Source organism: Hyla sarda, chromosome 11 (genome assembly GCF_029499605.1).
Source record: "Hyla sarda isolate aHylSar1 chromosome 11, aHylSar1.hap1, whole genome shotgun sequence".
Classification (NCBI taxonomy): Eukaryota; Metazoa; Chordata; class Amphibia; order Anura; family Hylidae; genus Hyla; species Hyla sarda.
Genome location: NC_079199.1, coordinates 92,148,484 through 92,220,572, shown reverse-complemented (window position 1 = coordinate 92,220,572; position 72,089 = coordinate 92,148,484). Strand labels below are relative to the sequence as shown.

The 72,089-nt window shown below is 44.2% G+C and overlaps 1 protein-coding gene across 1 annotated transcript; it reads left to right on the top strand.

The window, feature by feature from the left end:
- The first annotated feature begins 26,633 nt into the window (after positions 1-26,633).
- Positions 26,634-66,612, top strand: LOC130294958 (embryonic protein UVS.2-like). Its single transcript, XM_056545114.1, has 10 exons — positions 26,634-26,664; positions 27,839-27,982; positions 30,392-30,509; positions 32,771-32,949; positions 44,071-44,155; positions 46,656-46,783; positions 50,522-50,682; positions 52,944-53,169; positions 61,162-61,281; positions 66,376-66,612. Exons 1-10 carry the CDS (start codon positions 26,634-26,636, stop codon positions 66,597-66,599), a joined length of 1,416 nt encoding a protein of 471 aa, XP_056401089.1. The 3' UTR covers positions 66,600-66,612.
- Positions 66,613-72,089: the final 5,477 nt, after the last annotated feature.

Here is a 72,089-nt window from a genome sequence, read left to right as displayed (position 1 = left end):
CCATACCTCCCTATCACTCTTGGGAAGGGTGGCGGTAGGACAAGCATTGCATAGGAGCCCTCACCCTGGCGTCACGAATAGAAAGGGTTAATCAGACATGCTTTAATTACCGCACAGCTACACCCCATATAACCTACACCCCCAGGATATCACAATGGTGTCTGGTGTCTTCCTGGTGTGTCCACACCAAGTGACACGAGCGGCCATCTTTCCTCTATCCCAGAGTGTAAGTTGTGAGGTAAAAATACATCATGTGATTTATGTGAGAGATTTGGGGGCAATAAGCCACCATTTGAGATGTGTCTAAACTCTATCCAACATGAGACACATGAATAAATGTAACGTATTTTATACAATGAGGAACAAAACAACATGAAGAATACAAACCCCTACTATTGATAAATCCCTTTGCATTGCCAGTATTGTTAATATAAAAATACCAGCAGGGTGTCCATAATCCCGGATGTGACGGTAAAATATCGGCCAGGAAGCAACCCTATCTGGGATAGAGAAAATATGTTGGCTCGTGTCACTCAGTGTGGAGACTCACGGAAGACAGCGGAGGCCATGTTAAAGGAGAACTCCAGAACATAAAAATTGTCCCCCATAGTGCCGGCAGTAAAAAAAATAAAGATGTACATACCTTCCTCCGCTCCCCAGGGCCTTCGGTAACCGGCTCCGGTCTTCGCCGCAATCCACTTCCTGGTTGCTGGTGGTCAGATGAATCATACTGCGCTCAGCCAATCACCAGCCGCAGCGCAGTCGGACTCGGCCGGCGATAGGCTGAGCGGCAGTGTGACGTTTTCGGCCGCAGGTGCTGGTGTAGTGAAGAATTTTGTGTCCTGAAGCGTTTTCACACTGCCGCTCAGCCTATCGCCGGCCGAGTCTGACTGCGCTTTGGCTGGTGATTGGTTAAGCGCAGTATGATTCATCCGACCACCGGCAACCAGGAAGTGGATCGCGGCAGAGACCGGAGTTGGTTACCGGAGGCCCCGGGGGAGCGGAAGAAGGTATGTACAACTTTATTTTTTTTACTGCCGGCAGTATGGGCGACAATTTTTATATTCCGGAGTTCTCCTTTAACCCTTAAAGGATTCATAGAGACACATTTCCCTCAGGAGGATGAACCTCAGTGATAGTGTCTCTAGCAACAAAGATGTCAGCCCATCTCCATCTACAAGCACAGCCACAGCCATAACAACTAGTGTTGCTCGCGAATATTCGCAATTCGAATATTATTCGCGAATATCGCATATTCGCGAATTCGCGAATTTCGCGAATATAGCGCTATATATTCGTAATTACGAATATTCGGTTTTTTTTCTTCACAGTACACATCACAGTGATCATCCCTCTCTGCTTCCAGCTTGTGTGGTGTAAAGAAGGCTGTAATACTACTGTGTGAGACTGGCGTGCGAAAATCCTAATTTTAGCATATGCGAATTTTCACATATGTTAATTTTCGCATACGCGAACTTTCGCATATACGAAAATGAAACGAGGAGATAACGAATATGCGAATATTCGCGAATATATGACGAATATTCGTCCATATATTCGCGAATATTTGCGAATTCGAATATGGCCTATGCCGCTCAACACTAATAACAACAGGGGCCACCATGGGGGATGAGGAGAATCTTTGTGGTGATAAGGAAGATGGCGGACGTGCCTTACCAGCTCAGTGAGACTTGGATAAGAAGATTTTTTTTTTTTCATATAGAGAACAATAAGTTATTATTAATAAGGAGGTATGACTGTAATGTCTGATTTATATGTGTGATTGTGTGTTACTTCTGTGATACAGGCTTCATTCATGGCTACCACTTAAAGCGTACCTGTCATAGTGCAAAAAAAAAAAAAAAAAAACTGATATGTTACTCAGGACCCCATCCTGATCATGTGCATATAATTTTTATGTGTCTCGGACCTATATATCCAGAGATATAAGCATTTATCTGCTGGTGAGTTACTTTTTCATTGTGCAGGCTGGAGGGGGCGTGTCAGTCTGTCTCCCTCACAGGAGCAAGCCTGTGCAGTCAGCCAATCAGTACTCTCTACTCTGTAACCCTTTCCTCTCTGGTTTCATGCTGTGTCATGTCAGAGGAAGATACTTGGAGCTTGCCTGCAGTAATCAGAAGACATTATGGTGAATCCATAACAGGATAAAATGTATGAATATAAGAATAGATCTTTATAAAATGAGTGCAAGGATTTTTTAGATAAAAATACAGCATTTTTATGAATACATGTTTTATCTTCTCCTAGTAAAGCTGGATGCTAATCAGCATAGCTGTCACTATGTGTGTCATTCATCTTTCACAGACTCCTGAATGTCTGATCAACTTCTTTGTCATTCAGGAGTCCGAGAAAGCTTTGACTATTTCAGCATGCTGGGAGTTGTAGCTAAGTAACAACTGAAGCTGCAATGTTTGTAAATAACTGTATAAGGCTGGGTTCACACTACGTTTTCTCCCATACGGGAGCGCATACGGCAGGGGGGAGCTAAAAGCTTGCGCTCCCGTATGTCACCGTATGCGCTCCTGTATGTCATTCATTTCAATGAGCCGACCGGAGTGAAACGTTCGGTCCGGTCGGCTCATTTTTGCGCCGTATGCGCTTTTACAACCGGACCTAAAACCGTGGTTGACTGTAAATGGGCTGGGCTGATACGCCCCCTCCCATAGACATGAATGGAGGAAGCGTGGCTTGACATCATGAGGGGCGTGGCCAAGATATCACGATCACGGCCTCCGGCTCGGAGCATTATGAACTAAATATTCAGAATGCTGGAGCACCGGAGTACCCCATTAAGTGGTAATAACTCTGACACTTTGGCATACCCGCGGCAATGAATATTCATACTGAGCTGGCGGGCCCGCCTCCAGCGCACAATTCACTGAAAACAAGCAGCAGACTAGATTTGACTTCTTGACTTGGCGGGGGCTGTTTATGGAAAGACCTTGCCGATACGTCAGCTCGTGCAGACAGTCAAGGATGATAGGTCGGGAGTGCGGCTCCTAATGTACCTACAGTTTGGGCACTTTAATCCAAAATACTTTTGCTTTAGATGGCCATGTATAAATGCCTTCCATATTTGTCTTTTCATAGTATAATCTGCCAGTATTTTGCATGCTACCATTTGTGTAAGCACAGCTTGTTACCGACAGGATTGCCCAAATGTTAAAATATAATGTCTGATTAAATGGACGAGTAACATGATGCAATCGGCTGTAATACTCTTCAGGTCATTCATCAACTTGTAAGAAAACCCAAAGGAGCAAACAGTCCTGGGGCAATGTAGACTTTAGAATCAATTGTTCTGATTGATGCTAATTGTATAAGAACATGGTCCGGTCTACATATAAGGGGGGGTGGGGGGGGGGGCATGAGTGAGGGACAACGTAGAGAAGACTCCGGAACCAAACCAAGATGAGTGTGAGCCGTACCATCATTCTTCTGTCCTGCCTGGTTATTTCTACCACAAGTTTCCCTGTACAGGTCAGACAATAACTCATTTGTAATGTAACATTTAAGTTGTAATTGATTTGCTTATAGCTAAGCTATTGAATTCTATCTATCTATCTATTTCATATCTATCTATCTCATATCTATCTATCTATCTCATTATTTATCTATCTATCTATCTCATATCTATCTATCTCATATCTATCTCCTATCGATCTATCTCATATTTATCTATCTATCTATCTCATATCTATCTATTTCATATCTATCTATCTACACTTCACAGGAGAGCAGCAAAATCACCATAATTGCCTGGGTGCAGGCTGTTGGAGTCTGGGTTAGAGGTCCTCTAGTATACAAAGAACCAAAAAATCAGCAGCACTCCATTTCTTCAGATGGGTGGCTTTATTCATCTTGTGTTACAAGTAGCTACGTTTTGGCTGTCTCACACAGCTTGATAATGGCAGTGTCGTAGTCATATCTATCTATCTCATATCTATCTACTGTATCTATCTATCTCATATCTATCTATCTCATATCTATCTATCTATCTCATATCTATCTATCTCATATCTATCTATCTCATATCTATCTACTGTATCTATCTATCTATCTCATATCTATCTACTGTATCTATCTATCTATCCATCTCATATCTATCTATCTCATATCTATCTATCTATCTATCCATCCATCTATCTCATATCTATGTATCTTTCTATCTCATATCTATCTATATCAAATCTATCTATCTATCTCATATCTATCTATCTATCTATCTCATATCTATCTATCTATCTATCTCATATCTATCTATCTCATATTTATCTATCTATCTATCTATCTATCTCATATTTATCTATCTATCTATCTCATATCTATCTATCTATCTATCTATCTATCTATCTATCTCATATCTATCTATCTATCTATCTGTATATCTCACATCTATCTATCTATCTAATATCTATCTATCTATCTCATATCTATCTCATATCTATCTATCTTTCTATCTCATATCTATCTCATATCTATCTATCTTTCTATCTCATATCTATCTCATATCTACCTATCTATCTATCTATCTATCTATCTATCTATCTCATATCTATCTATCTTTCTATCTCATATCTATCTCATATCTATCTATCTCATATCTATCTATCTTTCTATCTCATATCTATCTATCTATCTCATATCTATCTATCTATCTATCTCATATCTATCTTTCTATCTCATATCTATCTCATATCTATCTATCTATCTATCTATCTATCTCATATCTATCTATCTCATATCTATCTATCTAGCTATCTATCTATCTAATATCTATCTCATATCTATCTATCTATCTATCTCATATCTATCTATATATCTATCTATCTATCTATCTATCTATCTATCTATCTAATATCTATCTCATATCTATCTATCTATCTATCTATCTCATATCTATCCATCTAGCCAAACGAATTCCAGCAGGACACCCGCAAGATGTGTGGTAAAACTCAGTGGTGCTTTATTGACCCATTGTCAGATGCAACGTTTCGACAGTATCACACCATCTTTAGCAAGCATGGTGCAAAGGTTACAACAGCAGCATTTTATAAGGAAATCATTAATCAATCTGTACAATACTTATCAAAATATATAAAATGATATCCATAATACAGTACATTGTGCAAATTACAACAATAGTTCAAAACAAAGTGGTACACAAACTCATCATTGTCTCAGAGTATAAAAGCAAGAACATATTTCCAAAATACCAGCTGTAAGGTGATATGTGCTGATTAAAAACTAAATTATCCGGGGGGGGGGGGGGGGGGGCGGACGGATCCATACTCTCCTGTAAGCCCATAGACGCCATTGCGGCGTTCACTAACTCCATGTCGGCATCCCCGTATCACATGACACTCACGTGATCTGTCTATCATCACGTGATCGGCACCGACCTTCAGGCCTGCACATGTGACACATTGGTGCTGAACGCGGCATCACAATGTAATGAAATATCAATACTCCTCCTTAAGTTTTCTATGACTTAATTAAATGTATGTCACTGTGCATAATTAGTAAAAAGGCAATATGTCATAAGACCCAATGGAGTGAGAAAGATGCAAGAAGGCACCAGTCTCCCATGTCAATGTAAAATAAATTTAAAAAGGTGTCAAAAAAACGCACCTATACCGCATCAGTGTGACTGTCCAATAATAACAAGTGAAATGTGAGTGACAGTGATCGTATTAATGTGATGAAACTAAAATAATGTGTATTTATCAGGGAAAATAGCATATAGAAGAATTTAAAATTAAAAAATTAAAAATGTATTGTCACGCCGAGCGCTCCGGGTCCCGCTGCCTCCCCGGAGCGCTCACGACGTGCTTCTGTTTGCAGCGCTCTGGTCAGCATCGCTGACCGTGAGTGCTGCTCCCTGGTCTCCGGAGGGGACGCAATCCGAGGCACGGGTCGTGCCCGCCCTTGGATTGCGCCCCATCTCACTCACCTCACGCCGCCGTCTGCTTCCTCCAGGCGTGCGCAGCCCTGCTCCCTAGGGCGTGCGTGCCAGCTTGCTAAAATTTAAAGGGCCAGTGCACCACTAATTGGTGTCTGGCCCAATCGCTCCCAATCACTCCCATTCCTATAAAAAACCACTTCCCCTTCCTCTCCTTGCCGGATCTTGTTGCCTTGTGCCCTGAGAAAGCGTTATAGTGTGTTCCAAGCCTGTGTACCCAGACCTTCTGCTGTTGCCCCTGACTACGAACCTCGCTGCCTGCCCTGACCCTGCAACGTCTGACCTCGCCTCTGTCTAGTCCTTGTGTACCGCGCCAGTCTCAGCTGCCAGAGAGGTCGAGTCACTACTGGGGAACACGACCTGGTAGTTACCACCGCAGCCAGTCCATCCCGCCTTGCGGCGGGCTCTGGTGAAGACCAGTAACTGCTTAGAACCGATTCCCCAGTACGACCCGCATCCATAGGCGTGCGCAGCCTATTGCATTAGGGTGTGCACCCTAAAGCACAAACTCACGCTGCGCGCGTGCATATATATATATATATATATATATATATATATGTATATATATATATATATATATGTATATATATACGCACACAGTTAGTATAGTTCCCCCACATTAGGTGCAGTATAGTTCCCCCACATTAGGTGCATTATAAGTCCCGCCACATTAGGTGCAGTATAGTTCCCCCACATTAGGTGCATTATAAGTCCCGCCACCTTAGGTGCAGTATAGTTCCCCCACATTAGGTGCAGTATAAGTCCCACCACATTAGGTTGGCAGTGTAAGTCCTCGCACATTAGGTTGGCAGTACAGTTCCCCCACATTAGGTTTGCAATACAGTTCCCCCACATTAGGTTTGCAATACAGTTCCCACACATTAGGTTGGCAATACAGTTGCAACCTACTGCACCTAATGTGGGGGAACTGTACTGCACCTAATGTGGGGGAACTGTACTGTGCAATATAGTTCCCCACATTAGGTGCAGTATAGTTCCCCACATTAGGTGCAGTATAGTTCCCCCACATTGGGTTGGCAGTATAGTTCCCCACATTAGGTTGGCAGTATAGTTCCCCCCATTAGGTGCAGTATAGTTCCCCCACATTAGGTGCAGTATAAGTCCCCGCACATTAGGTTGGCAGTACAGTTCCCCCACATTAGGTTGGCAGTATAGTTCCCCACATTAGGTTGGCAGTATAGTTCCCCACATTAGGTTGGCAGTATAGTTCCCCACATTAGGTTGGCAGTATAGTTCCCCCCACATTAGGTGAAGTATAGTTCCCCCCACATTAGGTGCAGTATAGTTCCCCCCACATTAGGTGCAGTATAGTTCCCCCCACATTAGGTGCAGTACAGTTCCCCCCACATTAGGTGCAGTACAGTTCCCCCACATTAGGTGCAGTACAGTTCCCCCACATTATGTGCAGAACAGTTCCCCTACATTATGTGCAGTATAGTTCCCCACATTAGGTGCAGTATAGTTCCCCCACATTAGGTTGGCAGTATAGTTCCCCACATTAGGTGCAGTATAGTTCCCCAACATTAGGTACAGTATAAGTCCCCGCACATTAGGTTGGCAGTACAGTTCCCCCACATTAGGTGCAGTACAGTTTCCCCACATTAGGTTGGCAGTATAGTTCCCCACATTAGGTTGGCAGTATAGTTCTCCACATTAGGTGCAGTATAGTTCCCCCCACATTAGGTGCAGTATAGTTCCCCCCACATTAGGTGCAGTAGTTCCCCCACATTAGGTGCAGTACAGTTCCCCCACATTAGGTGCAGTACAGTTCCCCCACATTAGGCTGGCAGTATAGTTCCCCCACATTAGGTGCAGTATAGTTCCCCCCACATTAGGGGTGCAGTATAGTTCCCAACATTAGGTGCAGTATAGTTCCCCCACATTAGGTGCAGTATAGTTCCCCACATTAGGTGCAGTATAGTTCCCCCACATTAGGTGCAGTATAGTTCCCCCACATTAGGTGCAGTATAGTTCCCCCACATTAGGTGCAGTATAGTTCCCACATTAGGTGCAGTATGTTCCCCCACATTAGGTGCGGTATAATTCGCCACATTGGGTGCAGTACAGTTCCCTACAAAAGCAAAATAGACATGGAGGCCACCAGCATCTGGGGGTGCTACCTTCCTACTGGCAGGAAGAGGGGGTTAATTTGAGGGTACTACCTTCTTACTGGGGGGGGGGTTAATCTGGGGGTACTACCATCCTACTGGGGGGGAGGGGGTTAATCTGGGGGTACTACCTGCCTACTCGGGGCCCCAGATTAACCCCCTCCCCCCCTGTAGGAATGCAGTACCCCCCAGTTTAACCCCCTCTCCCCCCCTGTAGGAATGCAGTACCCCCCAGATTAACCCTATCCCCCCACCCTGTTAGAAGGTAGTATCCCCCTGATGACCCCCTCACCCCCAGTAGGATGGTAGTACCCCCCAGTTTAACCCCCTCTCCCCCCCTGAAGGAATGCAGTACCCCCCCAGATTAACCCTATCCCCCCACCCTGTTAGAAGGTAGTACCCCCCTGATGACCCCCTCCCCCCCCCCAGTAGGATGGTAGTACCCCCCAGTTTAACCCCCTCTCCACCCCTGTAGGAATGCAGTACCCCCCAGATGAACCCCCTCCCCCCAGACCCAGTAGGCAGGTTGAAATAACATTCACTCACTCAGCGCGGTAATCCTGCGAACCGCGTACCGTCACGTCACGCTCTGGGGCCGGCGTCCTTGAATACAGCGTGACGTCCTGATGGTCATGTGACGGCAGTAACGCGCCGTCACATGACCGGACCAACTGAAGGTGAGCCAGAGCGGAGCTGGGCGGGGCACAAACAGGAGTAGGAGGCAGCGCTGTGCGGTGCGCCTGACGGACAGGCGCACCGCACAGCGGGGGAGCGGGGGTCTGGGCTGGTGAAGGACGGTCGGGCACAGATGGGGGGTGCTGCGGAGCGTCTTGGTGTCACCCGGTGCGGGCCGCACCAGGGTCGCAACGCCACTGGATTAGGGTGTGCCTGGGCACACCCGGCACACCCCGTGCGCACGCCTATGCCCGCATCATCGCCTCTCTGGCACAGAGGATCCACCTCCAGTGTCCTCACCAGCCTCAAGTCCGGACCGTGACATGTATATAGTCACAAAATATGTAGAATAATGTGTGACTATATAGAATTGTGTACAGTGTGTAAAAAAGTTAGTGAATGATGTGTGAAAAAAAAATATTGTGTGAATCAAATCTGGTAAAAGGTGTTCAAAAATAAAACATCAGCACATACATAGAATTTTTCACTTTAATTACGAACCAGAGTATAATAGATCAGGAAAAAAGTACAATATAGCAAAAAAATGGAAAAATTTGAGAAAATTGAAAAAAAAAATTAATCATGATTTGGGCTAGGTGAGTATTTATGATCAGTCCTCTTAGTATCGAATGCTTCACAATCTGAAAAACAAAGAGAACAGACTTAGTTTGTCGATCATAAAATGTTCAATAATATAAATATAAATATATATATATATATATATATATGCGAGCAAGATAGAGCCGCTCACCACTCCCCCATCCACTGCGCCTCCTTTTGCCACGGACACCGGTACCGCCCCCGGTTCAACCAAGATTAGAAGAAAGAAGTGTCCGGCACTCAGGTGTTTGCAGGTAAAAACTTGATATGGCTTTATTTGCAATGACCAACACAGGACAGGATCTGACGCGTTTCGCACTGAAGAGTGCTTAATCTATGATTAAGCACTCTTCAGTGCGAACCGCATCAGATCCTGTCCTGTGTTGGTCGTTGCAAATAAAGCCATACCAAGTTTTTACCTGTAAACACCTGAGTGCCGGACATTTCTTTCTTCTAATATATATATATATATATATATATATATATATATATATATATATAACACCAATGCGATAATCTCAAATGAAGACATCAACTAGGCATTATAGATTGAAGAAGTTATGGCAAAATCAACGTTTAAACCACAAGGGTGTAAGGTACCTAACTCATAAATCCAAAAAAGTTCCCTATCCCTATGACCACCCCGCTTGGATGTCAGAATGTGGTCCAAAATGCTTCGACACTGGAAAATCCATCCAGGCCTTCCTGATGGAATACCGGTGTTGGTTGAGACGGGTACGGAAATCCAGAGCTGTTTCTCCAACGTATAGGTATTGATAAGGGCAAGTCAACACATAAACAACAAAATCTGAGATGCAGGTTAAAAAATATAAAATTTTATATTCCTTCTTTGTTCTGGGATGTACAAATGTGGAGCCCTTATTCATTTATGAACAATTACTACAAGATCTACATGAAAAATAACCCGTACGTTTAACCGTCAGGTATTTTTAGTGACCACCCAAGTTTGAGGACACATCCGTCTTAACCAATTTGTCTCTCACAGACAAAGGATACGGGATAAGATGTCCGGCAGGACCCCCGCAATCACCCTTCTGCACCTGCACGTTTGGAGCATCGGGTGCAGCACCGGAGGCTCGTGGCATCACGGTTGCACCCCGCTCGTGATGTCATGGCCACGCCCCCTCAATGTAAGTCTATGGGAGGCTCGTGATGTCCGTCACGCCCCTCCCATAGACTTGCATTAAGGGGGGCATGGCCTTGACGTTATGAGCAGGGCATGAACGTGACATCACAATCCCCCCTCCCCCCCCCACATCGCTAGTCATCTGGCACCGAACAAAGTTCACACCATGCGCCAGATGTCTGGGGTGCCGCAGCCAGGGGACCCCCATGATCAGACATCTTATCCCCTATTTTTTGGATAGGGGAGAAGATGTCTAGGGGCGGAGTGCCCCTTTAAGGCTATAGAGACATTTTATATACTTGTGTTTAAATGTATCTAAATGTAAGGTTTTTCTTCTTCCCTAGGACTGTCCAGATTGCCCAAAATCAGATCAAAATACTGGTAAGTTTTGTGATACTTTACATGACTGTCTTGTAGTTATGGTTAGAGACACACAAGAAATTACTCAGTCTTATTCAAGACTACAGGCCATTGACCATCTAATGTGTATGACCGCCTTTTAACCCCTTAAGGACCCGGGCTTTTTCCGTTTTTTCATTTTAAATTTTTCCTCCTTAACTTTAAAAAATCATAACTCTTTAAAATTTTCACCTAAAATTCTATATGATGGCTTATTTTTTGCGTCACTAATTCTACTTTGTAATGACATTAGTAATTTTACCTAAAAAACTACGGTGAAACAGGAAAAAAATGAATGTGCGACAAAATTGATGAAAAAAACTCTATTTTGTAAGTTTTGGGGGCTTCGGTTCTTACGGAGTACATTTTTCGGCAAAAATTACACCTTATCTTTATTCTGTAGGCCCATATGGTTACAATGATACCCTACTTGTATAGGTTTGATTTTGTATCACTATCCCATAGACTTTCGTTGAGGGGGCGGGCGAGACGTCACGCCCGGCGGCCGTGAACACGGAAGCCCGCACACAGAGTTCGGAGCAATGAACTTCCGGATGCTGTGAGTGGAGCTCCGAACTGCAGGGCAACGCACAACCCCTTTAACTGATCTTTTACACTGATTGAACCATCTCCATAGGAATGGATCAATCAGTGTTATCGGCGATTGAATGCTCAAGCCTGGATCTCAGGCTTGAAGCATTCAATCGGCGATCGGACTGCAGGAAGGAAGGTAAGAGACCTTCCTCCTGTGCTACAGCTGTTCGGGATGCCGCAATTATACCGCGGCGATCCCAAACAGCTCCCTGAGCTAACCGGCAACTTTCACTTTCGTTTTTAGCCGCGCGGCTCAGCTTTGAGTGCGCGGCTAAAGGGTTAATAGCGCATGGCACCGTGATCAGTGCCGCGCTATTAGAGGCGGGTCCCGGCTTCACTATGTAGTAGTATTGTTCCCTTCAAGCAGCTCTTGTGACTTAGCAGACTATATTAAAGGGTATTCCGGGCAAAAACATTTTATCCCCTATCCCCATAGACACGTCACGTCACACCCCCTCCCATAGACATGAATGGAGGGGGCGTGGCGTGACATCACGTTCCCAGTCCCAGAAACCCGGAGGTTTCCGAAACTGAAGATTCAGCACCCGCATAGAATACAGGTGCTGCAGGGAGATCGCGGGGGTCTCTGACATCTTATCCTCTATCCATTGGATAGCGGATAAAATGTTTTTGCCCGGAATACCCCTTTAACTTGATTATTACTGAACATTTAGGAACTCACATGGGCTGATGGTAACAGCTTTTTATACATTCTTCTCTATAAGCTCTAGTGAGAGACCTGCTATGTGATCTTTTGCTTCCACCTTCAACTCATTCCCGCTCTGGTAATCATTTCTTGTTATTTAGGGGTATTTTTATATACAAGGAAGGGTCAAGCTCCTACCTTGGTGTCCTCTTTCTCACCCTGCCTCCCGTATATCCAAATACCTGTGCTGGTGTTGGGTTGCGGTTCCTCCACTTTTCAACACATGTGGTACCACCTGCATAATATCCCCATCTCAAAGTTGTTCCTTGACAGAAAGATTCCTGGCAATAACACCCTATGATCTATGACTCCTACTCTCTGATTCTTCTTTTTACATATTGAACATTTTAGGAAATGTTTCTTTAAATTCCTAGAGTTACACTATCCTTCTATTTTACCCTCGGCTTTTAAACAGATACTTATCTCTTAGCTACCTGAACACTACAAATTATCGAGCCTGTTGAATCAATTTGTCTCCCATCTAGAAAACCTCCAATGGGTTCTCAGGATGTCAGACTCTAAGAATCCCACAATAACATAATGTCCAGATGGTACAAGACACATGAGTTTCTGTTTGCTCACAAATTGTCTCATACCAGTCTTTGTTGGAGATCCCTGGAGCACTGTGCATCTAGTGGAGCTGCCCAATCTTAGCCCAATATTGGAATTCAATCAAAGCAGCCTTAGCCAAGATTACCTCTAATGCTCATGCCAGATCTTATGTTGTTGTCCAACACCACCTCAGATTACCACCCAATCTCCTCCCTCCTTATGACTTCTCTCCTGACTGCAGCAAAAGCAGTGGCGTTGCTAGGGTTGGTATCACCAGGTGCAGTAAAAAATGGTGTCACCCCATACATGTCACCGTAATTTTTTAGCCTATTGTGACGGACGCCAGTGGTGTTATCACGTTGCAGAAAATTATTCCCAGTATAATAATCAAATATGCTAATTGCCACGTAATGGGACAGCACTAAAGAAGGTTTTACTATTTAAAACTACAGCTCCCAGTACGACCTATGGTTATGCTGGGAATTGTTTATTCATCCATCATTACTGCAGAACGTAAAGTGACTCCAGTTTTGATGGGACATAGTGAGGCAGAATACACAATGATATCAGTGACTACAGGTGATGTCTAGAGATGAGCAAATCGAAGCTGATGAACCCATTTATTGTACTGTAGCGCATTTTTCTGCCCTTTTAAGTGCATACCACATACCTACATCTGAGTGGTGTACTATTTTGTGCCTGTTAATCTGTCAAGGGGCTACATACTGTGAAAGGAAAGCCAAAAGTACTCACCGGCTGGTGTTTTACTCAAATACTTTTTTAAGTGTACTTTAGCGCATTTTTCTGCCCTCATAGTGCATACCACATACGTACATCTAAGTAGTGTACTATTTTGTACCTGTTAATATGTCAAGGGCCTAGATACTGTTAAAGTCCAGGCAAAAGTAATCAATGGCTGGTGTTTTACTAAAATACTTTTTTTAAGCATACTGTACCGCATTTTTCTGCACTCATAAGTGCATACCACGTACGTACATCTAAGTAGTGTACTATTTTGTACCTGTTAATCTGTCAAGGGCCTAGATACTGTGAAAGTCCAGACAAAAGTACTCACTGGCTGGTATTGTACTCAGATACTTTTTTTTAAAGTTTGCTCATCTCTAGTGACGTCTTCTCTATAGTCTTTCCTTATCTAATTTAGATGGTACATTCCGCTATTATGTGTTCCAGCTAAATCCTCTCTCTACACTGTAACACTCATGTTTCAGAAGACAGGAACCCCGGTGGATGTGGATTCGCTGTACCTGTGTGGCAGATGACTCGGACCGTACCAGGGAGCGGAGTCTAAGGTGCCACTGGTTTTCACCAGAGCCCGCCACAAAGCGGGATGGACTTGCTGCGGCAGGTGGCACCCAGGTCGCTACCCCTGGCACGGCTCGACCACACAGGCGACTGCGAGGCACAGGAGGTATAAGGCAGCTCGTAGTCAGGATAGAAGAAGGTCAGGGCAGGAGAAACACCCGGTGACTGGTTCGGTCCGAATTTATTTTCACCGAATAGCTATTAAAAACAGCTATTTCGGGCCATCAGAGAGGCTCAATAGGGGTCTAGAACACTTTGTCTTGTCCTAACACGCATAGGGAGAGTGCTATGTTAGTGACATAGTACTGTTATTCAGCATGACATGCAGATTAAAGGCATCGCTATTAGAATCACTGCCACAGAGCATCTGGATGTGGCAGATCTTTATTGTAATTTTTATTTAATTTTATGGGAATTTATTTACATTTTTTGATTACCCATTCTGGTGAACATCAAGCTGGCGGTGTACCACGAGGCGAACTAACACCCACCAAGTCAACTGAGGGTTGTGTTTGAGGAACCCGCCGACTTTTGACTAGGGGTATCAGATGTCACTTGTGATGAAGTGGATGACCGTGTTAACTAGGGATGTCCCGATACCATTTTTTTAAGACCGAGTACGAGTACTGATACTTTAATTCTAGTACTCCCGGATACCAAGTATGAGTACTTTTATTTTAAAGGGAATGTGACCCCAAGGTGACCCGGTCTCTGGCGCTGCTTACTGTGCTGAGATGTGGGTTCCTTGTTGTGTGCAATGAAGGCGGCTGCTGTAGTATGAGCCAAGATTTCTCTCTTCTCCATTGGACAGAACAGGGAATTTGCATTGGCAGCGAGACCGATGTCTCCGGAGTGATTGCGCTCTGGAGACATCGGTCTCGCTGCCATGCAAGTCCTTGATACCATGCAAATGCCGAGGTGTTAACCAATCAATGATGGCAGATTGGTTGCTGGTCGAGACGCAACTGCTAGCTGATACCAGGAGATCAGGCCTCTCGCTGCAACTCCTGCTGCCACTTGCCCCTAGTCTGCTGCGACCTCTGCCTGCGCCTGATGAATTTAGGCCTCTGCCACTCCTTTGTGCACGTCCTGGCACTTCACTGCCTGACATACTTAGTGCGTATATGAGGGGAGTACAATATGCTTCACTACGCTTAAAACAGTATTTGTCTAGAACAGCAGCAGGTGTGTACTTTTGGCTGGCCTTTTACAGTAACTAGGCCCTTAAGAATTTTTCAGGAACAAAATGGTACAACACTTAGATGTACGTATGGGGTATGCACTTATGAGGGCAGTAGCATGCGCTCCACTACGCTTAACAGTATTTGTCTAGAAAAGCAGCAGGCATTTACTTTTGGCTGTCCTTTCACAGTATCTAGGCCCTTGAGACTTAAACAGGAACAAAATATTACACCACTTAGATGTACGTATATGCTATGCTCTTATGAGGGGAGTAAAATGCGCTACAGTATGCTTAAAAAAGTATTTGTGTACAATACCAGCCAGTGAGTACTTTTGCCTGGACTTTCACAGTATCTAGGCCCTTGAGATTTTAACAGGAACAAAATAGTACACCACTTAGTTGCACGTATGTGGTATGAAAAATATGCTACAGTATGCTTAAAAAAGTATTTGTGCATAACACCATCCGGTGAGTAACTTTGCCTTGCCTTACACAGTATCTAGACCCTAGAGACTTTAACAGGAACAAAATAGTACACCACTTAGATGTACTTTCTCTCTCAATCTCACTCCCTTCCCTATCAGTGCTTCTAGGCAGGATTTGTGCTTGATCTGAAACCCTGCTGTTCTTCTGTGCAACACACTGCTCTCTGTAATAGAACACTGTAGACAGTAACTGGGAGGTAAATCGCTGCAGTCAGAATGCTTTTCTGTGAAACACACACTGCTCTATGTCCCTCTCTCTGTGCAATAGAACGCTGACTTGACTGGGAGGTGACTCGCTGCTGGAAAAAGCTTTTCTGTGCAACACACAGCGCTTTCTGTCCCTATCTCTCTGCAGTGAAAGGCTGAAATGACTGGCTGAATATGGCTGCCAATTATATAGGGTTGTGACATCACAGGGGTCACTGGCTGCTGATAGGCTGCATCCTGCATGTGATTCAGGGTCATCCCACCTACCCTTGTTCGCACCTTCCCAGGATTCCTTGCCCTATTTTCTCACATGTGGATCTGCCATTTTAGAAAAAACAAACTGTGCATGATGGGAAATAAGTCAGGAACATAACGGGAATACTACAAAGCTACAGATATACCAGGCAGTATATAGCATACTAACAAACAGTTCAAGAACCAGGATCAAGATTAACAGCAGATATGATAATATGAACAAGACTAGATGTGAGGATAAGTTTACAGCAGACAAAAAGAGGAGATGCAGGGGATGAACAGGTTTACTGAATGTCAGAACACTAAACAGGTCAGGAAATTAAAAGCATTGTTCACACTGGACTCTGAACAAGAGACACACTAGACACCCCACTTCAGTCATGAAGCGCCAAATAGGCTCCTAGCTAGCGGCACACTCCACAGTGTGAACAGGATACTAGCCTAGGAGAAATCAAAACTCCTAAATACAAGCAAACACGGGTACAGACAAAAGACTCACTCACTCCTAGATAGACAGATTAGCACAAGGTTCAGAACAGGATTCTATCCTAGGAGATCCAGGATCAAACAAGTTTCAAAACAGGAGTGACAAAACGCACAGTGTAAATACAGACCTAAAAAGCACAAAGCAGAATGAACAATACAAAAATACTAAAACCCGACAAACTACTCAAACAAGGCAAGCTAAAATATATATATATCAAACAGGACAGTAAACCATGGTTAAAACTCAGGATACATGTGCCCAGACAGAAATAGTGAACATAATGCAAACATGGTCAGAGTAATAGGTGAAATTACTAGACCAGAGCAGCACCTGAAGAGGCCTTATATACACTCCCAGTGCTGAAGGGCTCAAAGGTTAACTCTTCCCAAACCGGGGAGAATAAATACAGAAATTGTTCAGACATAAACATAATGGCCCTGAATTACTAAGAGTGGAGTGTAGTTTCCTTTGTCTGTTTTTATTCCCTAAATTTTTTTCCACTGTATTTTCTAAGGTTTCCCTACATATTGCTTTTGTTTACACATGCTCTGATCTCTAGGGTTTTTCTCAGCTGAAATCCACCACATTTTTCTGTGGAAACCTTAGCAAATATAGTTTTTTGTGTGAAAATGTCGTGGACACGCCGTTTTTCTGTGACCACACCCTCACCGGGTGGATGACAGCGGCTGTTTCACGGATAGCAGCACATCATCAGGTCACCAATGGGCCTGATCATGTGCCGCTGTGCGTGAAACAGCCACTGTCGCCCACCTGGTGAGACACTCCTGCCTGCACGCTCTGTCTACACCCAGTGAAGCTGGATATTGCTGTTGAGCGGATGGAATAAAATTCACCTTGTATATCTGGATGGCGAGTGCACCGATCTTCTTCTTTTCATGTTTTACATTTTTGAATTGTGTTCATCGAATAGCACTGCCGAAGGTAATCTGTGGTCACTTCGGCTCCACTCTGGTTTCGCAAGAGTTTGGATTGTGCCCGGTATTTTCTATATTTGAAGTTTCCTGTGAAACTGCTGTATGGCCTTGCCCACAGTGCTGCAGCTTAGTTTCGGGGTCTTGGGAATCTCTAATAGCTTCTAATAGCTTTGGTCATCTTAATGTAGAGCAACAATTCTTTTTTTCTATTCCCAGAGAGTTCTTTGCCATTAGGTGCCATATTATACTCCCAGTGACCAGTATCAGAGAGTGTGAGTGCGACAACAACAAAGAGCTAATTGGGCCCAATTTGGACATCCGCCTTGGGGTGCACTAACTTTTGTTGCCAAGGTTTAGACATGAATGGCTGTGTGTTTTTTTTAAGGGAGAACAACATTAAACACTGTTATATAGGCTGTGCACTCACTACTTTACATTGTAGCAGAGGGTCCTTTCTTCAGTGTCATCACATGAAAAGATATAATAAAATATTTACAAAAATGTGAGGGATGGACTCACTTATGGGAGATACTGTATATAAGATGGTTGACCAGTCCCACAAAAATTGATGGGTTGGGTGACAAAAATCAAATGTGTATCGACACTTTCTTATTGTTCCATGGAAGTATGCTAAGAAAAATGACACAGTTTTTACTATATTTACAGAGAATAAAAATAAAAAGGAGGAACAACCTGAAGTTTTTGCCCAGATTATTAAGGCAAACAAAGGTAAAACTATAATTTGTCTTTATCTTTTATTTAAGGTTTTTACAGTGACCACCTCCTTGGCTCATGGTTTGCAGCTTGCATAGCCATTAGACTGTCCCCAAGCTGCACATTTTTTTCTGCTTTTCTTAGTGATTGTATGTTATGTATTGTTCCCTGTTAGCAGCCATTGAGAAGTAGCAAACTGTAATCACTTGATCACTACTGAATATAAAAACTTACATGTTCTGATGGTTACTACTTTCTTTATAAGCTTTAGGTTGGGTTTACATGTAGTATTGTCTAGAGGGTTGAAAATGTTGTACAAAATTAGATATAAAAAAAACAAGTCTAATTTTCAAAAATATCACAACTGTTATCCTACACAGTGATTTTAGCCGTGACAGATTTCACTCGACTAAACATCGCTATGCCGCACAGCGATAATCATGTTGTTTCAGGGCTAGGGTATCTGAATAGTGTCACGATGCGATCAGCAAGTGGCGTCAACAGCCTCGGTGTCTGTTGATGTCTTTCACTCTCTTGCCTAGGCAGGCTGTAGTCATAGAGCACCAATCTCATAGATCAATGTAATACATAGTCATTACATTGATCTATATAAGCAATCAATTGATTACTTATAATAGGTCCCTAAGGCTATGTTCACATCAGCTTTGGCTAAAACCGTTATACAATGTCAATTATTGTCACATAACAGAGGTCATTCTTAAAGGGGTACTCCCGTGGAAAACTTTTTTTTTTCAATCAACTGGTGCCAGAAAGTTAAACAGATTTGTAAATTATTTCTATTAAAAAATATTAATCCTTCCAATACATGCTTTTCTTTTTGGATTTCTCTGATGTCACGACCACAGTGCTCTCTGCTGACCTCTGCTGTCCATTTTAGGAACTGTCCAGAGAAGCTTATGTTGGCTATGGGGATTTTCTCCTGCTCTGGACAGTTCCAAAAATGGACAGCAGAGGTCAGCAGAGAGCACTGTGGTCATGACATTAGAGAAATCCAAAAAGAAAAGCATTTCTTCTGTAGTATACAGCCCCTAAAAAATACTGGAAGGATTAAGATTTTTTAATAGAAGTTATTTACAAATCTGTTTAACTTTCTGGTACCAGTTGATTTAAAAAAAAAAAAAAAAAAAGATTTCCACGGGAGTACCCCTTTAACGAATCTGAAACTGATCTTAACGGAAGTCAGCAGTCCATTATATTAAAAGATTTTAGTTAAAGTGAAATATTAAATAACTAACCATTAACGTCTGTTATTATTCGTTAAAACATCAGTTTATCACTGTTAATGTCAGTTAACTTTTAACCATTTCCATAGTTTTTTGTGAGCATGCTCAGTAGCAATAATGGATGTAAAAATAACGGAAGCTAACAGAGGTTACTTCCATCACTGTAGACTTTAATGTTAAATTACTAACGCTAGAATGTTTGTTATTTCTGAGAAAGTGCATGTGCTGTGTTTTTTCCATTAAAATAACTGATAACTATAGGATAATAGAGATGAAAAATCGGCCATTGAAATACTTGGGATCTGATAACTTCAGTTTCAGTTCAGTGTTCTAAAATTTTTCAACAGAACTGAGCAACGGAAATGTAAAATGCTGATGTGAACCCACCTAAGTGGGCTAAAAAGCGTTAAATTTTTTTTTTTTAAATGATAACCCCCCCCCAATAAAAATTCAAGTAACGCCTGTATTCAATGAAAAAAAGTAACAAAATATGAAATAAACATGTGTAGTATTGCAGTGTGCAGAATTGCCCAAACTAAATTGTCCAAACAAATAAACACAAAAAAAATTCCAAACTTCAAAACTGCAGATTTTATGGCCACATCACGTTAGAAAAATTTAATGAGAAATGCTCAAAAAGTCAGTGCTATACAAAAAACTACCAGTATAAAATAAAGCTCACAATTTAGAAAAAGGGCCCTCATACACCTCCAAAAGTGGAAAAAAAAAAAGCTACATGGGTCTGAACATGGCAATGCACAGATTTTAATTCTTTTTAATTTTCTTTATTGTAAAAATTACAAAAATAATCCAAATTTGGTATCATTGAAATCTAATATACCACAAAATTGCCCACAAAATTGCAAGATTCCATTTTTTTCAGTTTTGCCCTACTAAAAATGTTGTTATGTTTTTCTCGCTTCGTAATACAGTGGGGCAAAAAAGTATCAAGTCAGCCACCAATTGTACAAGTTCTCCCACTTAAAAAGATGAGAGAGGCCTGTAATTTTCATCATAGGTATACCTCAACTATGAGACTGAAACAAAGGACAGACAGCGCTCCGTAGTGTGATACCGTTATTGCGCACAGTTAGCTTGAGCAGAGATAGCGCTTACCGCAACCAGATATACTCAACCAAGTGCAACAATGGGAAAAGGCAATGATAGCAAGGCGTCTGCAGCTGCTCCACATCCAAATCAATGTAACAAAAGAATAGGACCTCCAACGTGTCAATGGGATTCAAAGCTCCGGACACACAAGTAAAGGGATCTGAGGTTTATTCACCCATGATGCAACGCGTTTCACAGATAGACTGCTGCATCAGGCAACCTGCCTGATGAAGCAGTCTGTGAAACGCGTTGCATCATGGGTGAATAAGCCTCAGATCCCTTTACTTGTGTGTCCTGCGCTTTGAATCCCGTCGACACGTCAGTGGTCCCATTCTTTTGTTACACTCAATTACGAGAGACATAATGAGAGAAAAAAAATCCATGAAGTCAGATTGACAGATTTTGAAAGAATTTATTTGCAAATAATGGTGGAAAATAAGTATTTGGTCAAAAAAAAAAAGTTAATCTCAATACTTTGTTATATACCCTTTGTTGGCAATGACAGAGGTAAAACGTTTTCTGAAGTCTTCACAAGGTTTTCACACACTATTGCTGGTATTTTGGCCCATTCCTCCATGCAGATCTCCTCTAGAGCAGTGATGTTTTCAGGCTGTTGCTGGGCAACACAGGCTTTCAACTCCCTCCAAAGGTTTTCTATGGGGTTGAGATCTGGAGACTGGCTAGGTCACTCCAGGACCTGGAAATGCTTCTTACAAAGTCACTCCTTCGTTGCCCGAGCGGTGTGTTTGGGATCATTGTCATGTTGAAACACCCAGCCATGTTTATCTTAAATGCCCTTGCTGATGGGAGGAGGTTCTCACTCAAAATCTCGCGATACATTCATCCCTTACACGGATTAGTCGTCCTGGTCCATTAGCAGAAAAACAGCCCCAAAGCATGATGTTCCCCCCCCCCCATGCTTCACAGTAGGTATGGTGTTCTATGGATGCAACTCAGCATTCTTTCTCCTCCAAACACGACGAGTTGAGATTTTACCAAGAAGATCAACTTTGGTTTCATCTGACCATATGACATTCTCCCAATGTGTGTGTTACTGATGGTAGCCTTTGTTACTTTGGTCCCAGTTCTCTGCAGGTCATTCACTAGGCTCCCCCCCCCGTGTGGTTCTGGGATTTTTGCTCACTGTTCTTGTGATCATTTTGACACCACGGGGTGAGATCTTGCGTGGAGCCCCAGATCGAGAGAGATTATCAGTGGTCTACAGAAGCGTAGTCAGGACATAGCAAGGTCAGTAGGATGGCTGTACAGGAGCGTAGTCAGGTCACATGTGGTGTAGTCAGGAACACAGAAAGGCAAACAAAATGAATGCTTTCTCTGAGGCACAAGGCACAATGGTCAGGCAAGGGGGTGTGGGAGGTGATCACACTTATAGACAAGGCACAGGTGAAAGCAACAATCAAGGGCGCTCTGGCCCTTTAAATCTTAAAGTACCGGCGCTTGCACCCTAGGAGGTGGGTAGACAGCAGATAGCAGATAGGTGAGGTGAGTGACAGCCCGAGATTTGCATGCGGGCGTGTCCCGCGATGCGAATCCCGGGCCCGCCAGCAAAAGCATACGGAGCAGGGGAGCGCTCACAACGAGCGTGTCCGGCCGGAGCGCTGGGTGTAACAGTAGCACCCCCCTCCCCTTGGGTCTTCCCCTCTTTTTGGGTCTGAATTTTTTTTTGACCAAATCGTGGTCTAGGATATACTTCTCTGGCTCCCAGGACCTTTCCTCAGGTCTGAAACCTTTCTAATCGACCAAAAAAATTATGTCTTCCTCTCACGGTCTTAGTCGCCAGGATCTCTTTGACCACAAAGATGGCAAATGGAGCTTGTAGGAGACCGGATTAATTTTCTGCAAGGCCTCGAACAGTCCAAGGTAGCGAGGACCCAACTTGTAACTGTGAATCCTGAAATGGATATACTTAGAAGAAAGCCAGACCCTGTCACCAGGGAAGAAAGTCTTCTTATCCACCTGAGACTTCATACGGAGTGCTGCAAAGAGTGCCCGGTTTCTTGCCAAATGGTCATGAAATCCCGTAATTGTTCATCCACTGCTGGCACACCAGAAGAGACTAAAAGAGGAATGGGAGGACAAAGATGATTACCATAGACAACAAAGAATTGTGATGTCATCGTAGAATAAAAATTCTTGTGATTGTAGAATTCAGCCCAAGGTAAAAGATCGATCCAATCATCCTGTCGAGATGAAAAAAAATGACAGCGATAGTCTCCCAGCATTTGATCAACTCTCTCTACCTGGCAGTTGGTTTGTGGGAGGTAGGCAGAAGAAAAGTCCAGTTTGATTTTAAGGTGAGAGCAGAGAGCCTGCCAGAACTTGGAAAAAAAATTGAACTCCTCGATCAGAGACGATGTGAGATGGAAGGCCATGAAGGCGGAAGATGCTGAAGAAAATTTTTCACCAGTTGCAGAGCAGATGGAAGACCAGGCAAAGGAATGAAATGAGCCATTTTGGAAAAACTAGAAACTAAAACCCAAATTACCGTATTGTTGCTGGAAGCTGGCAAATCAGTAATAAAGTTCATAGCTATGTGAGACCATGGAGTTTCCGGAATAGGCAAAGATTGTAGAAGGCCCGCTGGTCTCTGCCTGGGAGTCATGTCGCGAGCACAGATAGCACAGGAAAGGACAAAATCTGTGACATCGCGTTCAAGGTTCGGCCACCAATAATGCCGAGAAATAAGTTGTACGGACTTCCGCACTCCAAAATGACCCGCCAGCAAGGAAGAATGTCCCCAATTCAAGACTCTTCATCTTAGTTGAGAAGACACAAAAGATTTCCCAGGAGGAACTTGCAGAAGATTGAAGGGCGTAGCAGAAAGCAATCGCTCAGGTGGAACAATGTGTCTAGGAGTGGAGTCCAGACCAACCACATCGGAAGACCTAGAAAAAGCAGCAGACATTCTTGTCCACAGGACTGAAATGAATAAAGAAATTAAGCCTGGAAAAGAAAATGGACCATCTGGCCGGCTGGGGGTTCAAGCGCTGAGCAGGCTGGAGGTATAATAGATTTTTATGATATGTGAAGATGCTAACAGAATGAGATGAACCCTCCAGTAGATGTCACCACTCTTCCAAGGCAAGTTTAATAGCCAGGAGTTCCCAATTTCCAATAGAGTAATTCCTCTCTGCTGGCAAAAAGGTTTTGGAAAAAAGCCACTGGTTACAGTTTTGCCCTTGGGAGTTTTTTGAGCAAGGATGGCCCCATCTCCTACGGATGAAGCATCTACCTCCAAAAAGAAGGGTTTCTCAGGATCAGGTCTAGAGAGGACAGAAGCAGAGACAAATGTAAATTTTAATAGAGATTCGGCCTCAGGAGTCCAAGACTTGGGGCTACAGTTCTTTTTTGTGAGAGACACAATCGGGGCAACCAAGGCAGAGAAATGTGGAATGAACTGTAGATAATAGTTGACAAACCTAAGAAAATGTTGAATAGCTCGTAAGCCAGTAGGACGTGGCCAGTACAAAACTGCAGACAACTTGTTAGGATCCATCTGTAGACCTTGGTTGGAAACAATGTAAGCCAGAAATGGAAGACTGGATCTCTCGAATATGCATTTTTCGAGTTTGACGTAAAGATGGTTTTCTCTGAGGCGCCGTAGAACTTGGCGGACATGAGAGCGATGAATCCCCAAATTGGGCGAGATCCGAATATCTTCTAGGTACACCACTACACATGTACAGAGCAGATCTTGGAAGATGTCATTGACAAATTCTTGGAAGACAGCCGGGGCATTACAGAGGCCGAAAGGCATCACAAGGTACTCAAAGAGTCCATCCCAGGTATTAAAGGTCATCTTCCATTCGTCTCCCTCACGGATTCGAATGAGGTTATATGCTCCCGGCAAATCCAGCTTGGAGAAGACCTTGGCACCATGTAGACGATCAAAAAGTTCAGAAATTAAAGGAAAAGGATAGCGATTCTTGATCGTGATCTTGTTTAATCCCCGGTAGTCAATACAAGAATGAAGAGAGCCATCCTTCTTCCCGACAAAGAAGAAGCCAGCTCCAGCAGGAGAGGTGGACTTACGAACAAAGCCCTTTTGGAGATTCTGTTGAATGTATTTTGCCATAGCTTGTGTCTCTGGAACAGACAAAAGATAAATTCTTCTCCGAGGAGGAGCCGTCCGTCCGAGGCTGTAGGTCAATTGGACAGTCATAGGGACAATGTTGTGGAGTCTCAGCCTGCTTTTTGCTGAATACATCAGAATAGTCTTGATAAGGAAGAGGCAGACCTAGCATAGAAGAAAGCGAAGAGAAAGACTTAGGCTGGGTAGACACAAGACAGTGATTTTGGCAAAAAGGTCCCCAGCGGGTGACCTCACCAGATTTCCAGTCGAGAAGGGGAGTGTGACGTTGAAGCCAAGGAAGACCGAGAAGAAGCTCTGAAGTACAATGAGGAAGCACATAGAACTCAATCTTTTCCTTATGTAACACACCCACTTGCATAATGAGAGCTTCAGTGCGGAATAGCCCTGTACAGTTCAGGTTTTCTCCATTGACAGAAGAAATGTACAAAGGCTTAGGAAGCTGAGTCACTGGGAGACGATGTTTATGGACCAGGGAAGCATCAATAAAATCTCCAGCGGAACCAGAGTCCAAAAAAGCAGAAGCAGAGAAAGATGTCGTAGTAAGAGTATAAACTAGTACCGGCATGGTCAAACGAGGAGAGGTAGTAGTCACACCCAGGGACGCCTCTCCCAAGTGTCCTAGGTGCGATCGTTTCCCGGACGCTGAGGACATATAAAACAGTCTTTGAGAAAGTGTTCCGAACTAGCACAACATAGGCACAAATTCTCATTGCGTCAATGGGATCTTAACTGTTGCATTAAATGAGACTGATCCACCTGCATTGCCTCTTCGGCAGGAGAAAAAGGAGATGGTAGAGGTGGACGTTGGAACACGGGTGCCAGACAAGGAAATCGGCATGTTTGCATAGGTTCTCTTTCCAGACGAAGTTCCTCCTGCCTCTCGGCAAAATGCACATCAATTCGAGTGGCCAAATGGATAAGCTCACTCAGGGTAGACGGGGGATCACGAGCAGTGAGAGCATCCTTGATTCTATTAGAAAGTCCTTTTTAAATGTAGCACACAAGGCCTCGTCGTTCAAAACCAGTTCAGAGGCAAGAATGCGGAATTGAACCACATAGTCACTAACAGAGGAATTCCCTTGGCTGAGGTTCACAAGTGCCGTCTCAGCCGAGGAGGCACGTGCGGGTTCTTCAAAGACATTGGGGAATTCTGAGAGAAAGACCTGCAGGTTTGAAGACACCGGATCATTACAATCCCAGAGGGGAGTAGCACAGGCCAGGGCTTTACCACAAAGGCCACTTTAGCTCGCTCTGTTGGAAACTGATCCGCCATGAGCTTCAAATGCATAGAGCACTGAGTCCCGAAGCCTCTACACAACTTATGATCCCCTTCATACTTCGTGGACAAAGATAAACGAAGCTTGGATCTGGAAGGAGCTGCAGGTACAAGAGGAGACACAGGAGCAGGTTGCAACTGCTGTTGCTGTTGTTTCTGCTGAGCGGCAAGAAGCTGTTGCATCATGGCAGACAATTGAATCAGTCGTTGCGCCTGACGAGCTAACTGCTGAGACTGTTGAGCAATGACCGTGGAAAGATCCGTAACATCTGGCAGAGGCACCTCAGTGGGATCCACTGCCGGATCTTACAGTTACGGCAGGTGGTAGTGGATCCTCTGGACCTGTGTGGAAGATGACGTGAGCCGTACCAGGGAGCGGAGTCTAAGGTGCCACTGGTTTTCACCAGAGCCCGTCACAAAGCGGGATGGTCCTGCTGCAGCAGGCAGCACCCAGGTCGCTACCCCTTGCACAACTCGACCACACAGGCTGCTAGGTGTATCTTGACTCAGGAGAGATGACACGTAGAGAGGCTGGCATGAAGACAGGTAAGGTGGTACAGAAGCGTAGCCAGGACATAGCAAGGTCAGTAGGCTGGCGACACAGAAGCATAGTCAGGTCACAAGCAGAAATGAAGAGAAAAAAACTGAACCTTGTCTAGGCGCTGTTCACAGATCCATGTTAATGAAACACCAATATGTATGGAAAATAAAGTGCCCGGAGGCACTATGTTTATTAATAGAGTTTCCAATGATGAGTTTCGGAGGGTATTTCCTCCTTCCTCAGATTGGTATCTGGGTAATACACGAGGCGCAGCCCTCTCCCCTTTTTTCTTTTTCCACCGGTCACAAACAGGGTAGTCAGGAACACAGAAAGGCAAGCACAATGACTGCTTTCTCTGAGGCACTAGGTGTAAAGATCCAGAAAGGAGGTGTGGGAGGTGATTACAATTATAGACAAGGCACAGGTGAAAGCAACAATCAAGGGCGCACTGGCCCTTTAAATCTTAAAGCCCCAGCGCGCGCACCCTAGGAGGCGGGGACTCGCGCGCCGGCAATGCGAGACTACAGGAGCAACAGCAGATAGGGAAGGTGAGTGAAGGCCTGAAATGCGCATGCGGGCGTGTCCCACAATGCAAATCCCGGGCCCGCCAGCAGAAGCGGACAGAGCAGGGGAGCACTCATAGCCAGCGTGTCCAGCCGGTCTGTCAGAGCCAGAAATCTTGCTTATTGTAGGTGACCAAATACTTATTTTCCACCATAGTTTGCAAATAAATGCTTAAAAAATCAGACAAAGTGATTTTATGGATTTGTTTTTCTCATTATGTCTCTCATAGTTGAGGTATAGCTATGATGAAAATTACAGGACTCTCATCTTTTTAAGTGGGAGAACTTGTACAATTGGTGGCTGACTAAATACTTTTTGCCCCACTGTACATTATATGGTACCAGTAAAAAGTAAAATGGTTTCACAATAAATAATCCCTTATAAAACAACATAAAAAGGAAGAAAGCGTAATCCCAAAATCAAAATTCAGGAAAATTCTGAGAGTCAGGAAGGGGTTAACAACAGACCCCAATAATCGTCTACAATGTTTACAAGCAACAGTGTAATATTGTATCTACTGAAATAATACAAAAAACATTCAATTGTCTAACCGAATGAACGTCCATTCCAATCCCAGCATAAACCGTGCTCATACTGTTTCTTTATCTTCCAAAGGGCTCAATGTCAGCGAACGTCAAGGGATCAATGGTGACATATTGAACTTGAAGGTTATTTATACCTTAGGCTGTCAGGGCTGCCTATGGCCAAAATCTGAAAACGGAAATGTCCTAGTGCCATATATCTTTGTTTCAAATTACAGTAAGCTGCAGAATTTGATACATCATATAAATATATTGTATGTACTTAAAGAGGTACTCCGCTGGAAAACATTTACTTAAATCAACTGGTGCCAGAAAGTTAAACAGATTTGTAAATTACTTCTATTTAATAATCTTAGACTGGGTCTTTTAGTCACAAAAAGCACACTAGGGCTTACTTTCAGGGTAGGGCTTATTTCCGGTATGTACTAGAGCTGGGCGGTATGACCAAATATGTCTATCACGGTATTTTTGTAACTTATGGTGGTTCCACAGTATATAACGGTATTTCTTCCAAATCATGTGAGCCGCGAGCTCTGTTCTGCCCCCCCCACCAAATCATGTTATCCGCCAGTGCTGTTCGGCTCCCCCCCACCAAATCATGTGACCCGCCAGCGCTGTTCTGCTCCCCCCCACCAAATCATGTGACCAGCCAGCGCTGTTCTGCTCCCCCCCAAATCATGTGACCCACGAGCGCTGTTCTGCTCCCCCCACCAAATCATGTGACCCTCCAGCGCTGTTCTGCTCCCCCCACCAAATCATGTGACCCACCAGCGCTGTTCTGCTCCCCCCACCAAATCATGTTACCTGCTAGTGCTGTTCTGCTCCCCCCACCAAATCATGTGACCCGCCGCGCTGTCCTGCTCCTCCCCAAATCATGTGACCCGCCAGCGCTGTTCTGCTCCCTCTCCACCAAATCATGTGACCTGCCAGCGCTGTTCTGCTCCCCCCCTCACCAAATCATGTGACCCGCCAGTGCTGTTCTGCTCCCCCCCAACAAATCATGTGACCCGCCAGCTCTGTTCTGCCCCCCCCAAATCATGTGACCCGCCAGCGCTGTTCTGCTCCCCCCCCCCCAAATCATGTGACCCACCAGCGCTGTTCTGTTCCCCCCCCAATTAATTATCAGCCCAGCGGGGTACTACTCACATATGTCACCCCAAGCACTGCCCTCCTCCTCTTTGTTAGGGGCCACCGGCAATGGAACTCTATACTGTACGCCAGTGGTCTCCAACCTGCGGACCTCCAAATGTTGCAAAACTACAACTCCCAGGATGCCCGGACAGCCAACGGCTGTCCGGGCATGCTGGGAGTTGTAGTTTTGCAACAGCTGGAGGTCCGCAGGTTGGAGACCACTGCTGTACGCTGTATCCCTATGCCCGGGCTGCAAAAGATAAGGAAAATGAACTTTAACTCACCTACGTCGGCCTCACGCTGGGGACAGGAACGTCGGACAGCCGTCAGCCTAACACCGGACGGAGCGATGTCCCGCCCCGGCTAATGATAGGTTAAACGCACTGTCATGTAAGAAGCCGGCCAGAGCTCCTTACATGACAGTGGGCTCAGCCTATCACTGGCCGGGGCGGGACATCGCTGCGGCCGGTAATTGGCTGAAGGCTCTGTGACGTTCCCATCCCCAGGTAGCAGCAAGAACAGCAGAGGGACCATGAGGCTGGTTCCTTAGCAATGGGGGAACGGAGGACGAAGGTAAGTTAAAGTTTGTTTTTTAATATTTGCAGCACGGGCATTGTCTAGGTCAGTGGTCTTCAACCTGCGGACCTCCAGATGTTGCAAACATTTGCAACATCTGGAGGTCCGCAGGTTGGAGACCACTGGTTTAGGTCTTATTTTCGGGGTAGGGCTTATATTGCAGCCCACCCAGCTAGGGCTTATTTTTGGGGTAGGGTGTATTTTTGGGGAAACACGGTAATACTTCCAATACTTATCAGCTGCTGTATGTTCCACAGAAAGTGCTTTTCTTTTTGAATTTCCTTTCTGTCTGACCATAGTGCTCTCTGCTGACACCTCTGTCCATGTCAGGAACTGTCCAGATCAGGAGAGGTTTGCTATGGGGATTTGCTCCTACTCTGGACTGTTCCTAAAAAGGACAGAGGTCCTTCCTGTAGAGCATGCAGCAGCTGATAAGTACGGGAAGGATTAAGATTTTTAAATAGAAGTAATTTACAAATCTGTTTAACTTTCTGGCACTAGTTGTTTAAAAAATTTTTTTTCCAGCAGAGTATCCCTCTAAAGGGGTACTCCGGCGCTAAGACATCTTATCCCCTATCCAAAGGATAGGGGATAAGATGCCTGATCGCGGGGATCCCGCCGATGGGGATCCCCGTGATCTTTCACGCATCTGTCACGCCCCACCCCCTAGGCTTGCATTGACGGGGCGGAGCATGACGTCACATGGGGGCAGAGCCGTGAGGTCACAACACTCCAGCCCGTGATCGACAGTCATCAGACCCAGAGCGAACATGCTCCGGGGGCTAGATGGTAACGGTATGTTGCGTGAAAGATCACGGTGGTCCCCCTTTGGATAGGGGATAAGATTTCTTAGCGCCGGAGTACCCCTTTAAGGGATCTCCCTGTTTATACATCAATAACATCATCTTCACTTCACAAGGTTATGATCATCTGAATGTGATTCGGAATGCAATGCAAGAATTCGAATCCTTGACCTGTGTGCGCTTTGTGCCGAGATCAGAAGAACTAGCTTATCTAAGCATTATCTCTTCTGATGGGTAAGTTTTGATGCTATCAGCCAGCACCCTATCAGTCTGTGACTAGGACAAAGCCTGGGCAGAACAGCATTTGCATTGTACTGTAAGAGGATGAGGAAGTTATTGCAATGTACTTGCTAAGGGGTCACTTTAACCAAAAATTTTTATCATTGCAATTATTATGTGTATATCATATAACTCATATTGATTGGGTTTTCCAATAGGTCAATACCAAACTGTTGGTTACTGCTAAAACTCACTAGTCATGCTTCTTGGGTTTACCAGGGTTGGGATTGGGTCCTGTGACTGATGGGTACACGTAAATGTGAGGGGAAGGTTTGTACCTCTTTTAGTGGGTGGCACCCAATCTGATAAAGAGGTGGAACTAGTGAAGGAGTATGTGGAGCTGCAGGCACTGTAGGGGTAGAATTAGTGGTGTTACGGTGGAGCCATAAGTCGTTCTGAAGGCTGCTGGCACCGGCAGCCTACTTATGTATTCATTTATTTATTTACTTAGCTTACCAGTTGTAGAATGCTGGAAATAAACAATTTCTAATATGGTTTAATAAAAATATTCTATCCATTTTGCTATACACCAGCATGTGGCTCTAAAACCACACAATACGTCTGTGATTGATATTACAGCAGTTATTTCTGTCTCCTCCAATGAGCGCTCATATGGACTTCTATCTGCCATGTGCCTGTAGGTGGTTAGCACAAAAAAATGGTGACAGCAAAAAGAGGTAGGCATTTTTTTTTTGTTCAATAGACACAGTCGTTTCATCAAACTTTGTAAAATATCTTATTAGAAATAAAAGCTTATTTCTCCTGTCTTGGAGCTTCTTTTCTCTTCCCCTCCCTCTTGGAAAATTAGCTTTTTTTTGTCCAGTTTTTTTTTTTGTTCAGTTTACTCAGGGATCAAATTACAAGCAAAATAATTCTATGGATGGGGGAGGGGAGGAGGGAGAGTGCATGGGAATGTACACAGGCTGCAGGGAGACAGAGAGAGAGAGACACTAAGGGGACAACTCTGTAAGTAAGTGTTCTTAACCCAGGGCTTAACACACAATTTAGTCTGCTCATTGCTGCTCTATCATACCATCCATGCTGCTGACGCACCTTAGACTGTGCACAGAGAGACAGAAGTTCAGGATCATCTCCTATGTGCCCAAGTTTCTTTATGCTACATCTGGATTACCTCTAATATATCCGGATCATGGTTTGACTGCTTTCCCCTTTTCTGTCTACTATACAGTGACAAGTCAGCCTAAAGCTAAAGACTCCAGTAGCCAGAGACAGAGTATTCATAAATGACTGTTTGCCTGACAACCCTAGTTAGTAGTGTTGAGCGGCATAGGCCATATTCGAATTCGCGAATATTCGCGAATATATTGACGAATATTCGTAATATATTCGCGGATATTCGCATATTCGTAATATTCTCGTTTTATTTTCGCATATGCGCATATTCGCGTATGCGAAAATTAGCATATTCAAAATAAGCATAAACAAAGATTTGCATATGCGAAAAGTAGCATATGCAAATTTTCGCATATGCGAAAATTCGCAAGCCAGTCTCACACAGTAGTATTAGAGCCTTCTTTACACCACACAGGCTGGAAGCAGAGAGGGGTGATCACTGTTATGTGTACTGTGAAAAAAAAACAAAAAAAAAACGAATATTCGTAATTACGAATATATAGTGCTATATTCGCGAATATTCGCGAATTCGCGAATATGCGATATTCGCGAATAAAATTCGCATTGCGAATATTTGCGAGCAACACTACTAGTTAGTAATGATTAGAGAGTATATCCTTATTAGTGTTGAGCGGCATAGGCCATATTCGAATTCGCGAATATATGGACGAATATTCGCGAATATTCGCATATTCGTAATATTCTCGCTGTATTTTCGCATATGTAAACATTCGTGTGTTTAGCATATGCAAATTTTCGCATATGCGAAAATTCGCACGCCGGTCTCACACAGTAGTATTAGAGCCTTCTTTACACCACACAAGCTGGAAGCAGAGAGGGATGATCACTGTGATGTGTACTGTGAAAAAAAATTAAATAAAAAAAATAAAAAAAATGAATATTCGTAATTACGAATATATAGCGCTATATTCGCGAATATTCGCAAATTCGCGAATATGCGATATTCGCCAATAAAATTCGAATTGCGAATATTCGCCAGCAACACTAATCCTTATGACCTAGTCTAAATAAAATATTGTAGATCAAACTACATTTGTTTCCTTCTGTTTCTGTTATCCCAGTTGTCTTTCTGTTGTTGGAAGACTTGGAGGAGCTCAAGCTGTACAATTAGAAGCCCCCGGCTGCATGTTCAGAGGGGTCATACAACATGAGCTAAATCACGCTCTAGGATTCTATCATGAGATTAGTCGGCCTGATCGCGATAAATACATCATCATAAATTATGAAAACATAGCACCAGGTACTGTACAATGCTTTAACATATACATGATGACCTTTTTTTTTATAATATCATATCTGATCAAATGTTTAAATCAAGTGTTATTTCAAGAAACTTCCCTCCATGTCATAGGTTATATGATTCCTGTCATATTTGTAAATCACCTCCTTTACCAAAAATAACTTCTTACCCCAGAAAAATAGACCTAAAGTTGTGTCCAATAGGTGTCCCCTTCTTTGCAATCTGCCATTTCATGTTGAAATCTGTCTCTAGTAACTTGCAGGAAGCTAATTGCAGGAAATAGGGGCAGGGCTTAGCATGCACTCTGTGCAGGAGAGGGAGAGAAAGCCTGAGAAAGCTGGGCTGTGTACTTGCAAGCTGAGGCATTCTACCTGCTGAAGATGACCCATAAAGGTACAGTAAATAGTCTTCCCTTTCAACTGCTGCATGTCCATAGTGCTGAATTCTTATCCCCCCCCCCCTCCTTTTAACTTCTCAAAAGCTAGTGTAACCCACTCATTGTTGCATCTGTTTCTTGTATTTTTGATCACACAGCACCTTGCATACACAGTATATCAGTAACCCCTTCTTACCGTCCAATACCATCTATAGTGCAGTACTAAATAAATAATTCCCCAGCACAGAATCAACTGGTTCAGTGCACTTTTACCAGCACTGAGTGTTGTGCTATGTTGTGATTGGCAAGACAACTAAGAGAGGAAGTCCTGTGTGTGTACTTCTGGTAAACAGCCCATCACCTGATTGGAGAGAATGAGAAATAGCCCCTGAAGCATGGCCAGCATTATTTCATCAGCTCCTGATCCCATCTGAAGATTTTCCCCTGCAGAAAATGCTAACTTAGCCAGTCACTAACTGCAGCAGGGACCCTCCTAAGCCAGTGACTGGCTGTGTAGGCATTTTCTGCAGTGTTAACACATGAGAGATAGAGTAGAGAAGTGGGGAGGGTCGGCAAAAAACATCTTATCCACTATCCAAATTATAGGGGATAAGATGTCTGTTAGCGGGGGTCCCGTCGCTATGGACCCCCGCGATTTTCGAGCCGGCAGTGGGGGCATCCGGAACACAGAAGGTTGGAACTTCCCTGTTTGTGACGTCACACCATGCCCCCTCCATTCATGTCTATGGGAGGGGGCATGTTGGCTAGTACGTAGCCAGCACGCCTCCTCCCATAGACATGAATGGAGGGGGCGTTGCGGCTGTAGTCGCCAGTCATCCGACATGAAGCGGAGTTCGCTCTGTGCACGGATGACCAGGGTGCCACGCCAGAGATCGCAGGGTCCTGCCACTGGGGACCCCCACAATCTCTGGTGCGGCATCCCGGTCATCCGTGCACAGAGCGAACTCTGCTTCGTGCCAAAATGACTGGCAACTACAGCCGCCATGCCCCCTCCATTCATGTCTATGGGAGGAGCCCTTTGGATAGGGGAAAGGATGTTTTTCACCGGAGCACACCTTTAAATAAGATACACAGGTGTAAGAATTAACGTCTGCGGCACACGTCATGGATCCAACACAACTTTATTGTCAGCTTATGCAGAGCACATGCCTGTGCTCTGCATAAGCTTACAATAAAGGTGTGTTGGATCCATGATGTGTGCCGCAGATGTTCGTTCTTACACCTGTGTTAATTATTCCTGCTGCTGCTAGTCTGCTGTGAGCACCGCCCGGACCTTCGGAGCGACCATCCGTGTACCTGCTGACTCCACACTAGATGGGGACTATACGGTAGTGACAACTACACCCTCTCCACACATACCTTTAAATAAGATCATTATATAATTTAAGATTTTCTTACTCTTGGTGATGAAAAACATAGATTTTATGAAAGACAGGAGACGAGCATTATGCAATAAACCTCTCTTTACTTGCTCCAGCAGCAAAATAGTTAGTGTAATAAATGGAGAAAAAACTTTGAACAAGGTATACAGGTAAATAGGTGCACTCAAACATGCTATGTGTCCTTTAACAGCCAATCATATCTTAGGTCAGGTAACATAAGTTGCTGTAACAGGAAATTCCTCCTCTTTCTTGGTGTGAAGGAGTCGATAATGTAGAACAGGAACAAATTCTTAACAAAAAAACAGTAGATCCAAGTATGAAAAAGAATCGGAAACTGGAAACATGAACAAGAATTGAAGGTCATCCAAAGAATATGAAGTTTAGTAAGCGAAAAAAATAAAAGAACAATAATATGAACGGGTTGGGTAAGTATATGGGAGGGATAATGCTTGCCTCCTGACTTTCATAAAATCTATATTTTTTGTTGCCAAGAGTAGGAAAATCTTCGATTTTATACAAGACAGGAGGCAAAACAGAAGGCATTCGCATTATACAATTTTAAAGCTTAAAGAATAATATTAATAATATGTAGCATAAAAAAACATAAAGAGTTAAAAAGAGACATAAAGACATGGGAGTCAAGTCTAAAATAAAATGTTTTAAAGGGGTATTCCAGGAAGAAAACTTTTTTTTGTATATCAACTGGCTCCAGAAAGTTAAACAGATTTGTATAAATTACTTCTATTAAAAAATCTTAATCCTTCCAACAATTATCAACTGCTGAAGTTGAGTTGTTCTTTTCTGTCTGTCAACAGTACTCTCTGCTGACATCTCTGCTTGTCTCGGAAACTGCACAGAATAGAAGAGGTTTGCTATGGGGATTTTCTTCTACTCTGGACAGTTCCCGAGACAGGTGTCATCAGAGAGCACTTAGTCAGAAAAGAACAACTCAACTTCAGCAGCTCATAAGTACTGAAAGGATTAAGATTTTTTTAATAGAAGTAATTTACAAATCTGTTTAACTTTCTGGAGCCAGTTGTTATATAGAAAAAAGGTTTTTCCTGGAAAAACCCTTTAACCCCTTAAGGACTCAGGGTTTTTCCGTTTTTGCACTTTCGTTTTTTCCTTCTTTTCTTTTAAAAATCATAACCCTTTCAATTTTCCACCTAAAAATCCATATTATGGCTTATTTTTTGCGTTGTCAATTCTACTTTGCAGTGACATTAGTCATTTTACCCAAAAATGCACGGCGAAACGGAAAAAAAATCATTGTGCGACAAAATCGAAGAAAAAACGCCAATTTGTAACTTTTGGGGGCTTCCGTTTCTACGCAGTGCATATTTCGGTAAAAATTACACCTTATCATTATTCTGTAGGTCCATACGGTTAAAATGATACCCTACTTATATAGGTTTGATTTTGTCGCACTTCTGGAAAAAATCATAACTACATGCAGGAAAATGTATACGTTTAAAAATGTCATCTTCTGACCCCTATAATTTTTTTTATTTTTCCACGTACAGGGCGGTATGAGGACTCATTTTTTGCACCGTGATCTGAAGTTTTTATCGGTATGATTTTTGTTTTGATCGGACTTTTTGATCACTTTTTATTCATTTTTTAATGGTATAAAAAGTGACCAAAAATGCGCTTTTTTTGACTTTGGAATTTTTTTGCGCGTACGCCATTGACCGTGCGGTTTAATTAATTATATATTTTTATAGTTTGGACATTTACGCACGCGGCGATACCACATATGTTTATTAATTTTTTTTTTTTTACACTGTTTTATTTTTTATATGGGAAAAGGGGGGTGATTCAAACTTTTATTAGGGAAGGGGTTAAATTACCTTTATTAACACTTTTTTTTTTACATTTTTTTTGCAGTGTTATAGGTCCCATAGGGACCTATAACACTGCACACACTGATCTTTTACACAGGCGTGTATTAACACGCCTGTGATCAGTGTTTTCGACGCTTGACTGCTCCTGCCTGGATCTCAGGCACGGAGCAGTCATTCGCCGATCGGACACCGAGGAGGCATGTAGGGGCCCTCCCGGTGTCCTGTCAGCTGTTCGGGACTCCGCGATTTCACTGCGGCGGTCCCGAACAGCCCGACTGAGCAGCCGGGTCACTTTCACTTTAGAAGAGGCGGTCAGCTTTGACCGCCGCTTCTAAAGGGTTAATACCGCACATCGCCGCGATTGGCGATGTGTGGTATTAGCCGCGGGTCCCGGCCGTTGATGAGCACCGGGACCGACGCAATATGATGCAGGATCGCGGTGCGATCCCGCTTCAAATCGCGGGAGTCGGCGCAGGACGAAAATATATGTCCTGCGTCGTTAAAGGGTTAAAGGTAGAGTCAGAGGACCAGTTGTCCGCTTCAAGAATATCAGAAAAGGAGGCTCCTGTTTGAACAAGTTTAGTAGAAATTGCTCCTCCAGTAGAGTGAGCACCAAAAGCAGAAATATCAATGCCAGCAAAAGCCATGGATTGCCTAACCCATCTTGCTAGAGTTGCAGAAGAAAATGGTAAATGAGGCTTGCAATAGAAAATAAGTAGTTGAGAATTGGAAGGATGACGGAGAGAAGCAGTTTTAGCCTCATAGGTTTGAAGACATCTAACTAAGCATAATTTATTTTGAAAAGGAAAGCTGGATAAAATACAGTGTGTAAATTAGTTTTCGTACGTCTAGAAATTGAAAATAAAAGACCTTCGGGTGTAAACTGTCTATGAGAAATGTCTAGAGCTCGGACGTCTGACACTCTCTTGATGGAAACTAAGCATAAGAGGGAGGTTAGTTTAAAAGATAAGAGTTTTAAAGATAAAGATTCATTATCTTCCCTGGAAGAAAATAAGGATAAGAGAAGATTAACATCCCAAGTCGATTGATACTTGGGTAAAGGAGGTTGTTTAAAACGAATACCCTTAAGGAGTTTACAGACTAAAGGAAGTTTACCTTTAGGGAGAAGATCCACAGGGGCTTGATAGAAAGAAATACCCAATCTATACAAGTTTAAAGTATAATAAGATAATGTAAGATATGTGGGATAGGTGCAAGAACGGGATCCAGAATCCATTCAGAGCACCAACAAACCCAAAGTTTCCAGACTGATCTGTAAGCAGACCAGGTACTTGGAGCCCAGGCCTCAAAAATTCAATAGCCTCAAGTTGATTCAATAGGATTAAGGGATGAGGATTCCTGATTGGATCTTGAAGTAAAGTTGGAAAAGACAGGATTAACCTCGGAAAGCCTATTTTCCAAAAGTTGAGGAAACCATGATTGAGCTGGAAACCAGGGGGTGATCAGAATCATGGTCGCTTCTCAAATCAAAATCTGTAGCAGAAGTCTGGGAATCAGAGAAAAAGGGGAAAAAAGCATACAGAATCTCTTGAGGCCAATTCTGGATCAGAGCATCCAAACCCAGGGATTACGGATCCGGGCGCCAGCTGAAGAAGCGTGGAAGCTGATGATTGAGATGGGATGCAAATAGATCTGAATAAAGAGGACCCCAGAGGTGGTTGATGCTGTGAAAAACGGAGGGATCCAAACTCCAATTGCTGTAGTCGGATAGGTAATGAGAGTTCCAATCCGCTACGCAATTGGAAAGGCCTAGAAGATATTCCACCTTCAGAATAAGATGTCTGTCCAGACAAAGATGCCATATTTCTTTGGTGATGTTGGCTTGGATCTTGGATTTCGTGCATCTTGGCGGTTGATGGAACTGGACTGCAATTATATTGTCTATACGGAGGAGTATGCAAGAGTGATGCATATCTTTCACGAAACTCTTCAGGGTCAAAAAGCCTGCCATCAATTCGAGGCAATTGATGTGAAGTAGTGACTCCGAAGGGTACCATTTTCCTCCTGTGGATAGAGATCCACATTGCGTGCCCCAACTGAAAAGACTGGCATTGGATTATAAAATCAGATCTGGTTTCGCATTGAAGATTGTTTTTCCATTCCATTCCTGCATATGATGAAGCCACCAAAGAGGTTTTTTATCTGGCTTCCAAAGAAAGGGGAATCGCGTCTGAGTACCCCAAGCCTTCTCTTAAATAGTGTTGCTCGCAAATATTCGCAATGCGAATTTTATTCACAAATATCACATATTTGCGAATTCGCGAATATTCGCGAATATAGCACTATATATTCGTAATTACGAATATTCTTTTTTTTTTTTTTTACAGTACACATCACAGTGATCATCCCTCTCTGTTTCCAGCTTGTGTGGTGTAAAGAAGGCTCTAATACTACTGTGTGAGACTGGCGTGCGCATTTTCGCATATGCGAATTTTCGCATATGTGAAAATAAAATGCGAATATTACGAATATGCAAATTTAGCGAATATATGACAAATATTCATCCACTTATTCGCATAAGTTGAATTGAAGAAAAGATTGTGAGGTTGGATGGAAGGGGACCGTGAGATATGCATCTTTTTGGTCAATTTTTACCAACAAATCGCCTTGACACAGGAGATCTCTCAAAAGATGGATTCCTTCCATCTTGAAGTGTTGATAAATCACAAAATTGTTGAGTATTCTTAAATTTATAACAGGTTGGTAACCTCCATCCTTCTTTTTTTTTTTTTTTTTTACCAATAAGAGGTTGCTGATAAAACCCAAGGATTTGAGAGGTACCAGGATAATGGCATTTTTGGAGTATAACTTCTGAATTTCTGACTCTATTAGAAGATGGTCTTCTTTTGAAAAATGTATTGGTTGAGTTTGGATTGGAATTGAAAAGAACTCTATTTGGTAACCAATAAAGTAAGAAGGTAAGAAGGAAGATTGAGGAGACTTACCTGGTGCAGGTCTGGAATGGGATGCTCCACGTTGTCCCTTGGTCTGCCAGGGGCATCCTCAATAGAGGAAGAAAGGAGTTGCTTGGGTGGAATAGTGGGATATTTTGGTTTTTCAGGTTGGTATTGAGGTCTTTGTTGGGGTCTGTATTAATATGAGCGGCTGGGAAACCGACCCCGGCCTTTCCCAGCCCTGGTGAAAACCTTACCCTTTAATGAAGCCTAGGCTTTCTCCAGGGATAAAACAAACTTGCTAATTTCTTTAATAAATGGCTCACCAAACAGTAAACCATAATTTGGTGTTGACGGCTCTGAGGTGGCCAGGTGGGTTGATTGGGGATCCATCTTGAGAAGGATGGAACGTCTGCGCTCGGTGCAGAAGGTGGCATTAGTATTGCCATGGAAACAAATGGCTCTTTGAACCCAGCATCTCAAAACTTGCCCATCAATAGGTTCACCAGTAGCGATTGACTGTTCAGATAAGTCAAGGATTTTAGTTAAAGGTCCTAGTATGTCCAAAAATTTGTCATGTAATGCTTTAATGGATCTATCAAGCCCTTTTTTGGGATTTGTTCCCGTTTTAAGAAGATATTTTGTCAGAATAGGGTCAATCTCAGGTGTCTGAGCAAGGTTAGATGGTAATCATGGCCGTGGGCATTCAGCCCGCAACTTATTCCTGGCAGAACGATCTAAGGCCTTTATCTATCCAATGGTCAATATATTGAGCCACCTGCGGGTGGGGTACCTACTCCCCTGAACGAGCATGCCTTATATGAGTAGGGTCAAAATAAGGGGTACCAGTAGAATCTAGAACCACATTGTCATTATGGAAAGTTTCATTCTTGTTATCATCACTTCCCTCAGATATTTCATGAGAAAAAGAGGGGTCGTCAATAGTGTTGCTCGCGAATATTTGCAATGGGAATTTTATTCGCGAATATCGCATATTCGCGAATATAGCACTATATATTCGTAATTACGAATATATATTTTTTTTTTTGTAATTAGTTTTTTTTCCACAGTAAACATCACAGTGATCATCCCTCTCTGGTTCCAGCTTGTGTGGTGTAAAGAAGACTCTAATACTACTGTATGAGACTGGAGTGCGAATTTTCGCATATGCGAAAATTTGCATATGCTAATTTTTGCATTTGCGAATTTTCGCTTCTGCTAATTTTGGTTTATGCTAATTTTCGCATACGCGAATTTTCGCATATGCGAAAATAAACGCGAATATTACGAATATGCGAATTTAGCGAATATATGACGAATATTCGTCCATGTATTCGCGAAATATCGCGAATTTGAATATGGCCTATGCCGCTCAACACTAGTCCTCAATGTCTGAATAATCAGAGTCATTCGCAGAAGAATGTTCAGAAATTTCTTCAAATGAATCGGGTTTAGCCCGAGTGGAGGATTTCTTAAGCCGTTCAGTTATTGCTTCCTCATGGGTGGAGGGTTCGAGTTGCAATTGTTGATCACCGGTATGCTGGCTGCAGGTTGGTTGCAAGCCCACATTGAGGTCTTGACCTGAATCTCTAGAAGCAAATTTCTTTTGTTTGGCAGAGAAGAGGTCATCAACTTTGTCAAAGTGCCTTTTAAAATCAGCTTTTTTGTGTTTATGCAGACCTTTGGAAAGTTGGGTGACAGAGTAAACCGCGGACAAAAATTGTCCAAGGGAGTAAAAGGGTGGACTTTTTAGCATTAGCCTGTGAAATTGCTGTTACAGTTGCCTTCCGACTGGACTCGCCGGCCTTGAGCTCTCTCTGTTCCTGTTGCCGGCGGGGCTGTGATTCACATCGCGGGACGCGCCTTCCAGCGAATCTCAGCCCGTCGCTCACCTTCCTGTGTCCTTGCTCCCTGATGTCCCTGCAGCTCCAGCATGTGTGCTTCTGGCCCCTAGGGCGCGCCCGTGCTGGAGCTCTGTTACTTAAAAGGCCAGTACTCAATTAGTTTAAGCACCTGCACCTGCCCTCTGATCCATAAGTATTTGCTCCTCCCTCGGCCAGATCTTTGTTGTCTGTCCTTGTTCCTGAGTCCTAGTCCTTGTTCCAGAGTCCTAGTCCTTGTTCCAGAGTCCTAGTCCTTGTTCTTGAGTCCTAGTCCTTGTTCCAGAGTCCTAACCCTGTTCCAGAGTTCTTTTTCCTGTCCCTAGTTCCGGTCTCTCTTGTTCCTGTGTTCCTGTCTTGTCCTTCCATCCTGCCTGCCTCGTCCTGTCAGTCTCTGTCTGTACCACGTAACCCCCCAGCTACCTGTGTGGAGAAGTTGTGCCAGGGGTAGCGACCTGGGTGTCACCCGCCGACGCGGCGGGCTCTGGCGGAGACCGGTGGCACCTTAGACCCCGCTCCCTGGCACAGCTCAAGTCGCTATCCACACAGGCCCAGAGAATCCACTACCTGCTGTACTCCTGCCGTGATTCCTAACAGTGAATTGTAACAATTGCCAGAGCCACAGACTTGGTAATATTTTCTTGCATTGAGGCCATTGCAGTATGAACTGCAGTCTGAACAGTGTTAGATATGGACTGATCCACAACGTGTTGTATTTGGTCACCTGTGAGGCATTCAGAGTCTTGTATTTGAGATTGCTTCTCAGACATATTTTAGTCAGGAAGGAATATATAAATATATAATATATATTTGACTATATGAGGCACCGAATATTATAAGACAAGTAGTAATATTAATAAAGAGTAATAATATTGAGGCAGTATAATGAATATTGACAATAGGAACGAGAAGAGCAAATACTGAGGAGAATCTTCGTTGAGTGACTGAGATGAGTGACAAGCGCTGCGTCTGAGGGGAAAAGCAGGAAGCCGATACTGATCACCAGTAGGCAGATCTCTCGAGACAACAGTTAAAAGAACTGTGTCATAGGAGACCATATAGAGGAGAGTGCGCACGCCGCAGAGAGCCGGTAATGGGACCGGAGGACAGGAAGGGTGATGAGCGGCAATAATAGGTGAGTAAAGAACCGGAATGATGAAAAAGAAAGATGAAATAAGAATAGAGCAATAGGATGATATTATAATAACGGCGAATGTGCGTAAGTCATAAAAGGGGGAAAGAAAAATGAAAAATTGGAAATATATAAAGAAATATACGTATAGCATAATAGAATGAACAGCTGAAGAATCATAAGTTAAAGAGGGATAAGAAAGGTGTCAGGGTCTGGGCTGGTAGCTGGTAGCGGAGGCTGGTGGTGGATCTGCTGAGCCAGAGAGGTGATGACGTGGGACGTACCAGGGAAACAGAGTCTAAGAAGTTACTGGTTTTCACCAGAGCCTGCCGCAAAGCGGGATGGACTTGCTGCTGCAGGTAACCCCCAGGTCTTTCCTCCCAGTAGCGACTCAACCTCTCTGACTGCTGAGATAAGGCAAGGTACAAGAGGATCAGGCAAAGGCGTAGTCGGACGAACAAATGGTCAAGGCAGGCAGCAACGGTTCACAGGCGGTAGTCAGTAGCAACGGGTTCGACAACAGGCAGGGAGACACAGGAACAAAGAATGCTTTCTCTCAGGCACAAGGCAACAAAGATGCGGCAGGAGGCTGTGGGAGGAGATGGTACTCATAGGCAGTGCACAGGTGAGGCCTAATTAAGTCTAAACAGCACTGCCTCTCAAAAACCTTAACCCCTAATAAACCACATTAGACCAGGCACCAGTCACTGGTGCACTGGCCCTTTAAATCAAGAGAGCGGGGGAGCACACGCTGAGACGCCAGAGCGCTGCCTGGGGACACACGCCGTAAGCACTCCGGTCCAGGAGCGGGGACCGGAGCGCTCGGCATTACAGTACCCCCCCCCCTTTGGTTTCCCCCTCTTCTTGGTACCTAGGAACCTGAGGATGAGGCTGCGGTCCAAGATGTTCTCCTCCAGCTCCCAAGATCTCTCCTCAGGACCACAGCCCTCCCAGTCGACCAAAAAAAACCTTCTTCCCCTGACCACTTTGGTCGCCAAAATCTCCTTGACGGAGAAAATGTCAGAGGTGCCAGATACTGGGGTAGGGGTGACATCCTTGGGAGAGAAGCGATTAAAGACCGCATTTGGCATTACAAAAGGCACAAAAATGCGGTGAAAATGAATTGGAAGTAATAGAAAATAAACGTATAATATAACAAAGGGGTTGGAATAGGAAAAGAAGTGGAAATATAAGTATATATAATCAAAAAGGAGTAGAAATAACAGAATGCACACTATGTAGACAATAAACGCAAGAAACACTACAAGGACTTATCTCAACTGGGAAGCAGCAAGAAAGAGGAGGAATTTCCTGTTGCAGCACCTCATGTTACCTGAGCTGAGATATGATTGGCTGTTAACGGACACATAGCATGTTTGAGTGCACCTATTTTTCTCCATTTATTACATTAACTATTTTGCTGCTGGTGCAAATAAAGAGAGATTTTGTGCATAATGTGAAGGCCTCCTGTCTTGATATAAAATCACTATTATTATGATGATCCAAGTTCACACATATATATAACATACTTCACACTGTGACTAATAACTTTTATGGTTATTTATTTACAGGATTTGAGTCTGCTTTTGATGTAGTGTATGGTGCCCAAAATTTGAGCCTTGAATACGATTATGACTCAGTGATGCATTTTAACATGTAAGTGCCTTAGCCCCTTAATAACTGGCCTATTTTAGCCTTAATTCGAAGGTACTGTACTTTTTTGTTTGTGTTTTTGCATTCTAGGAGCTGTAAAATTTTTATCTTTCTTTTATTTTATTTCACCGGCGTGTGGTGAGCGGAGAGGACAACATCTGACAGGAGCGGGTGAGATATATTGTACCAGCAGTGTTCTATACGGCTCAGCTAAAAGACTATTACAGTCCAAAGACTGCAACAAGTAACAATATACATGTTACATTATTTATTATAACATCTATTACAAAGATTTTCTTTGCTACAACATCCAATGCAAAAGCTCTTTTTTATTAGCCACATTGAAGAGGACTTTTGAATATATTTTTTCCAGACTGGGATATACAGCAATCTCTAATATATTCTATATGGTTGCCTGAATATGAAGTTTTTGATGATTAATACCACTAGGGCCCAGTGGATTATCACATTTTTTTACATATCTGTGCCAGGATAATATTATTATTGTTATTCTATTGTTTTATAAATGTTTAATAATAAAAATAATTAACCATAATTGAAGTATTTCTACAATATTGATTTAAATAGCATTGTGTACCTTTTTTGGGGTAAAATCCTTGAAGGATTGGTTATACAATTTTTTCCTAGATTTGTAAATTACTTCTATTAAAAATCTGAACCCTTCCAGTAATTATCAGCTGCTGTATGTTCCAGAAGAAGTTCTTTTCTTTTTTTAATTACCACAGTGCTCTCTCCTGACAACTCTGTCCATTTTAGGAACTGTCCAGACCAGGAGCAAATTCCCATAGCAAACCTATCCTGCTCTGGAGAGTTCCTAAAATTGACAGAGGTGTCAGCAGAAAGCACTGTGGTCAGACAGAAAGGAAATTAAAAAAGAAAGGAACTTCCTGTGGAGCATATAATTGCTGATAAGTACTGGAAGGATTAAGATTTTTAAATAAATTTACAAATCTGTTTAACTTTCTGGCACCAGTTGAATAAAAAACAAAAACAAAATTCCCCCCTTTTACTCCTTTACTCCTTAACGACGTAAATGTGCGTCCTGGTGTGGTGGTACTTAATGCACCAGGATGTACATTTACGTCCTGTACATGACCGCGAGCATCGGAGCGATTCTCGGGTCATGTGCGGCAGTACCGAGCTATATATCTAACGGTAATGGCCGACATCCGCGATCGCGCAGATGTCGGCCATTAACCCCTCAGATGCAGTTATTAATCACGGCATCTGCAGGAGTGCGGACTGAATCCGATCATCTGTAATGGCGGACGAAGGTCCCCTCACCTGCCTCCGTCTGTCTCCCAGGGTCTTCTGCTCTGGTCTGAGATCGAGCAGACCAGAGCAGAAGATCACTGATGATACTTGTCAGTGCTATGTCCTATGCATAGCACTGCACAGTATTAGTAATGATTGCTATAAATAGTCCTCGATCGGGACTACTAAAGGACATGTCTGGTGCTCACTTTTCTTATTGTATCCGTTCCAGGCTGCAAAAAAAAAAAAAAAAGAAAAGAAGCTTTCTCTTGCCTGCCTACGCTCCCCCGGTGCTCCGGTACAGGTGTTCGGTCCCTGGGCTGTATTCTTTTTACTTCCTGTTAGCCCAGCACGTCACACGGAGCTTCAGCCTATCACTGGCCGAGGCGGGACATCGCTGCCGAACACCTGCACCGGAGCATCGGGGGAGCGTAGGCAGGTAAGAGAAAGTTTGTTTTCTTTTATTTTGCAGCCCGGAACGGATACAATAAGAAAAGTGAGCACTGGACATGTCCTTTAAAGTGTAAAAATAAAAGTAAAAAAAATTATCAAAAATAAAAGTTAAAAAAATTGAAAAATCCTCTCATTACCAAAAATTTTAATTGTCCCTTTTCCCCCATTTTACTCCCAAAAAGTGTAAAAAAAATGTTTTTTAATAAACATATTTGGTATCACCATGTGTGTAAATATAATATGTATAATGTATAATAAAAAATGTATTAAAAGTTTTATATATGCAAATATGGTATAAAAAAAAAGTACTGATCATGGCGCAAAAAATTAGCCCTCATACCGCCGCTTATACAGAATAATGAAAAAGTTATAGGTCAGCAAAATAGAGGGATTTTAAACACACTAATTTGATTTAAAAGTTTGCGATTTTTATAAGCGGCTCAATAATAGAAAAGTATGTAATCATGGGTATCATTTTAATCATATTGACCCACAGAATAAAGAAAACATGTCTATTTTACCGTAAAGTGTACAGTATGAAAACGAAACCTTCCATAATTAGCAAAATCGTGGTTTTCTTATAAATTTCCCCACACAAATAGTATTATTTTTGGTAAAATTGAGGATAATTAACAAGGTATCGCTCCTTTGAATGACCTAATAGAGGCATGGCCTATACTGCCTGGGACCACAGGTTCTGAACCTAGAGTCCAGACCACAAGTAAATATTGCTCTAATATATAAAATGACAAAGGATATTATCTATTTGCATTAGGTATGCTTACGCTGAGAAGTCGTCCTTACCCACCATCATACCTACCCCTAATCCAAACGTGGCCATAGGGCAAAGAGACGGACTCAGTGTCCTGGACGTGGAAGCAATAAAAAGACTCTATAACTGCAGTAAGTATGCTTCCCTAAAAAATTTGCCAATTACAGGAAGCCCCATTGTTTTGCACCATCATTGAAATTTTGAAAAATCTCCATCATCCCAATAAAGCAAATGAAGCAGAACAATACCCTTTGCACATTACCCCTTGATATAAAAGTAAATAACGGTACCTAAAGTAGTGCTCCGCCCCTAGACATCTTATCCCCTATGCAAAGGACATGGGATCAGATGTCTGATCGCAGGGGGACCCCGGCGATCTCGGCTACGGCACGCCAGACATTGGTGGCACGGAGTGAACTTCGCTATGTGCTGGATTACTGGCGATGTGGGGCGGAGGCTCGTGACATTCGTTTAGAACGTTGGGTGCAGTGCCGGAGACTCGTGACATCACGGCCATACCCCGCACGTGACATCACGGCCACGCCCCTCAATGCAAGTTTATGGGAGGGACATCACACCCCCTCCCATAGACTTGCATTGAGAGGGGGTGGCCATGACATCACGAGCGGGTTATGGGCGTGATGTCACGAGTCTCCGGCGCTGCACCCGACGCTCTAAACGAATGCCGGGTGCAGCAGGGAGATCTGGGGACCCCCCGCGATCAAACATCCTTTGGATACACGATAAATGTCTAGGGGTGGAATACCCCTTTAAAGTAGCACTCCAGGTTTTTTCCCAGCAAAAGTGAGAGCCTGTTCATTCCAGTGCACGTTTACCAGCACTATGTAATCATGACATAACAGTAAGGACTATGGGGGAGCTTTATCAAAACTTGTGCAGCGTAAAAGTTGACCAATTGTGAATATCAACCAATCAGATTGCTTCTTTCATTCTTAACAAGGCCAATATGATTAGTTGCTATGGGCAACTGGCCAAGTTTTCCTCTGCACAATTTTTGATAAATTTCCCCCTGTGTTGTCCTGTTATTGGCCAGACAAATGAAAGGAAGAAGCTGTGTTTGTCCTACTGGTAAACAACCTAATTCCTGCTTCCCTTAATGAGGAGTATAAGAAATAACTGTGCACTATGGAGGGGACTCTCATGGGCTCAGTAACAGTAGTGAGAGCCCAAAAATCACCTTGTCCCCAGCTTGAATGATTAATAAAAAATAAAAAAGCAGGGTTTTCAAAATTATTTGAATTGACAGATACAGAGGGAGCAATCGGATAATTACCACTTTACAAAAAGGAGATAAAGATGAAGTAATAAATTAACCGCTAGATGACATCGACATACATGTACGTCCTGGAGTGTTACGTGACTTTGAAGTGAGCACAGGAGCTGCGCTCACTTCATAAGTAGTGAGCCGGGTAGTCAACGCTAATGACAGGCTTGGAGATTCTGCTGTTGCCTGTCATTAACCCTTTAGATGCTGTGATCAATGCCAATCATGGTGTCTAAAATAACATATAGGTTACGGTTCCTTAGTTGTGCTTATAAGACCCCCGAACACCATTGAAGCGAAGAAGGTCACCTTATCCTCCTTATGCATGCCAGAAAGTTAAACAGATTTGTAAGTTACTTCTATTAAAACATCTTAAAGGGGTTATCCAGGAAAAAACTTATATATATATATATATATATATATATATATATATATATATATATATATATATATATCAACTGGCTCCAGAGAGTTAAACAGATTTGTAAATATAATATAAAAATATTAATCATTTCTGTACTTATGAGCTGCTGAAGTTGAGTTGTTCTTTTCTGTCCAAGTGCTCTCTGATGACACCTGTCTCGGGAACTGTCCAGAGTAGAAGCAAATCCCCATAGCAAACCTCTTCTACTCTGTGCAGTTCCTGAGACAGACACAGATGTCAGCAGAGAGCACTGTTGTCAGACAGAACAACTCAACTTCAGCAGCTGATAATTATTAGAACGATTAAGATTTTTTAATGGAAGTAATATACAAATCTGTTTAACTTTCTGGAGCCAGTTGATATATAAAAAAGAGTTTTTTTTCCTGGAATACCCTGGAAATTCTTTTCTTTTTACATTTTCTGTCTGGCCAAAGTGCTCTCTGCTGACACCTCTGTCCATTTTAGGAACTGTGCAGAGCAGGAGCAAATCCCCATAGCAAAGATATCCTGCTCTGTACAGTTCCTGACATGGACAGACAGTGTGAGCAGAGAGTACTGTGGTTAGACAGAAAGGAAATTCAAAAAGAAAAGAACTTTCTGTGGAACATACAGAAGCCTATAAGTACTAGAAGAATTAAGATTTTCAGTTGATTTAAAAAAAAAAAAACTTTAACCCCTTTAAGGACGCATGGTTTTTCAGTATTTGCACTTTCTTTTTTTTCCTCCTTACCTTTTAAAAATCATAACCCTTTCAATTTTCCACCTAAAAATCCATATTATGGCTTATTTTTTGCATCACCAATTCTACTTTGCAGGGACATCAGTCTTTTTACCCAAAAATCCACGGCGAAATGGAAAAAAAATCATTGTGCGACAAAATCGAAGAAAAAACGCCATTTTGTAACTTTTGGGGGCTTCCGTTTCTACGCAGTGCATATTTCGGTAAAAATTACACCTTATCTTTATTCTGTAGGTCCATACAGTTAAAATGATACCCTACTTATACAGGTTTGATTTTGTCGTACTACTGGAAAAAATCATGAATACATGCAGGAAAATTTATACGTTTAAAAATGTCATCTTCTGACCCCTGTAACTTTTTCATTTTTCACTTTTAATTCATTTTTAATGGTATAAAAAGTGACCAAAAATACGCTTTTTTGGACTTTGGAATTTTTTTGCGCGTACGCCATTGACCGAGCGGTTTAATTAACGATATATTTTTCTGGTTCGGACATTTACGCACACGGTGATACCACATATGTTTATTTTTATTTACACTGTTTTATTTTTTTAATGGGGAAAGGGGGGTGATTCAAACTTTTATTAGGGAAGGGGTTAAATGATCTTTATTAACACTTTTCTTTTACTTTTTTTTGCAGTGTTATAGCTCCCATAGGGACCTATAACACTGCACACACTGATCTTTTACACAGATCATTGACTGCTCCTGCCTGGATCTCAGGCACGGAACAGTCATTCACCGATCGAACACCGAGGAGGCAGGTAAGGTCCCTCCCGGTGTCCTGTAAGCTGTTCGGGACGCCGCAAATTGACCTCGGCTTTCCCGAACAGCCCGACTGAGCAGCCGGGATTGTTTCACTTTCACTTCAGACACGGCGTTCAGTTTTGATCGCCATGTCTGAAGGGTTAATACAGGGCATCACCGCGATTGGTGATGTCCTGTATTAGCCGCGGGTCCCGGCCGTTGATGGGCGCCGGGACCGACCCGATATGACGCGGGGTTATATATATATATATATATATATATATATATATTTTTTTTTTTTTTAAGGTAGTTTAATATTAGATAAACTATAAATTGGGTATCATTTTAATCGCATTAACCTTTCAATAAATAGAATATGTCACTTTTACCATGTCACTGTGTAAAAAAAAAAAAAGTTTTAATTTCCTCCCACAAATTATATATATATTTTTGTTTGCGCCATAGATTTTATGGTAAAATGAAAGTGGTCTATAAAAAATACAATTGGTCACACAAAAAACAAACCCTCATGTGGGTCTGTGAATGAAAAAAAAGTAACGTCCCTTAGAGGCAAAGAGGAAAAACGAAAACTTTAATAATGTATTAAACAAAAGTAAAATAAAAAATGTTTTGTTCATTTACATCACATTTATCTTTTTTGATTCTTTTAGCAGAAGATGTTATATTTTCTTATTTCAGTTTTTTCTTCCTGACAGATGTGTGCAGCACATTACTCAATACTCCGAGTGGAACTTTCTCCTCTCCCAACTATCCATTTAACTTTCCAAACAATATAAGATGTGTCTGGTTGATCCGAATCCAGAATGGACAAGTGAGTTTGATTACAATTTTGCAACAGTGACAGTACATAGGTTAGATCCCCCACATAGCCAGGCTCCAGGACTACAATGCAAAGTCCATAACGAGGCACTTATCATGGGCCGTTCATTGTTTAGATTACATTATGGGAAAACATGCTGGGAACTACATGGCACAGGGCACTCTTGGAATTCTGCCATGTTTTACTCTGTTTTGCCTTGTAATTTATTGTCTTCTTGGATAAGGATTAGGCTGCATTCACATCTAGTTTTTGCAATACGGTTCCCGTATCCGGTTTCAGTGAAAAAAAAAAACGTATGGAACCGTATTGCAAACCGTATGTATAGACATTTCATAGAAAACCGTATGCCAACCGTTGCATCCAGTTGTGTATGTTTTGCATCACTTACGGTTTTATCAGTTTTTTTTCCCGTTCAGAAAACCGTAGTCTACTAAAAAACCGGATACAACCCGTAAACTTTTTTTTTTAAAATGGTGGTCAATAGGAACTGTAAAGAACCGTATGTGCGTACGGTTCCAACCGGTTTGCACAATATGGTTTTGCAGTTTGCACATGCGCAGTGCGCGCTGAAAGTTCTTCCCACAATTAGAACAAGAAGAACTTTATTTAATTAAGGACCAACATAAAACCATATCCGTTTTTTTCTTTCAAAAAAAGTATTAAACTGCATGCAACCGGACATCAGTTTTCAAACCGTATACGGTTTAAAACCATACAGAGATATATACAGTTTTACACGGTTGTATACAGTTCGGTCTGGTTTTGAGAAATAGTTGTTTTTTTTTTACAAAAAAAATGATACGGGAACCGTATTGCAAAAACGAGATGTGAATGTAGCCTTAGACCCATTTTTGGTGCTAATCTCATTGTAAATTCCATTCCTGTGCATACGCTCTGTCTGATATATGCACAGGCCACAGAGATGTGACTGCGCTGTAAGGCTAGCTTCATATCTGGTTGGAGACTCAAGGCCACCAGAGCAGAATACGTTCAAATAACAGGACAAAAAAAAAAAAACATGGACAACACAAAATTTTTGTCTAGTTAATATTTTCTGAAATTTCATTAGACATAAACTTGATGGTCCCATTAGAGTTAAAGGGATATTCCGGCTTTATACATCTTTTCCCCTATCCAAAGGATAGGGGATAAGATGTATGATGGCAGGGGTCCCGCTGCTGGGGACCCCCGCGATCTCTGTGCAGCCCCCGGCATTCTGTGCCAGGCACTACCTCCGATACGGGGACGTGACGGCCATGCCCCCTAGTGACATCACGCCACGCCCCCTCTGTTCATGTCTATGGGAGGGAGTGTGATGTCATGTCCCGGTCTCGGAGGCAGCGCCTGGCACAGAATGCCGGGGGCTGCACCGAGATCGCGAGGGTCCCTAGTGGCAGGACTCCTGCCATCATACATCTTATCCCCTATCCTTTGGATAGGGAATAAGATGTTTAAAGCTGGAATACCCCTTTAATATGGTTGTAATATGGTTTGGATAGGGAATAAGATGTATAAAGCTGGAATACCCCTTCTAATATGGTTCTAATATGGGCTCTGTTTCCCACTGCTAAATGGAATCTGTGATGGATGCCACAAATGGAGCCTTCAATGCAGATGTGAACCTAATACCATGCAACAACCTGCAACTTCCCATATTCAACAGTAGAGCTGTTGCTAGAGAAAAACAAACACACCCTAATATCTGATCCTTTACAGCCCCTTAAACTGTAAAAAAAAAAAAAAAAAAGAATACTAATCTATATGACAATTATTGTCGCAAAGGAAGAAATCCGGATGAAAGTCAGGAATCCGTCCGAAGAAAAAGTAGATACTTACAAATGTGTCATTCGCGATGTATCAACTGTATTTTATGATAGAAATGACGCATTTTGAGGGGCATATCCCCTCTTCGTCAGGTCATCTAGATGACCTAACGAAGAGGGGATATGCCCCTCAAAACGTGTTGTCTCTATCGTAAAATAAAGTTGATGCTCGTGAACGGATTTCTTCCTTTGCTATGGGGAACTTACCCACACCCACCGGCAGCCCCTGGAGGTTCACCTGGGATTTGTATGTGCCAGCAACTATGTTGCGCCTAAAGCGTAACACCCAGCGGTGAGTGCATGGTACACTTCACCTCTGTATCCATTGTCGTGGGATAGCAGCATCCAGATCAACACATTGTTTCTTTTTGTTTCTTTCTAATTGAAAATTAACCATAAATACAAGGGTGCTTGTGGCTTTTATTTTAGATTTCTTTAACATTCAACGACATCAACATTCCTGACTCTATAGCGTGTATCTCAGGTTATATTACAATCTATGATGGACCCAGCATAAATTCTCCTCCTATCTTACAAAAATTGTGTGTCAGTATACAGCTACCTGCAATAATCGGTTCCACTACCCAGATGCTGATTGAATTTGTCAGCAATAATGATACCACATCTATGCGATTCAGTGCTTCATATAAAACGGGTGAGTAACAAGCAAATGGCGTTGAAATATATGTATGAGTTCACACAATATACTTTACATCTCAAATAAAAAAAATGTATTTTTTTTACTGTTCTATTAAAATCTCAATATGTCGACAATATAAAATAAACAAAACCCAGTGCAGTGGAAAGTCATTGTTACGCCTAGCGCTCCGGGTCCCCGCTCCTCCCCGGAGCGCTCACGGCGTCTCTCTCCCCGCAGCGCCCCGGTCAGTCCCGCTGACCGGGAGCGCTGCACTGTCATGGCCGTCGAGGATGCGATTCGCACAGCGGGACGCGCCCGCTCGCGAATCGCATCCCAGATCACTTACCCGTCCCGGTCCCCTGCTGTCATGTGCTGGCGCGCGCGGCTCCGCTCTCTAGGGCGCACGCGCGCCAGCTCTCTGAGACTTAAAGGGCCAGTGCACCAATGATTGGTGCCTGGCCCAATTAGCTTAATTGGCTCCCACCTGCTCCCAGACTATATCTGCTCACTGCCCCTGCACTCCCTTGCCGGATCTTGTTGCCTTGTGCCAGTGAAAGCGTTTAGTGTGTCCAAAGCCTGTGTACCTGAACTTCTGCTATCCTTCCTGACTACGAACCTTGCCGCCTGCCCCCGACCTTCTGCTATGTCTGACCTTGCCTCTGCCTAGTCCTTCTGTCCCACGCCTTCTCAGCAGTCAGCGAGGTTGAGCCGTTGCTAGTGGATACGACCTGGTTGCTACTGCCGCAGCAAGACCATCCCGCTTTGCGGCGGGCTCTGGTGAAAACCAGTAGCCTCTTAGAACCGGTCCACTAGCACGGTCCACGCCAATCCCTCGCTGACACAGCGGATCCACAACCCGTAAGCCGAATCGTGACAGTAGATCCGGCCATGGATCCCGCTGAGGTGCCGCTGCCAAGTCTCGCTGATCTTCCCACGGTGGTCGCTCAGCAATCGCAGCAGATTGCCCAACAAGGACAGCAGCTGTCGCAGTTGACCGCCATGTTACAGCAACTTCTGCCTCTGCTACAGCAGCAACCATCTCCTCCGCCAGCTCCTGCACCTCCTCCGCAGCGAGTGGCCGCTCCTAGCCTTCGCTTGTCCCTGCCGGACAAATTTGATGGGGACTCTAAACTCTGCCGTGGATTTTTGTCTCAGTGTTCCCTGCATATGGAGATGTTGTCGGACTTGTTTCCTACAGAACGGTCTAAGGTGGCGTTCGTAGTAAGCCTTCTTTCAGGAAAGGCCTTGTCTTGGGCCACACCGCTCTGGGACCGCAATGATCCTGCCACAGCCACAGTCCAGGCCTTCTTCGCTGAAGTCCGGTGTGTCTTCGAGGAGCCAGCCCGAGCTTCTTCTGCCGAGACTGCCCTGTTGAACCTGGTCCAGGGTAATTCTTCAGTGGGCGAGTACGCCATCCAATTTCGTACTCTTGCTTCCGAGTTATCATGGAATAACGAGGCTCTCTGCGCGACCTTTAAAAAAGGCCTATCCAGTCGCATCAAGGATGTGCTGGCCGCACGAGAGGTTCCTGCCAACCTGCAAGAACTCATCCATTTGGCTACCCGCATTGACATGCGTTTTTCTGAGCGACACCAAGAGCTCCGCCAGGAAAAAGACTTAGATCTCTGGGCACCTCTCCCACAGCATCCGTTGCAATCTACGCCTGGGCCTCCCGCCGAGGAGGCCATGCAAGTGGATCGGTCTCGCCTGACCCAGGAAGAGAGGAATCGCCGTAGGGAAGAAAATCTCTGTCTTTACTGTGCCAGTACCGAGCATTTCTTGGTGGATTGCCCTATCCGTCCTCCACGTCTGGGAAACGCACGCACGCACCCAGCTCACGTGGGTGTGGCGTCTCTTGGTTCTAAGTCTGCTTCTCCACGTCTCACGGTGCCCGTGCGGATTTCTCCTTCAGCCAACTCCTCCCTCTCAGCCGTGGCCTGCTTGGACTCTGGTGCCTCTGGGAATTTTATTTTGGAGTCGTTTGTGAATAAATTCAGCATCCCGGTGACCCGTCTCGTCAAGCCGCTCTACATTTCCACGGTCAACGGAGTCAGATTGGATTGCACCGTGCGTTACCGCACAGAACCCCTCCTGATGTCTATTGGACCCCACCACGAAAGGATTGAGTTATTCGTCCTTCCCAACTGTACCTCTGAGGTCCTCCTCGGTCTGCCATGGCTCCGGCTTCATTCTCCCACCCTTGATTGGACCACCGGGGAGATCAAGAACTGGGACTCTGCCTGCCATAGGAAGTGCCTCTCCCCCCCTCCCAGTCCCGTCAGGCAAGCCTCAGTGCCTCCTCATGGCCCCCGTCCTGGTGTCACACTGCCCCGTGCCAGGCTTCGCCCTCTGCCCTCCCTCCCCATTCCCACTCCTGCTGTACTGCCTGCCGTTGAGGAAACCCTCCATTCTTTCCCGGTGTCCTCATCCCAGGGGAGGCAGTTACCGGACAAAGAAAAGGGGAGACCTAAGGGGGGGGGTACTGTTACGCCTAGCGCTCCGGGTCCCCGCTCCTCCCCGGAGCGCTCACGGCGTCTCTCTCCCCGCAGCGCCCCGGTCAGTCCCGCTGACCGGGAGCGCTGCACTGTCATGGCCGTCGGGGATGCGATTCGCACAGCGGGACGCGCCCGCTCGCAAATCGCATCCCAGATCACTTACCCGTCCCGGTCCCCTGCTGTCATGTGCTGGCGCGCGCGGCTCCGCTCTCTAGGGCGCGCGCGCGCCAGCTCTCTGAGACTTAAAGGGCCAGTGCACCAATGATTGGTGCCTGGCCCAATTAGCTTAATTGGCTCCCACCTGCTCCCAGACTATATCTGCTCACTGCCCCTGCACTCCCTTGCCGGATCTTGTTGCCTTGTGCCAGTGAAAGCGTTTAGTGTGTCCAAAGCCTGTGTACCTGAACTTCTGCTATCCTTCCTGACTACGAACCTTGCCGCCTGCCCCCGACCTTCTGCTACGTCTGACCTTGCCTCTGCCTAGTCCTTCTGTCCCACGCCTTCTCAGCAGTCAGCGAGGTTGAGCCGTTGCTAGTGGATACGACCTGGTTGCTACTGCCGCAGCAAGACCATCCCGCTTTGCGGCGGGCTCTGGTGAAAACCAGTAGCCTCTTAGAACCGGTCCACTAGCACGGTCCACGCCAATCCCTCGCTGACACAGCGGATCCACAACCCGTAAGCCGAATCGTGACAGTCATGCTGGTTTTACTCTTGTATATTGCATTGGGATTCTGCTTTTAAAGGGGTACTCCACCCCTAGACACCTTATCCCCTATCCAAAGGATAGGGGATAAGATGTCTGATCGCAGGGGTCCCGCAGCTGGGGACCCCCGCAATATAGCATGCGGCACCCACCTGTTTCTGCTCCAGAAGCTCTGGAGGGTCTGGGTCCCGACCACCGGAACGGAAGTCCGTGACGTCACGACTCCGCCCCGTGTGACTTCATGCCCCGTCCCCTCAATGCAAGTCTATGCCCCCCCCCATAGACTTGCATTGAGGGGACGGGGCGTGAAGTCACACGGGGGCAGAGTCGTGACGTCATGGACTTCCGTTCCGGTGGTCGGGACCCAGACCCTCCAGCGCTTCCGGAGCAGAAACAGGAGGGTGCCGCATGCTATATTGTGGGGGTCCCCAACTGTGGGACCCCCGCGATCAGATGAAAAGATGTCTAGGGGTTGAGTACCCCTTTAAATATATTATATCATATATTAAAGACAGAAATATTAAGCTAGCAGTAGCTAGCAGTAGCTGTCGATTGTCTATTATATGAAGCCAAGAGCCTCATATAAAATGACGCTTTGCCGTACATACAGTGGTCAGAGGTCAAAGGTCAGGGGACAAGAGGACATTAGTAGTAAAGATGGGAACTGTAGCAGTTTGGTGCTCAGTAATGTTAATAAAATTAATCATTAACCCTTTAATCAGGGAACTCTGGTGGAAAAAAATAAAACTCTCAATATGTTTAGGCTGCTACAGTTTAAAAAATAAACCTGGACTCACCACTCGCTTCCCTGGTATGGCCGTTCCGCCTTCCGCTGAGATTTTCTCCCCGCCTTGGCAAGTGATTGGTTAAATGGCAGTGTGGTGTATTCTGCCCTGGTCCAGATCTTCCCCTTGATACCCAATCTGTCATATTGCCGCTTGACCAATCACTGGCCAAGGTGGGACATCGCTGTAGCCAGTGATTAGCGGAGCCCCATTGTTATATGTTGGTCCCCAGAAGCAGAAAGAAGACACAGAGTGGGATGGGACAATGATTTTAGGGAACATATATTATTATTTACTTTTTATAACACCCTTGGTTCTTGGGTGCTGTACTTAGGGTTAGAGTTCAAATACAGAGGGTATGATTACACAAACATAAGTACAATTAACATGAAACTGATTAAATATCAGACAGATGGAAAGAGGACCCCTGCCCACAAGGGCTTACTATATACAAGGAGAGGGGAGGGAAACAGTAGGTGATGGATATAGCTGGTCATCTGTATGGGTACTCCGCCCCTAGATATATATATAAAAAACAAATATATATATTTATATATATATATATATATATATATATATATATATATATATACATAGTAAATTTGAGTAGCCGTATTAGTCCAGTGATGCAGATGCAAATCATAAAATGTTGCAGTATCTTGTAATACCTGTTTTATTGGACTAACAGCATTTTGTAGAGACAAGCTTTCGGGATTCCTCCCTTTATCAAGATTTGCTTTGGACTTAATAAAGGGAGGAATCCCGAAAGCTTGTCTCTACAAAATGCTGTTAGTCCAATAAAAAAGGTATTACAAGATACTGCAAGATTTTATGATTTGCATCTATATATATATATTTTTTTTTATTTTATTTTTTTTTTTCACCGGTCCCTGTGGCTATCAACGGCCGGGACCCGCGGCTAATACAGGACATCACCGATCGCGGTGATGCCCTGTATTAACCCTTCAGACTCGGCGATCAAAGCTGACTGCCGCGTCTGAAGGGAAAGTGACACTAACCTGGCTGTTCAGTCGGGCTGTTCGGGACCGCCGCGATTTCACCGCGGTGGTCCCGAACAGCCCGACTGAATAGCCGGGTTAGTGCTTACAGGACACCGGGAGGGACCTTACCTGCCTCCTCGGTGTCTTCTCCGTTCAGGGATCCCCTGTATGGCCGGCGCTCTTCTTCCTCGTCATCACGTCATCGCGTATGTGCGTCGGCGTGCGTAACCACGTGATGACGGCGACGGAGAGCGAGGATACCCGGCCGGCAGCAGAGACGTTCCGGAGCGACGGGGACACGGCGACAGCAGTGGAGCGACATCCAGGGCAGCGGTGACGGGTCCGGAGCGGCGAGGACACGTGAGTATTACCTCCTAAGCAGTGGTCTTCAATCTGCAGACCTCCAGATGGAGGTCCGCAGGTTGAAAACCACTATTGGGTTCAAAATCTTTATTTTTTTAGATTTTGCACCTATAAATTGGGTGCGTCTTATACGCCGGTGCGTCCTATAGGGCGAAAAATACGGTAGGTGGTAAATAGTAGACCAGTGCATAGCAGAAAAAAATTACTTCTATTGGTTTTGTTTTGTTAAGCACATTTCTGTTCTGTTTTATTTTTTTCATCCTCATTTGGTATCCTGAACTTTTTGCTATTCCCACTATGGAAACATTAGTTTCTACAAGTTTAGTTTCTTTTATGCTAAGCACATTTTTTTTTGTTTTATTGTTTCATTTGTTCTAAACTATTCATTATTGTGAAAGAAATGATAGCTTTGGACAGATTTGGCTTTTGTAAGTGTGTCGTTGTTGTATAGTTACAAAATGGCGTTTATACTTTTGTTTTATTTAAATACAAAAAGGGATAACCAGATTGCTTGGCCATAGATACCTTTCACACAATGGGGGGGGGGGGGGTGAGATTCATTTTGAATTATCATATTCCTACAACTATATGAATCATTTTTTACCATAGTTTTGAATGGATCTGAATGTCCGAATAGGTAAATATGGGTACGAAAGACGATTAGTTAGATTAGTTACAAAATGAATTGCACTGAAGTGCTGCTGGTCAAGTGGCCCGTGATGGCATCATGGCACAGAGCAAGCAGTCAGTACAGAGAGCCATGGACAGGAAGGGAATATCAGGACTGAAGGTTGTAATGGTGATTGAGGAGATGAGGAAATTGAGCTCCTAAGGCTGAGTTCACTTCATGAAGTCTCTGGCCGGAATTTCCACCAGCGGTCCTGAGGTTGGCGCTAGGACCCTGCGGTTTGCATTGCCGTAGACAGCAATGCATTTCTGAGCAGATCCGCCGAAATAATATGTGTACGCGAACAATCTTTTCTTGGACCGCCCAGATGGGCATAGCTGTCTATGGGACACGGCACTGCAGTCCCTGCAGATTCCGTAGTGTAGACCAGGTCTAATAGCTGGACAAAGAGGTCCTGAGATTATTTGGTAAATTATGCTAAGCACTTAGCTGCAGAGCAGTAAAAATGATAGATAGATATTAGATCAGTGGTTCTTAACCTGGGTTCGATCGAACCCCAGGGGTTCGGTGAGTCAGTCCCGGGGGTTCGGCGGGGGAGGTTGCAACAGGACAAGCCAAGCAATTGCTCGGGGCCCCGAGTAGAGCCGGTGTTTGACCGTCCTGTAGCGACGGGGCAATTCCCCCCATCACTATTAACTCCCTGCGGCCCCACGTTAAGTTTTAAAACGCAGGGCCGCCGGGATGCCACTCACGTCCCGTGCGTGCGCCCATGGAAACGAAGGCGCCGAGGACCGGAGGATAGAGAAGGAGGAAGACGCGCGCTGGCCAGCTTGGTAAGTGACCAGCCGCACGTCATCTTCGGTGCACTGAAGTTGGCAGTACACAGGAATACAGCCTCCAGCCATACACTGTATATGGCTGGAGGCTGTATGTCTGTGGGGGAACACTGCCTACATCAGTGGTCTTCAACCTGTGGACCTCCAGATGTTGCAAAACTACAACTCCCAGCTTGCCCGGACAGCCAACTGGCCTACATAATGTGGGGGAACACTGCCTGCCGAATGTGGGGGAACTCTGTCTGCCTAATGTGGGGGAACTGTCAGCCTAATGTGGGGGAACTGTCTGCCTAATGTGGGGGAACTGTCAGCCTAATGTGGGGGAACTGTCTGCCTAATGTAGGGGAACACTGCCTGCCTAATGTGGGGGAACACTTCCTGCCTAATGTGGGGGACCTCTGCCTAATGTGGGGGAACACTGCCTGCCTAATGTGGAGGAACACTGCCTGCCTAATGTGGGGGAACTCTGTCTGCCTAATGTGGGGGAACACTGCCTGCATAATGTGGGGGAACACTGTTGGCCTAATGTGGGGGAACACTGCCTGCCTAATGTGTGGGAACTCTGTCTGCCTAATGTGGGGGAACACTGCCAGCCTAATGTGGGGGAACACTGCCTGCCTAATGTGAGGGAACACTGCCTGTCTAATGTGGGGGAACACTGCCTGCCTAATGTGGGGGAACTCTGTCTGCCTAATGTGAGGGAACACTGCCTGCCTAATGTGGGGGAACTCTGTCTGCCTAATGTGAGGGAACACTGCCTGCCTAATGTGGGGGAACACTGCCATTGTTGCGAATGACATGAGAGTGGCACTTTCCAAGGTAAAGCCGCGCATTTCTGAACTGGTCTCTGAAAGACAACAGCAGAAGTCACTGATTTGCAGTAAACATTCATTATGTTTTTGTGTGAAAATCATGTTTTCATGGTTTTGTTCTTAATGGTTTTGTTTATTTTGTGCACCTATGTATAAATATATACTTAAATAGATACCTCCTATGTTTTGAATTTGAAAAAATCATATTTTATTTTTCCAATTATGAGGGGTTCGGTGAATGCGCATATGATACTGGTGGGGTTCAGTACCTCCAACAAGGTTAAGAACCACTGTATTAGATATATAGATAGTAGGTCTCATACTGTATATAATGTGTGTTATTTGCATTACTATATCTCTTATGTTTACTTTGTATCTTTTTAGTTCCATGTGGAGGAACTTACTTTTCTCTAGTAGATGACTTCACATCTCCAGGTTACTCTTCAGGGTCCTATTACTCCAACTTAGACTGTAATTATACAATTAATGCCCCGGCAGGCTACAGGGTGAGTTATGTGATTCCATTTACTGTACCTAAATATCACAAATGTCTAATACATCTCTCCAGACTTTTTACAAACATGTCCAGGGTCATGCAATGATAGGACAAAAAGCTATGCTCACTTCCAGGTCACTGCTGCAAACTCTCCAATGCATCCATGCCTTTTTTTTGGGGGGGGTAAGAAGGTCCAAAGTGCTGCACATTGTTTTTCCCGGTCTGAGGTGTTTTTTTGTGCCCCCGTAGATCCATGCGTCCGCTCCTCCCCCAGCTCTCCGAACATTTCCGAAGCTAGAGCTGGGGGAGGGCAGAGCAAGGGGAGGGAGGAGGTTCACGCCCCCTCCCACATCTCCCCTCCCTGAGCTCGGCTGGACGCAGATCTCTACGGCATGCCCCCTCCCTGAGGACATAGATCTCCACGGCAGGTCCCCTCCCTCATCTCCCCTCCCTGAGGACATAAATCTCCACGGCAGGTCCCCTCCCTCATCTCCCCTCCCTGAGGACGTAAATCTCCACGGCAGGTCCCCTTCCTCATCTCCCCCAGCAGATCTCCACGGCAGGTCCCTTCCCTCATCTCCCCCAGCAGATCTCCACGGCAGGTCCCCTCCCTCATCTCCCCGAGCTGAGGACGTAGAGCAGTGCTCCCAATGAGCTCTATGTGTAAAGGGGGACATACTGCAGGGGCTAAAGGGGGACATACTGCACGGGCTAAAGGGGGACATACTGCACGGGCTAAAGGGGGACATACTGCACGGGCTAAAGGGGGATGTTCGGAGAGCTGGGGGAGGAGCGGACGCATGGATCTACGGGGGCGCAAAAAACCACCTCACACCGGCAAAAACCCAGTGGCCAGATGTTAACTGAAAGTAAACTGGAATTTATAACCCACTTACCATTTTTCCATTGGTGTTTATACCCTCATGGGCTTTTTTCTGCTGTTTTAGAATCAGTGGCAGTTTTCCCAAATTTCAGCATACTGAGACTATGGTGTCTTTCCGGCAAAAAATGCCATAGTTTCAGCATCTATGGAAGTGAGTTGTGATGCATAGCAACCCTACTTACCTCTGCCGACCGTACAATACATATCGCTGCCTAGCGTAGTGCTGTATGCTGTCACTGCTACTAAAGGGGCTGAGCTGTGCCCACAGCTATACAGCCAAGGATACAACTGATGCTGGGCAAAAAAATATGCATTGTATATCTCCTGGCCAGCAAGAACATACAGTAAACCCAGGGCCGGCGTTAGGGCGGGGCAAACCAGGCAATTGCCAAGGGCCCCCATCCCCCAGGGGGCCCCTGCCGGCTGCTCAGTAGGGGGGGGGGGGGGGCAACTGTTTTAAAGTGGCCACAGCGCCTGCTGCTTGTTAAAGATTAGCAGCCAGGCTGCGGCCACTTTAAAACAGTGACCAGCTGCGGGCCCGGACACATGTTTCCTTACCTGGCTGCTCTCGGCAGGCTCAGGTAATGCGTCGGGTCTTGTGGGCTGTGTGGATAATATGACGAGTGACGTCACCTGCCGGCTCCTCTGCACGGCGTCAGGGATGTCACTCATTATTCCCTGCAGCTGTTGCTGCTTAAGTTTAGCAGTCCGGCCGCGGCTGCAGGAAATTAGGAGTAACGTCCCTGACGCCGTGCAGAGGAGCCGGCAGGTGATGTCACTCGTCATTTTATCCACACAGCCCACAAGACCCGACACATTACCTCAGCCTGCCGAGCGCGGCCAGGTAAGTAAATATGAAAAAGGAAAAAGTAGGGGAAGAGGCGGGAGAGCAATGAGCAGGGGAACTATACTGCCAACCTAATGTGGGGGAACATACTGCCAACCTAATGTGGGGGAACATACTGCCAACCTAATGTGGGGGAACTATACTGCACCTAATGTGGGGGGAATATACTGCCAACCTAATGTGGGGAAGCTATACTGCCAACCTAATGTGGGAGAACATACTGCCAACCTAATGTGGGGGAACTATACTCTACCTAATGTGGGGGGAATATACTGCCAACCTAATGTGGGGGAACTATACTGCCAACCTAATGTGGGGGAACTATACCGCCAACCTAATGTGGGGGAACAACAGCCTAAGTGGGGGATCTATAATGCCAACCTAATGTGCGGGATCTATACTGCCAACCTAATGTGGGGGAAGCTATACTGCCAACCTAATGTGGGGGAAACGATACTGCCAACCTAATGTGGGGGAAACTATACTGCCAACCTAATGTGGGGAAGCTATACTGCCAACCTAATGTGGGCGTACTACACTGTCTACCTAATGTGGGGGAACATACTGCCAACTTAATGTGGGGGAACTATACTGCCAACCTAATGTGGGGGAACTATACTGCCAACCTAATGTGGGGAAGCTATACTGCCAACCAAATGTGGGGGTACTATACTGTCTACATAATGTGGGGGAACATACTGCCAACTTAATGTGGGGGAACTATACTGTCTACCTAATGTGGGGGAACTATACTACCAACTTATTGTGGGGGAATCTTGCTGCCAACCTAATATGGGGGAACTATGCTGCCAACCTAATGTAGCGGAACTAAACTGCCAACCTAATGTGGGAGAACTATACAAAAATATAAAATTGTACTATTCTGATCCCTATAATTCTTTTTTTCTGTATATGGGGATGTATGAGGGTCATTTTTTGGGCTGTGATTTGTGGGTTTTAATCTGTACCATTTTTGTTTTGATTGGACATTTCAATTGCTTTTTAGATATTTTTTATGGTATTTGAAGTGACCAAAAATGTGCATATCTGGTTAGTGCACTATTACGACTTTTGGGGCCCCACTTTTGATTTTGCCTAGGGCCACGCTAAGCCTAAAACCGGCCCTGAGTAAACCAGTGATCTGTATAGCTGCTGGCACAGCTCTGCCCCACTAATAGTAGGGACTCCTGTCAGTGTAATAAAACTAAAGGTGAAAAAAGCCGATATTCTATAATGCAGTGCACACCTTTCAGTAACAACAATATTCTGTATAAAATATTCATCTTTATTAGCAAAATATTTACAAAAATACATGAAAACAAAAAGTGCAATTTAAAACATTAAAATTGCTCTAACCAGAGCAACCTCCTACAAAAACATGAGGGGAGGATGTAACCACCTTCAAAAGGGCACATGTATATAAATGGTGGGCAGATGATACTGCTCAGTACGTCTAGAGCCCCAACCTCATGTGTAAACCCTATACAGTGGTCTTTCAACATACGATGGTAATCCGTTCCAAATGAACCATCGTTTGTTGAAACCATCGCATGTTGAGGGATCTGTGCAATGTAAAGTATAGGACAGTGGTCTACAACCTGCGGACCTCCAGATGTTGCAAAACTACAACACCCAGCATGCCCGGACAGCCAACGGCTGTCTGGGCATGCTGGGAGTTGTAGTTTTGCAATATCTTGAGGTCTGCAGGTTGTAGACCACTGGTATTGGAGGTTATACTCACGTGTCCCCGCCGCTCCGGACCGTCACCGCTCGTCACCGATGCCCTGGATGTCGCCTTCCATCGCTGTCGCCGCGTCCCCGGGGCGTCCCCAACGCTCCGTCAAGGCCTCTGCTTCCCCGGCATCCTCGCTCTCCGTCGCCGCCATCACGTCGCTACGCACGCCGCTCCTATTGGATGACGGGACGGCGTGCGCAGCAACGTGATGACGACGATGGAGTGCGCCGACGATGCAGGGGATCCCGAAGAGGACGCGCCGGAGCCCCGAGGACAGGTAAGTGATCGTCAGCGGACCACACGGGGCACCATAAACGGCTATCCGGTGGTGGCTGAAGCAGTCTGCGCTGCCGGATAGCCGTTTATGCGATGGCCCCGACATAAATAAGCATCGTATGTTGATGCTGGCAAAAAAACAATACCTAGTATACAGAATCAAATTACACAGTAACAGTAGTACTGAGCAGTATCATCTGCCCACCATTTATATACATGTGCCCTCTTGAGGGTGGTTACAGCTGAAGCAGTCTGCGCTGCCAGATAGCCGTTTATGCGATGGCCCCAACATACAAAAGCATCGTATATTGATGTTGATGTCTCTGAGAGGCCATTGTATGTTGAAATTATCGTATGTCGGGGACATCGTAGGTCGGGGGGTCACTGTACTGTACAACCTGTGGAGGTACCGTATTTTTCGCCCTATAGGACGCACCGGCGTATAAGACGCACCCAATTTATAGGTGCAAAATCAAAAAAAAATGTAGATTTTGAACCCAATAGTGGTCTTCAACCTGCGGACCTCCAGATGTTGCAAAACTACAACTCCCAGCATGCCCGGACAGCCGTTGGCTGTCCGGGCATGCTGGGAGTTCTAGTTTTGCAATATCTGGAGGTCCGCAGATTGAAGACCACTGCATAGGAGGTAAAACTCACGTGTCCCCGCCGCTCCGGACCCGTCACCGCTGCCCTGGATGTCGCTCCATCGCTGTCGCCGTGTCCCCGTCGTTCCGGAACATCTCTGCTGCCGGCCGGGTATCCTCGCTCTCCGTCGCCGCCATCACGTCGTTACGCACGCCGACGAACGTACGCGACGACGTGATGACGAGGAAGGAGAGCGCCGGCCATACAGGGGATCCCTGAACGGAGAAGACACCAAGGAGGCAGGTAAGGTCCCTCCCGGTGTCCTGTAAGCACTAACCTGGCTATTCAGTCGGGCTGTTCAGGACCGCCGCGGTGAAATTTCACTGCGGCGGTCCCGAACAGCCCGACTGAACAGCCGGGTTAGTGTCACTTTCCCTTCAGACGCGGCGGTCAGCTTTGATCGCCGCGTCTGAAGGGTTAATACAGGGCATCACCGCGATCGGTGATGTCCTGTATTAGCCGCGGGTCCCGGCGGTTGATGGCCACAGAGACCGCCGCCATAGGTGTGTATTCGCCATATAAGACGCACCGACTTTTCCCCCCCAGTTTTGGGGAAGAAAAAGTGCTTCTTATACAGCAAAAAATACGGTAAAAATCCTGGTGTTTTTTCAGGTAAAAAAAAAAAACGACGGAAAAAATCCAAGTGGAAACCTAGCCTAATTCTAATTTTCTTTATTCTATTATCTGGTTGTAAATGTTTGACCTCTCCTTCACGCAAATCTCTCTAACTATAAGCTTTGACATAGAGCCAGGCCTTCAGTGCAGGTATGATACGCTGTTGGTTTATACCAGTGGGACTATCAATGGAAGCAAACGTACACTTTGTGGCATCAACACAGTGTCAACTACTTCGGAAAGCAACGTAATGCTACTGAATTTCCAGACGGACGCATACACACAACGGCTTGGGTTCTTTGCGCAATACTATATCTGTAAGTAAACGTCTCCCCTAGTTTTTTATTTATTTAACTCTTTTATCTAGCTAGGATTGTGTGTGTGTGTGGGGGGGGGGGTATAAATATAAATTAAAATATAGGATAGTAGCTATGTTAAAGCGGTACTCCTCCCCTAGATATCTTATCCTTATGCATTTGCATAAATATTGCTATTACTTCCTATTTATAATTTAAAGGGGTACTCTGCCCCTAGAAATCTTATCCTCTTTCCAAAGGATAGGGGATAAGATGTCTGATCGTGAGGGTCCCGCCGCTGGGACCCCCTGCAATCTCTCCTGCAGCCCCCCAGACATCCGGTGCATGGAGTGCTGATGACTGGCGATGCAGGGGCCGGAGACTCGTTAAAACACGCCCCCTCAATGTAAGTCTATGGGAGGGGGCGTGGCACCTGCCACGCCCCCTCCCGTAGACTTACATTGAGGGGGTTTGGCGTGACATCACAAGGGAACGGGGCCGTGACGTTACGAGCCTCCGGCCCCTGCATAGCCAGAGCCAGTCATCAGGCATGGAGCAAGTTCGCTCCATGCACCAGAGGGGGTGCTGCAGGAGAGATTGCGGTGCTGGGGGGGTCAGGGGTGCTGCAGGAGAGGTTGCCGTGGGGTCCCAGCGGAGGGACCCCCATGATCAGACATCTTATCCCCTGTCCTTTGGAAAGAGGATAAGATGTCTAGGGGCGGAGTACCCCTTTAAATTATAAATAGGAAGTAATAGCAATATTTATGCAAATGCATAGAGAATCCATTATAAATAATGTATAAGGAGGATGGAATATGGAAACTAATATGGAATATGATCAAATCAGAAAAAAAAGGGACAAAGAAAAACAAAAAAGGAGAAAAAAGAAAAAGAAGGAAAAATGAGAGAAAATGACAAAGAAAGTGTCCTGCTTGCTTGAATTAGAATGCAAGTTTATTCAATTAACAGTACAGGAAATAAAAATGGAATCAAGTAGTCACAGGGCTAATTTGGCCACCAACTACATCGATATTGTTCACAGAAAAAATGCGCAAAAATCACATCGCTGTATAAAAATATAAAAACTTATATAATTTATATAATGGTGAGTCCCATAAAACAAGTAATGGGTTAGCAGATCGTTACAGTAAAAGGATGTAAAGTGTCTCCAGGACATATAAATAGCGACAATTACATTAGTGTGTATGATTTTGCATATGTGTTTTATACCGAAGGTCTTTGGCCAAAAAACATTGCTCCACGGTCAGTCAGTGGAAACGGCAAATGCTGTGAATATTGGTCCATACACCGTATATGGATACACACTGGGCCTCATGTATTAAGGCTTTTCTGAGTAGATTTTGTAAGGTTTTTAGTGTCACGGTTTTCGTGTGACAGAATTTCCAACAAAAGATCCAAAAAACCCTAATAAGGCTGGGTTCACATCACTTTTTGGCCATACAATTTTTTATCAGGTTTTATAAGCCAAACCGTATTCCTCCAAACCGGACCAAACCATACGCAACCGTGTGCTTAAAAAAGAAACCGTATGCGGTTGGAAAATGTGTGTCCAGTTGCATACATTTAAAAAAAAATTTTAGTCCAATCCGGTTTTTACATTTTTTGTTCTAAAATTTTATTTTAGGATCGCTATGCGCATGTGCAAAGTAAAAAAACGTATAGTGAAAACCGGATTGAACCGTAGACACCTACGGTTCTCTTTGACTTTCATGTTAAAACAACCGTATACGGCTACAATATGGTTTTTCACCTAGACACGAAACCGTGGTCGACCACGGTTTTGAGTACGGGGGCAAAAAAGTTAAAAAAAAAACTGTATTGGAAGCAAAACAGACGTAACTGGATGAATCGTTGTGCATCCAGTTTTCAATGACTTGTCTATGGATACGGTTTCCGATAGAGTTGAATACGGTTTAAAAAAACAAAACCGTACATGGCAACCGTAGGGACTAAATGTGATGTAAACCCAGCCTAACTCTCCACTTTAGTCAGAAAACCCTAGAAATGTGTGTGGCCATCAGGGAAAAGGGGCGTCTCTCCCCAAAAAAAACTACGTTTTAAAAAAAAAATACAACTTTACTAATGTTTCCACATAAAATTTGGTGGATTTGAGCTCTGGAAGACCTGGCAGGTAAAAAAAAAAAAAGCAAAACGTAGGGAAAATCCCCAAATACAAGATACAATAGTAAATGCCATGGAAAACTACCTGTCGGAAACAAAAATCCCACAAAAAAAAAACTATACTCCACTCTTAGTAAATGAGGGCCATAGTGTGTAACTACATCATTAAAGGGGTAATCCACTGCCCAAGTGTCCAGAACGTTTTGTTCCGAACGCTGGGTGCGGGCTGCAGGGGTCGTGACATCATGGCCACGCCCCTCGTGATGTCACGCAATGCCCCATCAGTGCAAGTCTCTGGGAGGGGGCGTCGCCACGCCCCCTCCCATAGACTTGCACTGAGGGGGCGTTGCGCGACATCACGAGGGGCTTGGCCATGACGTCACGACCCCCGCAGCCCGCACCCAGCGTTCTGAACCAAATTTTCGGAACGCTGGGGCAGTGGAGTACCCCTTTAACACAGACATATGTGTGCAATAGATGATAATAGTATCCTTGTGTGGCCAAGGAGATTAAACACTGTGTGTGCGATAGATATACCCATGGGTACTGTTTGCCAATATTGAATGCACACTATGGCCCTGATTTACTATTGTAAACCTGACCTGAGTTGTCAAATTGTGTGGCAGAATTTGCGCCAAAAAATTCATAAACCCAACCAACTCCCCATAGTATTTAGAAATCCCTAAAAGGAGGTGTGTCCACCACTTAAAAGGGAGTGTCCCCCAATGTGCCCAAGAATCATTCTATTATTCTTTCTAATTTTGGCAAAAGAGTTGCGCATCTAAGTTTCTCGGATACAAGAAAAATCAGTTAGAGTGCACCGATTCTTTATTTTTCCAATTTTCCACCAATGCTGATCCTTAGACCTGAACGAGGTTTACTTTTCTGCGTGACGAGTTGTACTTTGTTATGATATCACACATTTTTCCATAAAATGTATAGCGCAACCAAAAAAATAATATTATTTATGTGAGAAAATTGAAATGAAAATGTCAATTTTGCAACTGTTCGGCGTTATCACACAGTGCACTTTATGGTACAACCGAACTGACTTGTTTTCTTTATTCTGTGGGTCAATACGATAAAAAAAAAATTAAAAAATTTTACATGCTTTTCTATTATTGTACTTCTTTGATAAAAAATAAAAAAAACTCTCATCAAGGGCTAATTTATTTGCACCTTCAATATGTTCAAATATGTTTATCATTTTTTCACCCTTTTTTTTGTAAAATAGAAAACGGGAGATTTCAATTTTTATTGGGGGAGAGGGGCTTATTGACATTTTCTTTTACCATTTCTTACAATTTATTTGACATTTTTATGTCCCATAGGGGACTACTTATAGCAATCACTCGATTGTTAAATACTGTTCACTGCTATGCATAGGCACAGCACTGATCAGTGCTATCTGCGATCTACTTCTTGGGTCTGCTAGAAGGCAGAGCAGAGAAGAAGACTGGAGCAGAGCAGCAGGAGGCACGTGAGGGGACCTCTGGCCACCATCTTGGCTCATCAGACCCCGTGGCTGTTTCGTGGGTGGTCTAATTAGTCTAACTAAGCTCCCATTATGCTACAGATGCTGTGATCAGTATTGATCATAGAATCTGAGGGTTAAAGGGGTACTCAGCTGGGATTTTTTTTTTTTTTATATATCAACTGGTGCCAGAAAGTTAAACAGATTTGTAAATTACTTCTATTTCAAAATCTTAATCCTTCCAGTACTTATCAGCAGCTGTATGCTCCAGAGGAAGTTGTATTTCTTTTTGGAATTCTTTCCAGTCTGACCCCAGTGCTCTCTGCTGACCCCTCTGTCCATGTCAGGAACTGTCCAGAGTACAAGCAAATCCCCATAGAAAATCTCTACTGCTCTGGACAGTTCCTGATTAGGACAGAGGTGTCAGCAGAGAGCACTGTGGTCAGATAGAAAAGAACTCCTGAAAGAAATACAACTTCCTCTGTGGTATACAGCAGCTGATAAGTACTGGAAGGATTAAGATTTTTAAATAGAAGTGATTTACAAATCTGTTTAACTTTATGGCTCCAGCTGATTTAAAACAAATAGTTTTCCACCGGAGTACCCCTTTAATGGTGGGCATCAGGGAGATTGCAGCCGAACCCGCCATGCATGAACTAATGGCAGCTCCTGCAGTAAAATGGAAAACAGGGGCAATTTAACTTGTTATTGAGAAAGGGGCTTAGTCACAATTGTTTAACTTTTTATTTTTTTACTATTTATATAAAAAAATGTAAGTCCCCATAGGAGACTATTTATAGCAATTACTAAATTGGTAATACTGTTAGTGCTATGCATAGATATAGCACTGATCAGTACTATCTGTGATCTACTTCTCTGGTCTTCTAGAAGGCAGAGCAGAAAAGACAGAAGATTGGAGCGATAGCGGCATTATCTGGCTCCCTTGGGGCACTAGAAGTTCCGTAGACAATGAATAACCTCTGGCATAGGTATCTCTATGCACTTACTAACAGCACTTAATGTAACACTGTCCCTTTAGTTTGTTGGTAGACGTGTCTTTTGACACCCGCCAATAATGACTCTATTTCCTCTTGATACTGTATCTTTTCAAGGCCTCTAGGAGGATGTATAACTGGGAAGTTCTGGGCAGCGGCTGCTCTATATTGGTTTGTTTGTCTGTCTGTTGATTATCTGGTGTGATGTCTTGTCTGTCAGTTTTGGTTGTACTTGTCGGGTGCAAACCCTGTTTGCTGTTTAGCTCTTTAAAGGGGTACTCCGGTAGAAAACATTTTCCTTTAAAATCAAAATTTTTTTGTCCCTATAATCGCGGCATCCCCGCTGCAATCGCGGCATCCCCAGCTGTAGCACAGGAGGAGGTCTCTTACCTTCTCCTGCGCTGTCCGATCGCCGAATGAATGCTTCAAGCCTGAGATCCAGGATTGAGCAATCAATCGCCAAAAACACTGATTGATCCATTCCTATGGAGATGCATCAATCAGTGTTAAAGATCAGTACATGCAATGTTATAGCCCCCCCTATAGGAGCTATAATATTGCATGAGAAAAGTGTAAAAAAAAAAATCATTAACCCTTTCAATTATCCCTTCCCCTAATAAAAGTTTGAATCACCCGGCATTTCCAAGAATAAAAAAAAAACACAGTGTAAATAAAAATAAACATATGTGGTATCGCCGCGTGCGGAAATGTCCGAATTATAAAAATATACCGCTTTTTAAACCGCACGTTCAATGGCGTACGCGCAAAAAAAATTCCAAAGTCCAAAATAGCGCATTTTTGATCACTTTTTATACAACAAAAAGTGAATAAAAAGTGATCAAAAAGTCTGATCAGAACAAAAATGGTACCGCTAAAAACTTCAGATCACGGAGCCAAAAATGAGCCCT

Bases quoted from the DNA above. Each gene is read 5' to 3' on its own strand.
- LOC130294958 (XM_056545114.1), top strand. From the start codon at position 26,634: ATGACACGTAGAGAGGCTGGCATGAAGACAG. The intron at 30,510-32,770 runs GTAAGTTTTGAT...CTGTTATCCCAG, and splicing joins AGCATTATCTCTTCTGATGG to TTGTCTTTCTGTTGTTGGAA. The intron at 32,950-44,070 runs GTACTGTACAAT...ATTTATTTACAG, and splicing joins TTATGAAAACATAGCACCAG to GATTTGAGTCTGCTTTTGAT.